Genomic DNA, 72,089 nt, shown 5'->3' with positions numbered 1-72,089 from the left:
CAAATCACTGGCCCAGAATTCGTAGTAGATACAACCGAAAAGATTGCTCAGATACGACAACGAATGGCGGCAGCTCGCGACCGTCAGAAAAGCTATGCTGATAAGCGAAGAAAGCCACTCGAGTTACAGGTTGGGGATCGAGTGCTAGTCAAAGTCTCACCATGGAAAGGTGTAGTTCGTTTTGGCAAACGAGGCAAACTCAACCCGCGATATGTTGGACCCTTTGAAATCATTGAGAAGATTGGCAAAGTGGCCTACAGGTTAAATCTACCTGAAGAACTCAGCGGAGTTCACAATGTTTTCCACGTGTCAAACCTGAAGAAGTGTCTGTCAGAAGAGACCCTCATAGTTCCTCTTAAGGAGCTCACTATCGACGACCAGCTGCGATTCGTCGAGAAACCAGCAGAGATTACTGACCGAGACGTTAAGATTCTCAAGTGCACCAGAATACCTCTCGTCCGAGTTCGTTGGGATTCCCGTCGTGGCCCAGAGTATACCTGGGAACGAGAAGACCAAATGAAACTCAAGTATCCCCAGCTGTTTAAGAAAAATGCAACCACTACTGAGACTGAAGCTACTGCAGAATTTCAGGACGAAATTCCAAACCAACAGGGGGATGATGTGACACCCTAGGAAAACCAGGGAACCAACGCAACATAACTAGCTTCCTCAGTAACCACGTGCTAAATTTCGGGACGAAATTTTCTTAACAGGGGGAGAATGTGACAACCCTCAAAATTCCATGTATTCCGTACAATTCATTAATGATAATTAAAGTGCTTGACGACTGTGTGGAATTACTTAACTGCTCTCTGATTACTGTGTTATACTTACATGTACTTGTTAACATACTAATAGTGTACAGAAAAGTCACTAAATAAGTCCGGTATGCTTTCCTGAATATTGAAAATTAAAAATGTTACAAAAATATATATGTAGGACACCTTACGGATTAATTAAGCACCTTAACGGAACAACACCCAACCGAACAACCGGACATTACCCGGAACATGAAAATATTATCAGACACATTGTTTTTATGTTCTGAGCTAGTTAGGGTCCCCGAACACCCTAACACACTATATAATATATAACACACCATAAAACACAAACTAGATACTTAATCTCCTAACTAGATTTGTAACTAAACTAGTAACCAATACTTGAGACCCAACCAAGTACCCCCCCCCAACCGGTTATGAACATGAGGGGACACCCCATGATTTATTCATTTATTTAATTGATATTGTCTAGTTGTCTAGTACTTAGTGAGGGAGGTCAACTACAGAAGCGATACATATTCTAAGGAGAGTGATGGAAAAATATAGAGCGAAGAAGCAAGATTTACATATGGTGTTCATCGACCTTGAAAAGGCATATGACACTGTCCCACGGCAACTGATTTGGGATAGTTTGGAGGGTCGAGGACTACCTAGGAAGTATATAGACATAATTAAGGATACCTACGATAGAACGGAAACTAGTGTCCGCACACCTGTAGGGGATACAAACTTCTTTCCTGTGGAGGTAGGACTTCACTAAGGGACTGCGTTGAGCCCTTTTCTTTTTGCGGTTGTCTTGGATGAGTTGTCCAAAACGATTCAGGAGACAGTTCCGCGGTGCATGCTTTTTGCAGACGACATTGTGTTGATTGCAGAGACTAAACAGTGCCTGAACGCGAGGGTAGAGGAGTGGCGAGTAGCTCTAGAGAGCAAGGGCCTAAGGATTAGTCGAACTAAGACTGAGTATCTACACTGTGATTTCAGTGGTGTAGCAGATGACGATGACACCCAAATCACCATTAAGGATCAATTGGTCCCGCAGGCAACTAAATTTAAGTATTTGGGGTCGTTTGTACAAAGGGATGGTGACATAGATAGTGATGTAACCCATCGCATACAGGCTGGCTGGTGTAGATGGAAGGCAGCCAGTGGGGTATTGTGCGATAGGAGGTTCCCAACGAAACTAAAGGGGAAATTTTACAGGGTAGCAGTTAGGCCCGCTATGCTATATGGAACAGACTGTTGGGCTATCAAGAAGACACAAGCGCGCAAGATGGAGGTAGCAGAGATTAGGATGTTGAGGTGGATGTGTGGACACACGAGGTTAGATCGGATAAGAAATGAGGTTTTTAGGGAAAGATTAGGAGTGGCTAGTATATCGGATAACATTAGGGAGGGGAGATTGAGATGGTTTGGGCACGTAAAGCGGAGGCAAACGACGGCACCAGTTAGAGTAGTGGAAACTCTTACTGTGGAGGGGAAGAGAGGAAGAGGCAGACCCAAGCTGACATGGGATGAGCAGATTAGGCATGATTTACTAGAGTTGCATCTGTCTGAGGACATGGTCCAAGATAGGACTTCGTAGTGGCGTAGGATTATGGTTAAGGACTTCTAGAGGATAGTGCAGTAAGGTCTTAGGTGTATTTTCGGGACGTAGGTTTTTCTTATTCTTTAAGGGACTTTAACGGTGATTGACTTCTTGTGTTTATGCCCAAATGTTGTTGTATGCCATTATACATTATTTACATTATACTGTGCCACTCTGATCACTTTCTTGATATATGTGACTTCTTTTTCTATATTCTTTGACTTGATGTTTTGGTATGTTGTTCGTTTTGGAGCCGGGGGTCTCGCTGAAAGCAGCCTCTCTATCCCCAGGGATAGAGGAAAGGTCTGTCTACATCCCCCCTCCCCAGACCCTATAAGTAGCTTTGCTATTTGTGGAATTTACTAGGTATGATTGATTGATTGATAGTACTTAGTGAACATATGGACCAAAGGATTTTGTTATGTTGGAAGGTTGCTCTATAAATCCACTAGTCACTTAACTTCATTTCATCTTCATCTTCCAAACTCACCCAAACTCTCCCTCTCTCCTCTTGACCAGCCGAGAACAACCACCACCCTCACTTCATTTTCCAAGCAATCTGCATACATACAAAGGTGCTACGGATCATACAACGAAGCTTGGTGCTCTCGGAAGTGGAAGGACCTTCTCCATTCGCTATTAACCATCACTTTTCTACACTCGAACTCCCCTAGCCTTGAGCTAGTGGTAAGAACTTAGATCCGTTCATTTTTCATGTTATTTAAGTGGTTAATAGTTATTTGATGATGAGAATCCGTGAAACTCTAAAGAACCTTAAACAAGTCTTGAACATAAACTAGTCTAGTGATGAAATGATGTTAGAATGATGATTGTTATGATTCTTGATTGATTTTCTGATGATTTGCTGGTAATATTGATGTTTGATGTTGTTATAATCACTAAACATGTTAACGGAATCAATCGAACACAAGTTAGAAAGATAAAAGCTGAAACAGTAGGCTGTTTGGTAATTACAGCCAACTTCAGTTGGCTGTAACAGGACTGTAACTTAACGAAAAATGTATTTTCTGAAGTCAAGATTTATGTATTATGAAATACGGTTCTAATGGCACTGGAATCGTAATTTTTGGACTTCGTTTACTATTTTTAAAGTGTCATTTTGTAACAGCAGCTAGAGCTGCATTTTTACTTCTGAAAATTTGCATTCTGTTTTCTATCATAACTTGAGTTCTGTGAAGAGTTAGATCATGAAATTGGCAATGTAGATGGACACTTGTGTCGTAGTAATTGTCCCACTGGAATTTCATCAATCCGACTTACAATGAATTTTTAATGAATTATTCCGTGGACTGCAGTCCGAAAAAGATAAATCTGAGTGCAGTCCGGAAAATGATTTTTAATAAAATATTGGTGATGAATTAGATCCCGGGATTTTTACACAATAATATTTGGATCGCTTAGCACCTTCTGTAAAAATTTGGGAATTTTTGAAATAAGATAACTATTTTATTAAAATGCTCAAAAACAGCCCAGTTTCGGATATTTAAGTTGAAATGACATAAGTAGTAAATTGCGTGTCTAAATGTCGAGTATGTTATCTGTGAATGATCTAACATGTTATATGTCAATAAAAGCGTTATGTGCAATGTCATGTGCTTGCTTATGAACGGGAATAGATGGGAAGTTTATATGGGCATAAACCGTTAAAGTGATGCATGTTATGTGCTAGATGCGTGTAGGAATTTTTGTGCTTATTTGAAGTCACTAATAAACTAAGTGGTAATCCTACTAGGACGTGATTGACCGACTTTGACTATTAGCTATATTTGAGAATCTAACCGTGTAAACCGAGGTGAATTCACACACTTTCTAAGGCATGGGATTCCCGGTGGTTTGGGAATGGGTTAAAGAATTAAAATGGAATCTACATATCTTACTTAGGTAGGATATGTACGGCCATCCTCCTTGGGTAGGATGCCAATATTAATCCTGCGTATTCTCTTTGGGGGAACTATGTACGTTCGTCCTCCTTGGGTACGACAACAACCTTAAAACTTACTAGACAAAACTCTATCATAAGTCCCTCATTTTATATCGACTTAATCGCCGAGGCCGATGGCGAGCGGGTCATTAGTTAATAGCGCTATTAGGTTTAACAAACCTCACACCGTGTCGTCCGAACGGGAGTGTACTAATGGACTAAGGCAAAGGGTCAATGCCGATAGACATTGACTTAGGGCACAACTTACTTTCGTTAGTAGTCGATATTATACCGTCTAGTAGTTCACATGGGGAAGCCCCCACTAATCATGGATATGGTTTGGGTAATACAGAATGAAGTGGTTAATCATGCTTTCAACTACGGGGTAACCCCCACGGCAATTACGCCAACGAAAGACAAACCACATTTTCAGAAACAACTTAAAAACTAAACAACCAACCGTGAACTCACTCAAATTTGTTGTTGACTCGTTGTTACATGCCTTACAGGTCGCTAAATGCTTGGAGCTTGCACGAGGAAGGAGTCGTTGTGGTGTACGGACTGTTATGTTCCGTGCTTAATATTTAAATCCTTATGAACTTATTAAACTTGCGTTTTGAACTTTAACTTATAAACTATGGACTTATGCTTTTGGATTTACGTTTATCCTTCCGCTGTTTAAACTAAACTTAGTTAACTAGCTTTGGTCATCAATTGTATTGTGGTTGGTTTTATTTACTTAATTACGTTGTTCAATATGATTGGTGGCTCGATCCTGGCCGCGTCACGCCTCCAAGCGGTGATACTCCGCATGGTGGATTTTGGGGGTGTGACACAAGATCTCCACAAGAAATCACAGATCCAGCAACATCTACATGATCACATTATACAAGAATATAAGTAAAACTCTCTAATATTATACAAGCAAGACATGATTACAAAAATATACATTACCAACACTCAAAGCGTTTAACGCCTGTCCTTGAAGAATATCTTCATAAGCTCTGAAATTGAAACCATATTTAACACCTTGTCAATCTCTCGCACGAGTAACAGTTGTGCATCTATAAAAGTTGATTTTATAAGGCTGCACTACTACTTTATATAAATCTTTATTCTCACCAACACCAAACTTTGAAAGAATCACAACAGCATCTTCTTGCAGCTGTCCATAAAAAACAGGTATCAGATGACTCTTAATACCTCCTTGAATCTTAGCACCCTGAAGAACATTTAAAGAAATTATGTTCTTAGCATACAACACTACATTTTCTAAAATAAAACGGAAAAGCAGAGATATAAATTACCTTCTCATCAATGAAGATGATCTCCATTTTGTAACCCTGATTCCATTTTTGTATAATTCTCGCCTTCATGTTCCACATATCCTTAGCAGGATTCAAATCGTTAACAAAACTAAGATTATTACTGTCAACTGATATTGACATGCTTCCAATTCGGAATTCGGGTTGTGATTAAATTTCAAATTTCAAAATCAGAGAAGATGAAAACGTGATGAAATATGAAGAGGGATATGAGAAGAAAAGCCTTATATAAGAAGGATGATTGACAGGAGTTTGAATCTGAGTGACATGCATTAATTGCTAATTACTTATTCCCATGCATATTTAAATTTGAATTTCCCGGTAATTAGCGTTAAACATCTGCTGATCTAAAAATATTACGGAAGATAACAACATCTGCTGCTGCTAAGTATACATTTGCCAAAGGAACCAGCTGCTACTTTCTCGTAGATGGGCAGTGGTTGCCCTTTAGAATGTGGGTCAGACCTTTAAAATTTGAAAATACACAAGGCAGTGGTTTGATGTGGGCCAACTTTGAATTTTAAAGTCTTTTAATATTAGGCTTTATGATGTAATAATGAGATAAGAAAAGCCTTGTTGGACACCCTCTTCTGCTGACACATCAGTTTTTCTTATGTCATTTGGATTTTTCCTTTTATAGAAAGTATAAATAGATAGATTATGTTTAAATAGTTCAATGTTTTTACAGATAAGACAGTGATTATATGGATAATTTATATTCTAAATAACTTTAGTTTTTTAAAACAATTCTAAACTAAACATTAAATTGCCATTGTTCACTTGTGAATTATCACTTTTCTCATATTCGTTTATACGCATTTTACTCGGGAGTACTTCTTTTAGTACATGTAATAAATAATTAGTATTTAGGACCCGCACTTTACGGTGGGTTCGTTAAATCGAACAAAATGTAAAAACATTGAACCATGCACACGCATTGCGACGTATTAACTCGAAAAAAATAGATCAAAACGTAAAATACATAAAAGAATAACTAAGTCGACCTGTGACTCACGAGTTGTGATAGGATTGTTAAACCACAAAAAGTAGACATATAAGGTTGAACAACACACGCGCGCAACGTGTTAACTCGCAAAATTTAGATTGGAACGTAAAACATTATCATAAAAATCGCGTGTCAGCTCACAAAAAATAGACGAAAACGTTAAACATAGATGAGAATAACTAAGTCGACATATGACCCACTCGTAGCTACAGGATCTGTAAACCGCAAAAGAAAAAAAAACGCAAAAACGTTGAACCACACACGTGTTTAGCGTATTAACTAGCAAATTTTAGACAGAAACATAAAAAAAATATCTTAAAAATTAATAACTAAGTCGAAACGATAATAAAGCAACTTAAATAAAGAAATTAAAAAAATAAAAACACAAAAGTTTAAGGTTTAAATAGTAAGCTTAATTATTTGAAGGATATGATGTGTAAAACATGAAAGTATAAGAGTTAAGATTAGGAGAAAAAATTGAATAGGGAAATGCTATCACAAAACTTTTTTCGTAAATTAATGAGTAAAGTGTTCAGATAGTCCCTGTGGTTTGTCATTATTTTTATTTTTAGTCCTCATCTTTCTAAAAGTAAATATACGTTCCATGTGGTTTGCTTAGTTGTTACTCAAATAATCCTCCGATTGAATGGATGTTAGTTTTTTGAGTTAAGTCTATGTAAAATGATTAAATCGCCCTTAATGGTAAAACAGAATAAAATCAAGAAATATAAAAAGCCAAAGCGGATTGTACAAAGATGAGGAAGATGTACACAAGATGACTAGTAAAATCGACGAAGGGGATGTCTGAATTGACACAGGTGGTGTTGGATAACTTGATGGTTAACTTTGTTTTATTTATCATGTTAACCATTAAAACAATGATGATTACAGACTAACTGCAGGTAGATGGTCAACAAGCTGCGTCGCTACCCCTTCTGAATAGCAAACCCTATCCTGCTAAACACAAAATGATGGAACAATGGTGGAATATTTTAGTAGTGACTTTTATTTTTTAATCAATTATGATGGTTAAACGTCGGGGGATTGCCAAAGACCCAAAGTGATGAACGGAGTAGATGGCTGATTGGTTGTATGCTTGCTACGGGTTTTCCATTGTTGATCTTCATCGCAATGAAGAAAAAAAGATGGGGTACATCAATACTTTCTTTATTTTTAAATGTTTTAGCTAGTAAGGGTAATTTAGTAATTATACATTGATATAACTAGAAAAACTACATCCATCCAATCGAGAGACTATTCGAGTAACAACTAAGCAAACCACAGAAAACATAGATGTAATTTTAGAACGATGAGGGACTAAAGATGAAAAATAGCAACCACAAGGATCATCCGGGTAATTTACTCTAAATTAATAGACGGAGAAATTTCCTTAAGATTAGTTATTATTGCAATAAATGATTTCAAACAATGTCATGTGGTATTATTATTTTCTAACATCTATATTTTACACTAATTTTAGTTTAAACATCTATCTTTTACACTAATTTTAGTTTAAATATTATTATTTTTATTTATAAAATATAGGGATATGCATGTTAAGTTTTTATATAATCTCTATCTCTATCTCTTCCTTATTTATATCTCTATCTCTATACATAACAGTTATCTCTATCTCTTCTCTTCTTTATATCTGATAAATAAGGGATACATAACACAATTCAATGCAACCTTAATTTTTATATTTTCACTTAAATCGTATACCCATCTAACTTACACGCGAGTCCTTACCCGTTTCAAATTTACTCGATTTCTTTTTCAATATTACATTTAATACATTCTTTATTTCGTTTTCATCAACCTAGCACGTTTTCAATATCTAAACCTTACCATTTTTATAATAAAACTTTAATTCTCCCTTATTTTGTTTATATTTTTTAAAAATTTAAGAGTTGTTTTTTTGTCTTTTATAATCCCACATGTTCAAAATTATGAAAATAAAACCAAATTTTACTAATTCAAGTTGTGTAGTACATGGAATTCTAACTTAATGCTCTAATATACTAACACAAGCTTAAAATGATATAAAAAATCTACTAATAAATTTATATAACGTTATTTTATCAGTTACAAATAAAATAAAGATGAACAACTTTCTTTTTAAGGCCATATGGTGTGGAGGGGCTTGAAACTTGGACGTTATTCGACATGTGGAGGTCATGTCAGCACGCGTCAGAAAAGTGGCGTGGTGGAAAAAAAGGAGGCGTGAGAAGGGGCGTGAAAGTGTGGCGTTATCCGAGACGTGACACATACTTTTTATTATTAATTTATATTTAAAAATTATATAAAATCTATTAAATTTAAATAAAAACCAATTAATACTAATTAATCATATAACTTAAAAATTAAAGACATACATAACATTAAAAATTAAAGTCATGCCCGTACACGTTATGGAACAAGAGAGCGACTTGGATGATGTCGACTTCGTTTAGCTCACCATCGTTGTTGTCAACGTCATTGAGAATCCCTTCAAATCTCGTATAATCAATAGAATCATCCGAAAACGTGAATAAAGTGCATCCTTGGATCGGATGGCCTCACCTCTACGTGTACAAATTTTTTGATAAACTCGATCCCAAAACGAAGACGTGCGTAACGGAGGCCCTTGGTTGTTCACCACCGCGACCCACGATTCGCATAACGTAATGTCCTCTTCTAGGATCTATGGAATAATCGACATTGTAATAAAATGAAAGGTGAGATTTTTTGAGAGAGTGTAATAGGTAGAAGAGAGTGAGGTGAAAATGGTGACTTTTTTATGTAGATGGGATGAATTATTTTTTTAAATAAAAAATCTTTTTTTTTAAATTATGTCGTTGGGAGTCCAACGGCTAGTAACCACGTCTAATAAGAGCACGACACGTTAACGCTCATTTAATATCAATACCGGTGGAAAATCTCAAGCCCCCGTCCACAACGCCCTCAACGACGCGGTATTCGATGTGGTGTGTGCAGCTTGAAAGGGCACTTCCAAGTCCACACCACCGTGTGTTCTAACGGTGAATATCTTGAACATAATACCTTACATTTGAATTTAAATGTTTTTAAAGATGAGTAAGTGGATTATGATTTTTATGAATGTTTGGAATGGGCCCATGTCAGGTGGTTTTCACGTTCAACTTCGCTGAACGACACCATTCCATTTTACTCCTCAATTCGAGATCTGCGCGGTGCGGTCTCTTTTGACGACTTTGGCTATGCATGATAATTGATAAGTCTCATTTTTATTATTCAACAATAAAAGAAAATCCACGTATTATATATTTTGTAAAATTTATAGGTGAGGACAACTAAAACGGGATATAATATAACTTACTATGAAATTTCCCACATGATTTATCCTTCTCTATATTTATTTTAGTCTCAGTTTTGTTATATTTATTTTCTAATTCTATATTTTAGGTCTCTTATTATAACGTGTTTAAGTTAATATACTAATAAATGTTTACAAACTCTAGATTAATTTTAATAATAATAAAAGTTACTATTAAAAAGGGCTGGCGACGCAGTTTATTGTCCGTCTACTTTCTGTTTTTATGTAGCTGTCAGTTAGCTTTTTTCCATCTAATGAAAATATTAGTCATGAAAAAAAATTCCGTGCAAAAAAAAAGTTAATAATAATAAAAGTTACTATCATCAATACTATGATTATCTATCGATGTATACGTGTATATGATAAGTTTTTGTACATTATAAGAAAACAAAGCACCAAACCTTTTTGATGAAATCCAAAAAAAAAAGCATGTATGAACCACATGGAACCGAACCAAATACAACTGGACTGGCTTCGGATCATCCAAAACCATCAAGCTACGACTCCATCCCATGTAGGTCTCGAGCGTTTGACAACATGTCAAGTCAACACCTATTAAGTGGCCTTGCACCGACACGTCAAGAACAATAATCACAACATCATGTTCGACGACCCAACATGTTACATGTAGCAGGTACCATACACATCATGGTTTATATAATACGGGAGAGCATTTAGTACCCTCAAACTACTTCACTAGAAATCTCTCGTTCTACCAATATTTATTTATCTTCATACTTGCTTTTATGTTGAAGTCTAGTTATACAAAGAATCTTCCCGTTACAAAACCAATAATTTCTCTATTCAGTCCTGTCCTATGTTTAAACTCCAGCGCACGAATATTTGTTCATGATATTTTATTTGTATGTAACTTTTACATGTAACATGATTAAGGTATATGGTCATATACAAACATGTGTTTTTTACAAATCGTAAGAACCAACAGTTTAGTGACATATGTCCTCAATTAAAAAATTGATTTAAGGGTATTTTAGACTTTTTATACCTTTTTATTTATATCTAATTAAAAACAATAATTAAATTATCCCTAAATTCATGAAAGATTAATTCATATCCTAATCTTCTAATATATTCTTCATCATCGAATCAACATTGTAATCAGCATCATCATCAACACTGAAATCAGCTTCATCAGCAGCACCGTAGTCAGCATTATCGTCAACACCATGGTCAGCATATCGTCAACATCAGCACCTTAATCAGCATGGTAACACCACCTTCAACACATCCGACGGTAACATCCCACACAACCCCCGTCAGCACATACCATGATCAGCATAACATTGTACTCAACACATTAATCAGCACCGTAATCAGCACAATTTCATGTTTTTTTTTTTTTAATTTTGTAAACAACAAATACCATTACATAACTAGCACAATTTCATTTTTTAAAATTTTACAAGCAACACATACTCTTACATACTAGCACAATTTCATGTTTTGTTTTAATTTTATAAATATCACATACTATTACATAACTAGTAGAAAACAAGTTTATTCCAAATAGGCTCCCAATAACACACAAAAGGAATACATAGCAACACATAAGAATTACACAACAAAATAAGAACTTACGTATATATTTAAAATCAACACAATACATTTTTTATATTAGCACATTCCTACTAAATAACTAGCACAATTATAAAACACTTTTTTGTAGCCTTTTTAAAAGTCATTTTTATAAATAAAAAAATGTATATCAATATGCTACTCATATTAAAGATAAAAAAAATACTTGATTTTATGGTATAATTTTTTTACAAAAATAATAAAGTATATAAAAAGTTATTTTAGTTTAAAAAACTTGATGGAATTAGTATTTAGTGGGAAATGACTAAATGACTAAAATACCCCTAACTTTATAGTATTAATTATTAATTATATGGTTTATTTGTAATCAATACCATTTAAACTATTAATGACTCAAGTTTATTCTTACAGTTTTTACAATTAAGACTGTTTGTAAAACATCTCAAACTCACATGATGTATTACATAGTCAACAACAGCAACATGCAATAGGCAACACTAAGGCGGGAGGGTGTGGGGGCGTCATCCCCGCCAACTCAGCCACTATAGCGCCCCTAAGGGCTTCATCACCACACCCTCCATTTTAAGAGGGGGCGCCATAGGTGAGGCGCTAGCATGGTAACGAGAAGGTTAAAGTGTTCAGGTGGGGCCCACAACTTGTAAACCAATCAATTTTTTTTTTAATTTTGTTTAATAGGAGGCTCCATCCACACCCTACAAATTAAAGGGGGGCTCCACGGCTGACGTGGATATATGTGAATCCTAGGGGTGTAAACAAGCCCAGAGGCTCGAGAGCTACTCGTGATCGGCTCGGTTAAAAGCTCGAACGAGTCGAGCCTTAACGAGCCCGAGCCCGAGCTCGAGCCTGAAATAAAGCTCGTTTAGTTATCGAGCCCGAGCTCGAGCCTGAAATACATAGCTCGTTTAGGCTCGCGAGCCCAAACGAGCTTAAACAAAATTTTAGTTTTTTATATATATAATATAATAATGATGATGATAACATTGGTGAGCCGAGCTCGAGCCGAGCTTTGGCTCGCTTAATCGCTGTTGAAACGAGCTCGAGCCGAACTTTTAGCTCATTTGAGGTTGTTCTCGAAATAGCTCGAGCCAAGTCGAGCTCGAGCTTTGGGTTTTACTCGCGAGCCGAGCTCGAGCTCAGAGAAGTAGGCTCGAACCGAGCCGAGCTCGAGCTCGAGCTTCATAAAAGCATCACGAGCCAAGCTCGAGCCTAGTCGGGCTCAGCTCGGCTCGTTTACACCCCTAAAAACAATACATTTTCAAGTCTCACTGAGAAAATACATATATAACTCATTTGTCAACAAAATAATGTATTCCAAGAAAATATATATTTTTCCCAAAACACATACATCTTCTAAATATTCAAGAAAATGTACTTTTACTTTCCAAAAATAGTATATTTTTCTCCTTGTTGAAAATATGTTGTAACTTGGTAATATTTACAAAAATCATATTTTCATTTCATTTGTATCCAAATTAATATTTACCAAAAATATATTTGTATTGGTATTTCCCGGAATATTTCGTAAGTTACGTTTTATCGTTCGGCTTCACAATATTAAGTGTGTAACTTATATTTCATTCCTTGTGATCTTTGGTATTATTTTGGAGTTTTAAATTCTTGGTATTTGTAAGTTATATTATTTTACCCTAAAATAATATAACTATTCCACAAGTATACAAATATTCACACAAGTGTCTTAATATAAAATATGGGGAAGGTTCATTTGAGAAGAAATTTAATGTGAAAAGAAAAAAAAGAAAGGGCATATTAGTAAAATACTATTTCATTTATAACTCATATCATTAATTTTTCTCTCTTTAATTAATTAGTCAAATAGTAATTAATTATCCTACATATAATATACAAAACCTACACATATCAAAATTTTCCTACATATACCCTACACCTTATAGAATTTTATCCTATACAGTCGAAATTTATCCTACACGCCTCGAAATATATCCTACACAACTCGTAATTTATCCTACACAACTAGTAATTTATTCTACACTTTAAATTAAGTTGTTTTTTTATTTGGAAAAAAATATATATTTTGAAAAGGAGTTACAAATTTAATTTAATTAGTTATTAAATGGGAAGAATACAAATTAATGATTTATGTAAGTTTACCAATATACCCTTATATTAAAATTAAATGCAAATATTAAATGAAGTAAAATGGAGCATTTTTATTGGTTGAAACTTCTTCTTTTTTCTTCTTACAAAAAAATTCTTCTCATTTGAACCCTCCACTATAAAATATATATTCTAAATATATATTTATCCATTTTTGTTTACAAAAGCCAACATCCAATACTTGTATTTTTGTAACAAATTTTATGGCAAAGTTTATATTGTAAAACATAGTTTAAAACATACTTGTAAACACTTGTCTAGGAAATATTTTCTAAGTGTTTGTATTTTTAGAAAAGAGTTAAATGGCATTTTAGTCCCTGTGGTTTGGGTCATTTTGCCAGTTTAGTCCAAAGGTTTCATTTTTAACTTGTGGGTCCAAAAAGGTTTCACAGTTGCCATTTTAGTCCACTGAGTTAACTTCATTCATTTTTTCTGTTAACGAGAAGGCCAATTCGATCATTTTATATGGCTGAATTGCCCTTTTAGTTAACAGAATTATATACAAAATGACCAAATTGGCCTTCTCGTTAACAGAAAAAACGGATGAAGTTAACCAAGTGGACTAAAATGGCAACTGTGAAACCTTTTTGGACCCACAGGTTAAAAATGAAACTTTTGGACTAAATTGGCAAAATGGCCCAAACCACAGGGACTAAAATGGCATTTAACTCTTTAGAAAATTTTGCCATAGTTCCCTTTGAAAATGGTGATGGTGTGTGGGTTGGGGTCGGCCGAGAATAGGAGGGAGAGAGGGGAAGAGAGTTGGTGATGAAGATGATGAATGATTATGATGGTTATTTATAAACAAATGTTATTAACCAATGGGTTCTATGTCTCATGAAGTACTAGCAATATCTAATCCAAATCCAAGAAGATTTGTAAGGGATTTTGGAATCTTGGAGTGGGGCCACCTCCTTGGGCCGTAAATATCAAAAGGGGAGGGGGGTTAAATGTAACTTGATGGTAAGTAGGTGATTAGCTAGGGTGTTAAGTGTAAAGTCTAGTGTTTTATGTGTATCTTGCATTATGTAGTATGTTAGGGTGTTCGGGAACCATAACTAGCTCAGAAAAAGTAAAACAATGCTTCTAGAAATATTTTGGTGTTCCGGGTAATGTCCGGTTGTTCGGTTAGATACCGGTTCGTTAAAGTGTCAAGTTATTCCGTTTAGTGTTCATTAAGTACCCTTTTGTGACACTTTTAATTCCCGACACTTAGGAAAGCACACAAGACCATTTTTCCATATTTTTGCATGTTACTAGCATGTTAAAATGCTGATTTTTGCTGATTATTGCAGAATTCTGCACTTTTAGTGAGTTTTAGGCACTTTCCGGCACTTAAACTATCACCTAGTGACGCAGTTTTGTGGTCCTTACTTCCCTACACTCCATACTAGTGTAGTACCTTGTCTCTGGCCCTTACGGGGTCTCAAAACATTGTCTGTCTATGTACTGACTGTTTCTGAGTTATCCGCTAACTGTGCTAACCGTGCTTTGTGCATCATGTATGTCAATAAAGTCTGTATGTGATGATGAGATGACATCATGTAATATTGATGCAGATGTATTTATGATGTAGTAATCAGAAAGCAGTTAATTGTTATTCAGCACAGTCATTAAGCACTAATCATCATTTAATAATTGTACGGATGCATGCAAACTTGACAGTTGTCACAAGTAACAATCATTCAAACTCAAAACACTATACACATGTGTACCTGGCTGTAGTAACAAATCATTATAACAAGTTGCATACTTTCAAGATGATGCGGATGATAAAAAAAACAGAGTAACATTGAACTAAAATCCAGTAACTTATAAACATCATATACAACCAATTAATCCTTTTTTTGTAGATACTAATAACTTGAAACCCTAGATTTTAGTAGACAAAGAACAGGGGAATACATATGCAATTAACACTTACTCAAAACATGCTTATACACAAATGTACATCATATTGAAAATTTCTTATACACAGATGTACATCGAACTTAAATCCAGTAACTTAGAAACACCATATACAACCAATTAATCCTTTTTTTTGTAGATACTAATAACTTGAAACCCTAGATTTCAGTAGAAAAAAAAAACAGGGGAATACATTTAACACTTACCTATTAACGATTTTACAACAAAAAAAAAAACCCAAATCAACCATTGACAAACCAATCATATCAAGTTTTTTTCCCAAATCATACGTCTATACATACACCACATCTGAAATACACATCATATACCCAAATGTATACAACAAAAAACCACATCAAAGTTAAAATCCTACTTTTTACAAACATTACACTGAATAATTGAAGCTTTTGTAAAAAAAAATACTAAAATTTTCAAACCCTAGATTTCACATAACCGAAAAACTAGAAATCAGGGAGAAAACTTCAGACCCTATACACAATCGACGAAGACTACTTAAGAAAAGAACTAGATTTGTGGATTATAATGTACCTTGATTAGTAAACTGAAAGGAGAAATTCACCTTTGACGGCTTCTTTCGCCGTAATCTTTGTATCGTCGTTTGTCTATTCTGAGAGAGAGTGAAAGGAAATTTTTATAATAATGAAGATTGATTCTCTCTACAGATATGTGCAAATATTTAGGGAATAGAAAATATCCAATGACTAATATACCCTTTTAGCTTTTAATTAAAAGGAAGTTACTAATAATAAAATTACAATCATGCTATTGGTATAAAACTATAGATCAACTAAATCAATGGTCAGGATCTGTTCATTTAGTTCACACAAAGACTGTTGTTCACTCTTGAACCATATATATATATATATATATATATATATATATATATAGGGAGGGGCTCATGCGAGAACTCCATTTATTGCGAGAACCGCGAGAACCAATGTGAACACAACCTAAAATAGCTAAAAAAACCTAACCCCACCCCCCCCCCCCCAAAACCTAACCCCCCCCCCAAGCTAAATGCTAAAAACTAAAACCCCCCAAAAACCCTAAAAAAAACCTTACCCCCCCCCTCAAAACCTAAACCCCCCTCCCCCACCCCCCAAAAACCTAAACCCCACCCCCACCCCCTAGGGGTGTAAACAAGCCCAGAGGCTCGAGAGCTACTCGTGATCGGCTCGGTTAAAAGCTCGAACGAGTCGAGCCTTAACGAGCCCGAGCTCGAGCCTGAAATAGAGCTCGTTTAGTTATCGAGCCCGAGCTCGAGCCTGAAATACATAGCTCGTTTAGGCTCGCAAGCCTAAACAAAATTTTAGTTTTTTATATATATATAATATAATAATGATGATGATAACATTGGTGAGCCGAGCTCGAGCCGAGCTTTGGCTCGCTTAATCGCTGTTGAAACGAGCTCGAGCCGAACTTTTAGCTCATTTGAGGTTGTTCTCGAAATAGCTCGAGCCAAGTCGAGCCGAGCTCGAGCTTTAGGTTTTACTCGCGAGCCGAGCTCGAGCTCAGAGAAGTAGGCTCGAACCGAGCCGAGCTCGAGCTTCATAAAAGCATCACGAGCCGAGCTCGAGCCTAGTCGGGCTCGGGCTCGACTCGGCTCATTTACACCCCTAGTGAATCCTAAATGGACTTGATAAAACCCCATGGGGCTCCAACCACACCCTATAGCCTAATAGCAACAACAACAAAAACAGAACATATTAATATTTTTAGTGTAGTTTATGGCGTTTAATGTAGTAGGATTCAAACCCTCAAAGAAACTTGTTACATCACATGGAACAAAAGTGGAGTTATTCTACAATAAAACTTAGTGTAATTTTGTTAATTGATTCCTAATCCGTTAATAGTTTTAATGTATTAACAAAATTATGCAAATGATTTTATCCTTACTTATTTTTACCTTTTTGGTTACTTACACTACTGGTTACCTTTTTTTTTTTGAACTAAGGCAATTTATATCTAAAACTAGCAAGAAGCTAGCAAAGAAACTACAAGTACATAAGGAAGGAAACTACAAAACAACAACATTAATCAAAGTTAAAACTACTCCATTTGTGCTCGTCTAAAGAAATCCTCCTTGCTCGGTTCTTGATCCATAGAAGGCGTAGGATCTTCAGCTCCTGGATGATGCCCCCAGTCGCGCTCTTCTTCTGCTCAAAAGCCATACGGTTCCTCGACTTCCAGATTAGCCAGCAAGCCTGAAGATCCAAAGAATCAATTTAAGGCCGAAGCCTGTAAATGAGGGTTTGGACCTTGTGTAGAAGCTGGAAATTCGTCCTGCAAAACAGAAAACTGTTAGGCTCGCCGCAGAGATGGGAGGGCCCCTCTGCGACCACCCTCCGGCGTGAGGATAAGTATTGGTAGAGAGAGAAAGTAGAGAGAGAAAATAAGGACGAAGGTTCAGAAAATCGTACTTGGCCTTGTACTTGACGTGGTATTTATAATGGTCAACTGGCATGACGTCATTCGTCTGGACGTACTTGAATGGGTGTTCGTCCTCGGCGATATGGGAACTGACATCTTTAGAATGTCCGTCTAAGTGTGGTTCGGTTCGTCCTCCGGGATCATATCCGGATCCGGATATGTATCTTCAAAGCCAAAAGCATAACTAAATTTATATCCAGTCTAATTTGGCAATTTCATATCAAAATATAGTTAATAAAATAGAAGATCAATAAATTACTGATCTTTATCTTGTTATTTAAAAATAAGTAAAGATAAGGCGTGGTATTCTTTTGAATCTTGTTTTATCTTTATTGAATTTTTGTCTTCGTAAAGCAAACAATTTACCATATGATGGGCCACAACTTTGAAATTATGACCATTTATAATAATTACATATTAATAAAAAATATTACTTTAATATTATTGTTTATAATTTTATTAGTTTGTATGTATATTGTTTGTGTATAAATAGCCGAAGAGTGTTTGCAAGGGACCATAGATATTCACAAGATCACAAGACAGCTTTGATTCTCGTTATTCTTGTCCCTCAGCATGGATCCGTACAAGGTACAACTCATCACTTCATCACTTGCCCTTTTTACCATTTTTGTACAACTATTTAATGCATGTATGTATCTTAGTAATTTTGTTTGAACCGTGACTTTTTTTTAGTGATTCAATATCACACCGTCTAATATAAGATGCAATTATTAAAAAAGAAAACGAGAATATAGAAATTACCTGTTTAAAACAAATATTTTGTATATAAAATTGGGATTTTAATTGGAAATGAATATCCAAGAAGGAGCTAAAAATTCTAAAAAAAATGTCCAAGAAGGAGCTAAAAATTCTAAAAAAAAATGTTTGTAAATGGTAAAAAAAAAATTTGATGGTGAACGAATAGAAGAAAATCAACCTAAAGGGTGTTTAAGTATTTTTTTTTTTACCATTTTCAAAGTCCTCCAATATTCTTTACTATTTTATATATAAAAAAACCACACAACATAACTTAATAAAAAAATTTACGTCATAAAATCGAGAAATTGTTATCAATAATAAATGCACTGATAAAAAAAAATAAAGTTAAATTTTGATGATAATCAAATTAGAGGTAAGAAGGGGTTGGGCTGTGCTTAAACTCTGAACGCTCATATGAGTTCGATTAAATTTAAACTCTAAAACGAGTGAGGTCTAGAACTCGTTTCAAACTTGATGTGTTTAATTCAATTTATCGATTCACACAGCATATTTCATTTCATTATCATATTAGGCCATGTGTAGTCATAAAGCCCTCAAAGGGGCGTTATGCGACATGTGGCACTCCACGTCAGCGTGTGGGCGTTATGGGGCCTTATGCATTTTAAGCCCGTAGTCATAACGCCCCTACCTCATCATTACCCAATTATTTAATAAACCCTTAAATTATACATATATATATGTATGTATATATCTATGTGAGAGTGGAGAGAACACAAACCAAATGCATGGCGCCGCGAAAATTATCACGCCACCTCCAAAAAATCGTTTGATGGCGCCCCGGGGGGCGGTGTGCCGGCGCTATACCGGCGCTATGAGGGCATACCGCCCAACTATGCCGCCCCACTACTGAAAGCCTTATGTATTTAGATAACACTTTTTATGAACCTAATCAAACACAAGACATGAAAAATAAAGTTTATTACAACATAATAAAGCATTCATTTTAAATAAAATTAAAAAGTAAATATTTTTGTTGATAATAAAAAAACATAAAGTAAATAGTTTATCTTTTCTGTAAAGACGTCGGAGAGTTTATGTTCCCGCGCAAAAAAGAAAAAAAAAACACTCTCCTGCCATCGCCACCGCAATTATGTTAAAAATAGATAAATAATTTATATAATGTTATATATAATAATTATAATCAAAATATCTATAAAATGTGCATGATTTAATTAGTAAATAATAAACTAGCCGAGCTCAAGCTTTACGAATAGGCTCGAAACGGGCTCAGTTCAAGAAGCACACTTCTTGGCCTGACCGTTTCGAGATTTTGAACTGTATTATGTGACTGTGCAGGGTTCAAATCTCATCCTCCCTCCCCCGAATGTAAATAACTGAAAAACGGCTTCCTTTGATTAAATTTCGTTGCAATAATCATGTCTTTGTAAGTAAGTTCCTTTGCACACTGGTTACATTTATCATACAAGTTTCTTTGATTTGGTGTAGCAACGCCCTTCGAGTGCTTACAATGCTCCGTTTTGGACGACTAATGCTGGTGCACCGGTTTACAACAATACTGCAGCCTTGACTGTTGGAGACAGAGGTAACTGTTTTATAGATATTTTGCTACTTGTCAGTTACATGTTGTTAGCATAATATGATCTGATTTACTGTTGTGCATGACAGGTCCAATTCTTCTTGAGGACTATCATTTAATAGAGAAACTTGCTAATTTCACTCGTGAACGGATCCCAGAACGCATTGTACACGCTAGGGGCGCAAGTGCTAAGGGATTTTTTGAGGTTACACATGACATCACTCACCTTACATGTGCTGATTTCCTTCGTGCTCCTGGAGTCCAAACGCCTACTATTGTTCGTTTCTCGACTGTTATCCATGAGCGTGGTAGTCCCGAAACTATCAGGGACCCTAGAGGTTTTGCAACCAAGTTTTACACCAGAGAGGTGAATCTTATTTCAATTAGTGAATTTGTTTATCCGTTTTTTTTCTTCTTTAACCGTACTTTCATTTCAAATATAAAAATTTCGTTTTGATCTAGTTAGAGGTGACAATTTAGGCTCGTTTAGTTATTGACGAGTTGATTTGGCTTGCGTCTTTTTTTCAAATGAGTAAATAAATAAAATTAGCTAAAAGGAGAACGGGCCAAACGGGTCATATAGAACGATTGTTATATAAAACGATTATTGCCCAAAGTCTATTTAAACTGCATACAATCTTCTGAATTGTTTTATAAAACGATTAAATAGTTAACATAAGGATATCTTTTTATCATAACTAATACACTGGTTCTTTTATAAATACGTTAAGAAATGGACAAAGAAGCGTTAAAACCATAGTTGTTAATAGCATAGCGATGCGATACTATATATGCCGCTATCTGATTTTTTGCGCCTTAAACACGAGGAAATAGCGGGAAAATAGTTTTTTTATTCTTTTTAGTAAATACATGTAGCGACTGAAAAAATAAGCGTATTTTAGGGTTTTTTGTTGCAGGATTGAAAATAGAAGCGTATATACTTCCATATTTACCAGATTTTTTTATAAAATATACATGTAAAATATTTCTAAAGTTTTCTTCTAGTGTATCGCTAAATATGAAATAGCACCCACTATTTCATCGCCATCGCTACATAGCGTGTAGGTAGCTTGTCGCTCGCTATTGACAACTCTGAACCTGTTATGACCCATCTATCTTGCCACCTTAGTGAATTTGATATATGTTTCTAAATTTGCAGGGTAACTTTGATATTGTGGGAAACAACTTTCCCGTGTTCTTTACTCGCGACGCAATGGCTTTCCCAGACGTGATCCACGCGTTTAAACCGAACCCAAAGTCACACATTCAAGAAGACTGGAGAATCCTCGACTTCCTCTCACACCATCCCGAGAGTTTAAACACTATGACGTTCTGGCTTGACGATGTTGGCATACCATCAGATTACCGACACATGGAAGGCTCGAGTGTTAACGCTCTCACTTTAGTCAACAAAGACGGGAAAACACATTACGTGAAGTTTACATGGAAGCCAACATGCGGCGTGAAGTGTCTTTTAGAAGATGAAGCGGTTAAAGTTGGCGGAAATAATCACAGTCACGCCACACAAGATTTATACGACTCGATTGCAGCCGGTAAGTTTCCCGAGTGGAAGCTGTTTGTTCAAGTTATTGATCCTGATCATGAAGATAGGCTTGACTTTGACCCGCTTGATGGGACGATGACATGGCCCGAGGATGTGATACCGCTGCAGCCAGTTGGACGTATGGTGTTGAATAAGAATATTGATAACTTCTTTGCAGAAAATGAGCAGCTGGCGTTTAATCCGGGCCTTGTTGTTCCTGGAATATATTATTCTGATGATAAGATGCTTCAAGGTTGGATCTTTGCGTATTCGGATACGCAAAGGCATCGTTTAGGACCGAATTATCTGCAGTTACCTGTTAATGCTCCAAAATGTGCTCATCATAATAATCACTATGATGGAAATATGAATTTCATGCATAGAGATGAGGAGGTATTATGCCAATTGTCTATTCATCTTTCATTAGAGAGTAAAGTACACAGATGGTCCCTATGGTTTGCACTTTGTAACGCATTTAGTCCCCAGCTTTTTCAAAAAGTACATGAATGGTCCCTGTAGTTTGCACTTTGTAACACATTTAGTCCTCAGTTTTTTTTCGAAAAGTACATGAATGGTCCATGTGGCTTGCACTTTGTAACGCATTTAGTCTCCACCTTTTTCAAAAAGCACATGACTGGTCCCTGTGGTTGCACTTTGTAACGCATTTAGTCCCTAACTTGGACATGCTAAAACCTTTAGATTTGTTGGCTGGGGACTAAATGCGTTACAAAGTGCAAACCACAGGGACCGTCCGTGTAATTTTGGAAAGTTAGGGACCAAATCCAAAATTTTGGTAAACCACAGGGACCATCCGTGTACTTTACTCTTAATTAGAGGTGGTAACATGGACAGGCGTGTGGGTTAGGTAACAGCCAACGGGTCAAAATAGGTTCAGGTTAAAACAATGTTTTTTCTACTACAGGGCGAAATGGGCCCCATTGGGTTCGGTTGACCCCCGAGTCAAGTGTTAGGAAGTTGACCGACTTCCAATCTGTTTGACCCGTTCTACCCATTCCCTTTTGGCTATTTGCTTCGTTCAGATAAAATACCATCCGAATTGACCCATTCATAAGTAACTGGATTATTATATTGTTCCAGGTTGATTACTTCCCTTCGAGGTATGATCGTGTTCAACATGCTCAGCAGTATCCGATTTCCCCTGTTAAGCTAACTGGAACCCGTCAAAGGGTTAGTTATTTTGTGTTTTCTTTATTGTATCAGGCCGGTTTATATTTTTGATATTTAAGATGATCTCAAAATCAAGTCATTGACTTTTAAACAGTCAAACTTGGGGTTTCATCGCCAATAGTCCTTCGTCCTTAGTTTTTCCAAAACATGAAAAAAAAAATTTTAAAATTAAAATATAAAAATGTTGAATATATGTTTGGTGCACGGTCTGTTATCCCAGATATCAAACACTTGACGACCTGTAGTTGTTACGTAAAAATTCTGTTATTTTCGTGCAGGCTGTTATCCCAAAATACAATGATTTTAAGCAGCCAGGGGAGAGATACCGATCATGGGCACCGGACAGGTACTATTTACTTTCTATTATATTATATTAAATTTAAACGAATATGTCGTAATTACAAGAATAAATAATGCATGTGCAATATTTTTTCTATATAAACATATAGCATTAGATTTGGTCATTTGATGGTCAAATTGAGTATATTATTTGTACAGGCAAGAAAGGTTCATTTGCCGAATGGTGAAGATGTTGTCTGACCCACGGGTCACCCATGAGCTCCGCAGCATTTGGATCTCATACTGGTCTCAGGTTCGTTCACCTCCCCCTCTTTGGTCCATTTCAAATAAAGGTTGACTTTTGAAGTTAAAAAGCAATTTTGTTTGACATCAGAATTCAAATTTATATCTGGATATAGTGAATGCTCGATCAAGTGGATACATACTCTGACCCAACCTGATTCGTAATAACGCGTTGGTTCAGAATATGTAATTTTAGATATGGGTCATGTTGGGTTGACACGAAACACTATGTCCAAGTTTCTTTTAATATTCTTTTGAGTAATTAGCATCAAATGTGATTACAAAAATATTATTTCAACCGTAGTCTAATTCTTTTAATAGAAATATTTAGGATATTTTATACATTAAAACTACATTTTGGGCGCCTTTTGACCCATATTTAACATAACTCGGATTGACTTGTTTATAAGTAAATGGGTTGAAAATGCGTACTTGATTTGGGCTGGTATTCTTGCAGGCTGACAAATCACTGGGGCAGAAAATAGCTTCACGCCTCAACGTGCGCCCTAACTTTTAAACTGATCTACACGTCATTACAGGAAAGGGTCTCTCTCGTTGTCTGTTAACAGAAAGCATGGTTTTATCATCACAGCGTCGTACTGTTTTAATTATGTAATGTTTTATGAACCTAGGACTTAGAATAAAAGCTTTGGTGTTCTAGGTTAAGTTTGAAGCTAAAAACATGTGGCATGCATGTAGTCTAAGTTGCTTTTTTACATGTAATATAAGTAATGTTGTTGCTTATGTTGATTTTGGTTCTTGTTTTGTTCTTCATCGTCATCAAATAAGTTTTATGTACAACCAAGTAAGCTTTGTGTACGACTAAAAGCCATACAACTCTCCTCTTTTACATATTAGCCTTTGTAATCTAGTAAACTATTCACAATAAGTTCATCTTGCTTTGTTCTTCATTGTCGCAACGTCGTTTTCTTTTTTACCTCTCTAATTGATGCAACCACAATCAAAGCTGCCCCGTCAAGCGTGACTCTACCACGTGTTGTATACACCGCCAGCGACTTTTGGTGCCTTTCTGTGTGATTATATAAGATCGCGTGTTATTAGTTATGCCTTCATATGTTGTGCGCAAGATATTAAGATCCAATATTTTCATCATCTTAACTCTCAACCGCGATCTTAACTCTCAATCACGATCACAAGATACTAGAGTTAAATGAAGACGAGAGAGTACGTTTCAATGATATTTTTTTTGTGATGGGCCTACACCGAAATTGAGAAGACCAGTATACATATTTATAACATTGTTATTACTATTAACATGTGAAAGCATTGCTATAAAGTAGTCATAGTGTTAGTTGCATTTATAGGCACAATTTATAACACTTTAACATTACATTTTAACCATACATCATGCATTAGTCAATGTACATTGCATTATTTTTTGTGATGGGCAACACTTGTTTTGATGGAACAAAGTCTACTTTAAATTATTTTAATATTTCTGTAGGTGTGGAGCGGTTGTGGACGAAAAATGAACATTAGAGATTGATGGTGGGCTATAGCTAAAACAATATGGCTAGCCATTTATTGAGTTGGGTCAACAAAACAAAAAGAAAAAGAAGATCATAGCAGGCCCAAAAAAAAGTCTGGTAGCCCACAGGAAAAAAAACGTAAGAAGAAGAAAACAAATTGATTTATTTGTGGTGTGGATCGATTTTATAACAATTAATTTTGGCATAGTAAGTTTTGATTTTCATGTTTTGTTTCGTATTTCGTTTGATTTATTTGACCATTATGCCCGACGGGTGGAGATACAATAGGAAGTTTATTTGGTTAGAAAGACTAGGAAGTGATCTTGACCATCCATTTAGTTAATCAAGGGCTAAGATTAAATCAGGAAAATTGAAGGAAAGAAAAGAGGCGCATGAGTTTGTTTAGGGGCATTCTAGTCAATCCAAGCCAATAGTTTCTCTCTCCTCCAACTCCCCCATTTTTAAACGTTAATAGCTCTTTCATACGACATTATTTTTTTTATAAAAATTGCACCAAAAAAACGAGCGTTTTTTAATCTTTAAAACGAGTATACTATTGCTATATTTTCAAAAAAAAAAAAAAAATTAAAACCCAGTTGCGTAAAACGCAATAGAAAAACCCCCAGTTACGTAAAACGCAATAAAAAAACCTAAAAAATGACATTTTTCTAAAACGCAATGCACCAAAAACACAAAGAAATGACTTATTTGTAAGACGCAATGGGCAGAAAACACAAAGAAATGTCTTATTTCTAAAACGCAATAGCCTAAAAACTCAAAAGAAAGTGTAGTTTCTAAAACGCAATGGACTGAAAACACATAAAAATGTGTTTTTACCTAAAACGCAATGCACCAAAAACACAAACAAATGTCTTATTTTTAAAACGCAATGGCCAAAAAACAATTAAAATGTCTGTTTTTCTAAAACGCAATGGACTGAAAACACATAAAAATGTGTTTTACCTAAAACGCAATGCACCAAAAAACACAAAGAAATATCTTATTTATAAAACGCAATGGCCAGAAAACACTTAAAAATGTCTCATTTGTAAAATGCAATGGCCTAAAAAAACAAAAGAAAGTGTTCTCTCTAAAACGCAATGGACTGAAAACACTTAAAATGTGTTTTACCTAAAACGCAATGACTAAAAACACTTCAAAAATGTGTTTTTACCAAAAACGCAATGACTAAAAACACTTAAAAATGTGTTTTTTCTAAAACGCAATAGCCAGAAAACACATAAAACTCTCTTATTTCTAAAACGCAATGGACACATAAAACTGTCTGTGAACTGTCTGAATTGTCTACGAATTACTGTCTTCAAAATGGGCCAATTTCTGGAAAATTAATTTTTCTGATGCATTTTTATTACAGCAGGGGCGCTGCCCCCGGACCCCCGCCAAGATCGTAAAACGCAATGACTAAATCAAAAACCCAGATCGGTAAAATGAAATTAATGAATTTCTTACATGGATCGAAGTGATTTCTTCAATAATTGACGAATTTTGAATGATTGAAACACTTATCAGCCCTCGAATCGAACGGATCGAGTGATTATCTTCAAAATCACCAGAAAAAAACGAGATTTTGTATTAAATTAAACTGGGTTTTCTTTAAAAAAGCTGAAGAACACGTTGATCGGGTGTTTGAATCATTGATTGGTGATGAAAATCACACTATAATGTAGTGATTATTGAGATAGAACGTGAAGAAATGGTTGAAGATGGTGGGTTTTGAAAATGGTGGGTTTTGAAGTTACTGGGTTTTGAAAAGGAAGAAGAAAAGGTTGGATTGACTAAAATACCCTTTTTCTTTATTTTAAATGTTGCCATATGTCCTAATCCTATTGCTTCCTACACTTCCTAGCCAAAATAAACTTCATATTTGATCTTTTCCCTATGCCCGGCTAAATTATATATATTACTAGGTTAGAACCCCGTGTAATACACGGGTTGAATAAATGTAATTTTATATATCAAATAATAAAAAATATATCTTTAAAAACCTCGTTTATTACACGGGTTGAATAAATGTAATTTTATATACCAAATAATAAAACAATATATCTTTAAAAATCTCGTTTATTACATGGGTTGAATAAATGTAATTTTATATATTAAATAATAAAAAAAGTTATATCTTTAAGAACCCCGTGTATTGTATGGGTTGAGTAATTTAATTTTATATATTAAATAATGAAAAAAGTTACATTTTTAAGAACCTCATGTATTGTATGTAATGTATGATAGTTATGGTGATTGCGGAGATGATTATTGAAAAGAAAATACAGTGGTCAAATATGTTATTCAAAAAGTAAAAAAGTAGCCATTTGAGTGATAAAATATAAATTATATTTAAAAACCCGTAATAAATCTAATTTTATATATAAAGTAATATTAATATTATAAATGAGAAGTATACATTAAATTTAAACTAAATAATAATTATCTTTAGTTAAGTAGAAGACATTAAACAAAATAATATTTAGTAGGAGAGTTATTTATAATAATTAATTAGAAGAGATTAAACTAAAGAGTAAATTGCCAAAATCGTCCCTGAGGTTTGGGCGTGTTTGTAATTTTCATCCAAAACAATTTTTTTGTACTATATAGTCATTCACTTTTGGGGGTTTTTGTCATTTTCATCCAAACATCTAATTTGCTTTATTTTTTTCTATCAAATATTTGGATGAAAATGGCAAAAAATCCCAAATTTAATGGACGATTTTGGCAAAAAAGTCAGACATTTGGATGAAAATGGCAAAAAATCCCAAAAGTGAAGGACTATATAGTACAAAAAAATTGTTTTGGATGAAAATGACAAACATACCCAAACCTCAGGGATGATTTTGGCAATTTACTCTAAACTAAATAATAAGTATCTGCAAGATATTAAACTAAATAATATTTATTAGGAGGGTTATCTATAATTAATTAGAAAAGATTAAGTTAAAATATAATTATCTATAAGCCATGACCTAATATGATGACAAGTGTCCCATAAATGGTTTCTTTTATTATGATTTTGGCAATATACTCTAAACTAAATAATGATTATTTGTAAGATATTAAACTAAATAATATTTATTAGAAGGGTTATCTATAATTAATTAGGAGTAAATTACAAGTTTTGTCCTTTATGTTTGTCCTAAATTTCAGGCGTTGTCCTTTACCTTTAAAATTTATGAGTTTTGTACTTAGTGTTTGGAAATGTTACACGTTATGTCCTTTATGACAAACCCAGTTATATTTTTCAGTTAAATTAAGTCATGTGCAGGGCACATGAGGGTAGAAATGTAATTACATCTCCCAGTTAAATTAAAACAATACATATGTATCTGTATATTACATAGAACTCCCCTCTCTCTCTCTCTCTAAATATATATACCCCTCTCTCTACCTCTCTTCACAACCACCAACAACCCCCGCCAATAACCACCACCCTCCACCACTCTAAACATAACCAACACAACCATTGTTCTCCACCAACCTCCACCATTGTTCTGCACCAACCACCACCGCACCAACATCACAAACGCCCACCACTGCCCACCTGCCACCGCACCACTGTTAGATCCGGCATTGTCCACCACCGCACCACTGTTAGATCCGGCACCTCCCACCATCGCACCAGCTCTTCAGATCCAGATGGGTTAGCCACCACCCTTTGAGCCACACTTGTTCTCCTCGAACCCACTTCATTTATAGAAAGCCCCTTTTTGTTTGATGAATCTTGTGTTCTTGTAGCTTCCAAGAAACCCACATGGTTGCACACTTCAGAGTTAGGGGAAACCACCCAAATCATGGCTGCAGACATGGGTTTTAAATGGGGTTTCAAATGGGTCAAAATTGATGAAATGGGTGAAAAAGATGTGACCTTGAAACACACCCAGTAAAGAGGGGTGTGTAATAGGGGTTTTGGAGGAATACCCACTTCACAATCAGTAAAAAGATTGTGAATTTGGTAAAAATGGGTTGAATTTGTTTGGAATCTGAAGTGGTATTGGAGGTTTTTATGGGATGAAAATGGAGGGTTCTTGATGAATGAAGAAGAGAGTAGAAGAATCGATGGCAGAATGAAGATTATATGAAGGGGTGTTGTTGGGATTGAACCCTAATAGAGGAACAGATAATGTAAAGCCAAAACCGGATCCCATCAGTGGACTCCTAATAAGCAGCAGTTTACTCTAATCTCTCCCCTTGACAGTGGTTATCTAACAACTGATAATCCTAAGTGCTGCTCAACTACAACAACTGATAAACCAAACTCTGATGATTACCTAACAACTGCTGAAGACAAACTCTGTTGCTCTATCTACTGCTGTTTCCTAAGTGCTGCTGAAGATTCAAGCACTGCCCTCTCAAAGACTGGTCACCTTTGAAGAAAGCACTGAAGACTCAACATCTGTGCTAAGGCTACAACAGTGGAACGTGAAGCAGTAGTTTTCCTTATGTTTTGTATGTTAGTGAATATCAGATGTTTCATAACAGTAGTTTGTATAGGACAGTATTTGTAGTTTGTTAGGTCGTTAGATGTCACTATCATGGTGACGTCAGCTGAAGTATATCAGTAGTTTGGTTTGCCTATAAGTATGACAGTACTCTGTACTGTTACACTTGATCGTTTTGAGTGAGTTCCTCTCCTCAATTCATCCTTTCATCTTGTGCAACCAACTCTGGTGTATCAGGCTGAGGGGGAGTTTAGATTGTAAGCTTTTACTGTAATCATTTGCTTTGTATTTCAATCATTTGACTCAATGAAAAGCAATTGTTTATCAATCTATACTATCCTTTGTTTGTGTTTACTTTGTTTGCAACTCATTTTCCGCTGCACTTATTAGCTTTATGCAAACAAACACGAATCATGACAGCCTCAGATCCTAACAATTGGTATCAGAGCTTGGACAGTCAAATTCGATCTAACAATCAATTTGACATAACAGTTCAGCTCAAAATTCATTGATACTAAGGCTGGTTGCATTCAGTTGAAAAACAGAGTAATGAGCAAATCATGATCAAAATGGTTATTCAAAAACTCTGTAAATCAACCAAGATGTCATATGACACACAAATCTCACACAACAAATGTTTTCATACATATGTCACTTATAGTTTTCAGATTTGCAAAATATCTGATAAATTATGGGATCGTTAAATGTTTCAAAATGAATTACAATTGTTGTTTCGATATTTGTGATGTTTTTTTTAAAACACTAAAGTATGTACCTCAGATCAGCAAAACTTATGTTCATCTAAAACACCTGCATACTGCTGATATCGAAAAGAGGGAGAAAAACTTTAGTCAAAATCTCTCATGTGTTCAAAGGCATGTTGAGTGCCTACAAAAGGACCAAATCAACCTTGTCTAACACATATTGAGAAAAATAAAATGTCAAAACAGTCCTAATCATAAGTAATGTGAAATCTGAACTAAAACATGTTCAAACATGGTCAGATTTCTTAAAACATTGCTTCAAAGTGATTATGGACAAGGTATGTTCAAAATAAAATCTCCTAGTGAGTATTTCTGAACATATGAATAATAAGGGTAAAAAGGGAAAAGGGAAATAAAAATCTCAAAGTGTGGCTATCTCAAAACTTTTGAAATCAAAAGAAAAGAGTATTAGCATAAAACACTTGTGAGGTTAGAATTAGATCTTCAGTGGTCATCATACAACTGTGTGCATTCATCAATACAGAAATTGTTCTGGTAACAATGGCATATCCAGTGATTATGCGTAAAAGAAATTTACAATCAATTGACAAGAAAATGACCCAAATAATGGTCAGAATAACTTGAGAATAATTTGATCATTTACTTGAAAAGAGTGTCAGATCCTTTTGATTAGCTCCAAAACATCCTTTAATTTTTTTTTAAGGTGTTTTCCTTTTAATAAAACCAGATGCATTTTAATTTCTAGAAAATGTATTTTGAACTTTTACTCTTTTTTAATAGTGAAAGTTCATCTCTGGTCAGGATGTAATCTCCTTATTTTTTGTGTGAAATTACTCCTTAAAACTGGTCAAAAGGAAATGACTCACACATCAAGGTCATGTTGAGCTCAAGTTTAGTTTGTCACAGATCAGAAATTGATTGTAAATTCATTTTTGAACTACTAAGACACTCATGTTCTAGTAATTGGACATAAAATGAGTTGTTCTAAGTAGAGCAAGACTTCATCATCTGGGATGCTAAACCACTGTCTGAAATAATAGACAGATGGCAAAACCTTGAACAAAATTTCTGAAAATGACTGCTGACAACTTAATCTTGATATAATACATCTAAAATGTATTTTGTTAAGGATAGCATTTTTGGTGCTCAACAGATGATAGATAAGATATTGTGTTTCCACAAAGACAAAAATCAATATCTACATCTAAACCAACAGATGCTAAAATTATTTGTCAAAAGTCAAAACACTGCTGCACAAACAGTTGTTAAACATATGATCTTCATTTTTATCCACTGCTGTATCTAAAATGCTGTTGTGCCTTAACATCTGCTCTCTAAAGTCTGTCCACTGCTAAAGTGTCAACCTCTGTTCTTCAAGAACACTGATGCTCAAAATCATTGTTTCTTCCACTGCTTCATTTTATTACCGTTGTAACTACTGATACTTGATTCATCAGTAGTTGTCAAAACAACTGTCTTCCATCATTTTCCATTTCATCAGATGTTTGACACGTGTTCAGTTTTTAGCCTTCAGATCAAAATAACCGCTGCCACATCAGTAATCACTTTTTCCTTAAATAAAACCCTGATTAAATCCAAACAGAGGATTACACTGTCGAATTGAATTCCAAACATTCTCTTCACAAAACAGTTTTCCTCTCATAACTCCAAAAATCTTCTTCGATATTCATCATCAAAAATGACGAAGCCAAAATCGAAATCAAAAACAAAACCTTCATCATCTTCATCCAAAACAGCAGAAGCCACTGAAATGGCCGCTGAAACCATGGAGATACGCTACAAAGCTCCACACAATTATGTGGGTATACTCACAAAACCCACCGATAACCACACATTCGACTCCATCCTTGACATCATTTCTGCATCAAAGTACAAAACTTTGATAACAGCAGATGCTCCTATTTACCTTGATACCCAGAGAGAGTTCTGGAAAAATGCCACCCTTGAAAAACAAGGAGATATCACTGCCGCCATCAACTCCTCGATACAGGGTAAGAAGGTAAAAATCTCTCCGAAATCCATCTCTGAAACCTTTAAACTCGATGATTTAAATGGAAAAACTTCTTTTACAAAAGACGAGTTGGTAAAGGAGTTCATGAACAGGGGTTATGCAGAACAACCAAAGGTAGATACCCTACAAAAGGGTTACTTCCCTTCTGCACCCAGATTTTTATTTCACACACTGCTCATGTGTGTTTCAAATAAAACAACGTCCTTCAATGAGATACCAACAAAAATCCAATGCCTGGGGTATGCAATTTTAAACGACAAAAACTTTAACTACTCCCAGGTAATATTTGATGATTTGGTAAATAACGTTGATAATAAAGCTTTTCTGCTCTTTCCGAGATTTCTAAGCTATTATTTTGAACAAACATTTGTAGAGAAAGAAGCAGAACTGCCCAAACAAGGTGTCTCATTCAAAATAAACTTTTTAACAAAAGAAACTTTTTCAAGAATGATGGCACCAATAAAATCAAAAACAAAAGAGGCAGAGCAGGTTTTAGAAACTGCCACTGACCCTGAAGCAACCACTGCTGAGCCCACTGCTCCAGGTGATCAAAGTAGCACACCCACTGCTTTGAAACCAACACCTGCCACCAAAAAGACCAAAAGAAAAACATCCAGAAAACCCACCAAACCCACACCAAAGGCAACTCTGGAAGATGAGATCCCAGAGTTAATGCCAGTGACAACACAAAAGTCACAAGAAACCACTGCTGCTACTTCCTCACAGCAGTTGGAAGAAAGATCTCATCCCCAGCCTAAAACTCCTCCTGCATCCTCACAAAAGGGTCAGGTTGTAAGCACAGGGACACCACATTATGAAGCTCTGTATCCACTCGGATCCATCTTCCACAGTCCTGATCCTAAGGACATGTCTCTTTCTACCCCCACACCCTCACCAATAATATTACCACAATCAATAATGCCCCTGTTGCATGCAGTTGATATGGCACAGACACAAACCAGTTCCTCTCAATCACCTATTACTGAGAGTATACCTCCACAAGTGACTGGGTCTGATGTGCATACCTCTGCTATCCCAGCAACAGTTGAGGAGGTTACACCCCTTGAGTTACAAGTAACTCTTGGTGGTAGTTCAAGTGGAGCAGCAACTACAACTGATGGATCAACAGATCTTCAGTTGGACAGTTGTTTCATTAGTAAGACTCCCTTGAAGGCAATTTCTTCCATAGCACCAATGAAAGCCACCAGTGAGTATGTTTTACCTACTGGTATTTTCCAAAGGCTAACAAGTGCTGAAGAAAGAAGTCCCCAGTACCAAGAACAAGGAGCATCAATGGATGATATTTGGGATTCACTTCCTAAGTCAAACATTGATACAACCACTGCTGGTGGGGATTCAGATGATCCTGTTAATTCAGGTGATGATTCAAGATATAATGAATTGACGGCCAGAGTTGAAAACCTGGAATCTTCAGTTGCAGAAATAAAAGATATGGTGCAGCAGCTGTTACAAGCTCAAATAGCCCAATCATCTGCTCCTCCTGCTCAAGCACCTGCTCCACAAGCATTTGCGGAAAATGAGCTCTGGAACATCCTCCAACCACTGCTTGAACAACAACAACAAATGGCTGCTAAAAAGCATGCTCTTCAAGTGCAAATGTTGACCAACATGGTTGAATCTCGGTTCAAAGATACTCAAGCTGATATCAAGGCTATAAAGGCCAGCATTCAACAGAATGCTCAAAGTGAGAAAGCTCCATCTGCCATTTTCTTCATGGATACACCCCTGGCAGATAATGCCAAAAAGGGGGAGAAAAACAGGTTGAAAAAGAAAGGTATAGAAGATGGGAGGCACATTGAACCTGAGAAACCCAAAACAGCTGATACACCAGCAGTTACAAAAACTGCTGCAAGTAACCAAACAGCTGCCATCTCATCAACACACACACCACCTCACCACACACCATCACAACTACTGTTCCACCACCACCTGTGTCTACAACACAAAAATCCTCATCAAAACCAAAAACCACCAAACCACCATCATCCGAAGTCACACCACCACGGCCTCCTGCCATAAAGCAGAAGACAGCAGATGTTACAACATCTGCTGTAGTGACAACAGTGATTGAAGCACCAGTTGTTTCAACCACTGTTAGTCAATCACAATCCACTACCATCCAATCTCAAACCACTGATCCACCCAAAACATCATCAGCCTCTTCTTCAAAAAGGAGAAGGGTCTTCATTCCTGATGATGAGTCACCACCACCATCACCACCTTCAAATATCATTTCCCATTCTCCATCCCCTGCTCAAAAGCAGAAGACAACAACTGATACATCAGTAGTTGTAATGACAACAGCAGTTGAGACACCAGTTGTTTCAACCACTGTTAGTCAGACATCCACAACTGCCCTAATTCTTCCTATATCACAACCACAGCTCCTAAAAAGAAAAAGAAAGCCAATCACTGCTGATGAAGGTAGTCATGATCCAAATGCTGCAAAGTATCCACTGGAACTAGAAGCCATCAAAGATGAGATGAGGCAGTTTTACACAGAAGCAGACCCATCAAAAAGAAAATTCTCCTCACTCATCGGCTATATAGCTCCAGAAGATATAAATGATTATCTCCAGATAAAGGCAAGGCAAGCTAAAGTTAAAGCCAAGGTTGACAGTGAGAAAGAAAGGCTAAGCGAAGAAGGCATTGCGAATAGACTGGAGTTCTACCTTGCAAAGGTTAAGCAGATGGAAGAATATGCACACGAGCTTGACAAAGAAAAGGCTGATCAAAAGAAGAGATTGAGAGATCAACTTCTAGCCTTCATCATGAAAGAAAAGTTCTATTCTGCTGAAGAATCCTAGCTTAAAGAATGGCCTTTAGTAGCTTTGAAGCATGAGGGTGAAAGGATCCAAAGAATCAAAAATGATCCCTCAAAGAAGAAAACTTCTCCAAACTGGAGTAAGTACAAAAGACTCATTGCTGATCTCACTGCTGAGTATAAAAGAAAGAAAAGGGAGTTGGTGGATGCTAAGATAGGCACTGCTGAAGCCATATCAAAATGGTCTAGGCAACAAACTGATGAAGCTTATGAAAGACTTGAGAAGCAGAGGATGAAAGCCTCTAACTCTCCTAAAAGGTCTGACTACAAAAAGCTTCAAGAGCAAGTCAAACTTTTCGAAACACAGATCAGCACAGCAGAAGATTTTGTCACAAAGCTGAGTAAAGAAAAGAAGGAAATGCTATCTGCTGGAGTACATAAGAACAAAGAAGCTGAACAGATTGAAGAAGCTATGAAGAAAATAGCTTCAGATAAAGAAAGATTGGCTAAACTACAAGTCCTTGCCAAAAAGGTTAAAGTAGTAAGCCAAAAGTCATCAGCAGGCATCACAAACAGTGAGCTGATTGACAAAGAAGTTGAAGCAGATATAGCTGAAGCCAACAAGATCATTGAACAAGCATTCATACGAGTGTCTGAAGCTCATGATGCTGCTCTTCACTTCTTCAGGCCAATCACTTCAAGTTCATCAGATAATAAAGCTCTCCCAAGAAACCCATTGAGTTCAAAAATACTAAAGTGGATGTCTGATCAAAAGACCCACGTATTGACTTTGCTCAGATTCAATGGTGAAGTGAAGCATATATCAAGGAATCAGGCACTAGGCCTAAGTGCTGAAGATCTACAGGATCTCCTTGAGCTTACACTGTGCAGGGATGAGGATGATACAAGTTCCAAGGATTTTGAGAAAGAATTTAAAAGAAAAGCAATGGAACTTCTGATGAAGAATAAAGGTCCTGAATAAGGAAGGGTTTTGGCATTATCTGTTCCAGGGGGAGATTGTTGGGATTGAACCCTAACAGAGGAACAGATAATGTAAAGCCAAAACCGGATCCCATCAGTGGACTCCTAATAAGCAGCAGTTTACTCTAATCTCTCCCCTTGACAGTGGTTATCTAACAACTGATAATCCTAAGTGCTGCTCAACTACAACAACTGATAAACCAAACTCTGATGATTACCTAACAACTGCTGAAGACAAACTCTGTTGCTCTATCTACTGCTGTTTCCTAAGTGCTGCTGAAGATTCAAGCACTGCCCTCTCAAAGACTGATCACCTTTGAAGAAAGCACTGAAGACTCAACATATGTGCTAAGGCTACAACAGTGGAACGTGAAGCAGTAGTTTTCCTTATGTTTTGTATGTTAGTGAATATCAGATGTTTCATAACAGTAGTTTGTATAGGACAGTATTTGTAGTTTGTTAGGTCGTTAGATGTCACTATCATGGTGACGTCAGCTGAAGTATATCAGTAGTTTGGTTTGCCTATAAGTATGACATTACTCTGTACTGTTACACTTGATCGTTTTGAGTGAGTTCCTCTCCTCAATTCATCCTTTCATCTTGTGCAACCAACTCTGGTGTATCAGGCTGAGGGGGAGTTTAGATTGTAAGCTTTTACTGTAATCATTTGCTTTGTATTTCAATCATTTGACTCAATGAAAAGCAATTGTTTATCAATCTATACTTTCCTTTGTTTGTGTTTACTTTGTTTGCAACTCATTTTCCGCTGCACTTATTAGCTTTATGCAAACAAACACGAATCATGACAGCCTCAGATCCTAACAGGTGTGTGTGAATAAAATATGATGGTGAAAGATGAGCTGCATTCTAGTTACGGGGAGAAGTGATGAGAGAGAGAAGAGAGAGGGAGATGATGGAGAGTTTTTATATATATTTTTTTAGAGTAAATTACAAGTTTTGTCCTTTATGTTTACATCAAATTTCAGGCGTTGTCCTTTAGCGCAAAAGTTGATAGGCGGTGTCCTTTACCTTTCAAAATCTTGCACGTTTTGTCCTTTAGGCCAAACCCAGTTAGATTTTTTGGTTAAATCTGGTCATATGCCTTGCACATGAGGGAATTCTTGTCATTTCAACTTTCTAGGGACTACTGTGTAACTAACTTATATTTAGGGACTGTTTTATAAAAAACTAACTCATATCTCTGTCTCTCACCCCCTTCTTTCTCTTTTATCTCTAGAATGAACTGATTCACCGAAACTCCAATCTTCATATATTCTCTCTATCTAAACTTTCTCTCTCACACACACTCTCTCTATCACACGATCTGACTTTTAAGGTGGATGTGGCAGGTGGTTATGGCGGGTGGTTGTGGTGGGTTTGGTTGTAGGTGGGTGGTGGGTGGCTGTGGTGCTACGGGCGACGGTGGAGGTGGTGTTAATGCCGGCTACAGGTGGGTGATGGGTGGATGGCGAGTGGGTGGCTGTGGCATTACGGGCAGCGGTGGAGGTGGTGTTTCATTTTCTTGAGTGTTTACTTTTAGATTTGAGGTTTGTAGTGTTTAGAAACCCTAATTTTGTAGATTTTGTTTAAGCTTCAAGACTCCACATGGATAATTGTTGTGTTTTTGGGGAATTAGGGTTGTGACAAGGCGTTTTCGCCCACCGCCGCCACTCGTTTAGGTCATGGATTAGAGTCGTAAAACGAAGGATTTCGTTCATTGGTGCGACAATTTCGTCCATCGTGTTATTTTGTGGCTATTCCCTTTTGGGTGTTTCTTTTGAAGGAATATTGATAATGTAAATATTGTTTTGCTAGCTAGCTTTAGTAGACTGATATGGTTTAATTTGAAGATACAATAATAAGCAAATACTTTCGGTTTAATTTGAAGATGCAATAATACTTAGGGGTGCTTGGGAGATGGCGGTGGAGGGTGGTGGTGATGGTGGTTGAAGATGATGAATGGTGGTGGTAGAGGGTGGTGGCATGATGGTTGTTGATTTCTATATAAATATATACAAAAATATTTATAGTTGTAACAGTAATAATATTTTTTAAAATATATATATATGGTTATAAAAATAATATATTAAATTATTTTGTTTTATTTTTACATAATAGCCCTTGATATAATTTATCTTAAACAATAGTTCCTTGAATGGTGAAATTACAATAGTACCCTCATGTGACTTGCATATGACTAGATTTAACCAAAAAATCTAACTGGGTTTGGCCTAAAGGACAAAACGTGCAAGATTTTGAAAGGTAAAGGACACCGCCTGTCAAGTTTTGCGCTAAAGGACAGCGCCTGAAATTTCATGTAAACATAAAGGACAAAACTTGTAATTTACTCTTTTTTTTTATTTTCCAGTGTTTTATAAATAGTCACTGAATAATAATTTATTGCAAAATAACCCCTGAAAAATAAAATGACAAACATGCCCTCATGTGCAAGTCACATGACCATATTTAACAAAAAAAATTGACTGAGTTAGGGCTAAAGGACATAACGTGCAAGATTTTGAAACGTTAAGGACAAAACTCGCCAATTTTAAAGGTAAATGACAGCGCCTGAAATTTGGGACAAACATAAAGGACAAAACTTGTAATTTACTCATTAATTAGAAAAGATTAAGCTAAAATAATAATTTCATAAGACATGACCTAATATGATGACAAATGTCCCATAAATGTTTTCTTAGTATAGATAGATATGGACGATAAATAGTAACTTTATTTTTATAATAATATATAATTTTTTATTATTTTTTATTTAATATATTATAATAGTTTATTATTATATTTACTTTTAATAATATATTTATTATTTTTTTCCTTTTTTAAAACCATATATTTCCTTTACCATTTTTTAATAATTTTTTTTCTTTTTTTAGAACATAGATTAATTTATCAATTAATTTGATACTTCTTTAATAATTTATGTTTAAAACTTTTTTCCTAAAAACTTAAATACGTAGTTGTGCTTGATTTTGCTCTCGACATTCTGTTATAAGTTTTGTTAAGAACGAAGATGTACTCAAAATAAAATATTTATTTGGTATCATAAAACGGTTCGATGATAAACTAAATTGTTCTAAATTGTTCTAATGGTTCGACTTTCTAAAAAACATGCTTTATTTTCAAATCAGGTTTGTTTTACATTATCATTTAATCTGTTTCGCCGCAACGTGTGACGTAAAAAAAACTAGTTTATTTTAATTTTGGCACTAGGGTTTATTTTCTTGATTTAATTTGTAAACTTATGTAAAACTTTTATGAGACCCGATTATTAAATGGTTTTTTTGTGTGTTTCTTGATCTTAATTCGGATCTTTTTCAAGATGTATATTAGATTGTTAATAAAACTAGCCTCTTTGTTAATGTAACACCCATCTAATTTACTCGAATTTAATAATAATCTAAATCATTTTAGATAAAAGATGCCTAGTTAACATAGACTTCATAAGTATCATTCATTAGTAGCAAAGACTTTAGTCGACTAACAACTAAGTTAAAAACATTCTAAAGTTGATGAAACAATTTGTTTACAACCCAAAACATTGTTTATCAAAGTTATGAAATAGCGAAAGCTTCAAACGTAGTGTTCGGTCCTTCAACAAAAGGTTGCTTGATCGCCATCCGTAGATTTGCAACACCTAGAAACTGAAATATTTACATTAAACATTAATGTTAGAGTTCTTAGAAACATTACATAATCGAACTATGCTTAAAACGGATTCGGTTTAACAAAAATTTGCAAAATTCTACATGTATGCCAAGGCTCTACCGTAACTTACGGTAGTCACCGTAAGTTACGGTAGCGCCTGGGTAACTTTGGTTCCACCGTAAATCAGGAGGAATCCACCGTAACTTTTTGATCCCTACCGTAAATTACGGTGGATACCGTAATTTACGGTAGTCACTGCATTTCCCTGTTTTGCTTAATTTGGCCATTTAGCCCAAACTCGATTTTAAGATTTCTCATTCTAACAACCATTACACTGATTTCTCGTATTCTAATATGTCTTTTACGAACAATAACAATGTCCGAGTGATCATACAACAATGCATTAACCACGCATCATTTGATTATTCGACCCGTTTGGCTCATCTATGAAATCCTCCATTTTGATGACTACCAACGCGATCTAACCAATTCTTTATCGATTACTCAATATAGCGAACATTATCGCTTTAATTCCACTCGACTTCTATTCTAAAATTCAACTACACATATGCTAGTTATTAAATTACCCAATGTAACGAGTTAAGTTACATACCTTCAAAATAGGCCCTTCAAACGTGGTTCGCCACTCGCTTGTCCACTTGACGCTCCTGCGTCCTTTCCTATAGAGTTCATTTAAGACATACTTAGAACTCTCCTTAAATCATAATTCGCATAATACACCGAAACATTATAATTATGCGTTTTAACTTTGAATTTCAGTTTTAAGCCTTCTTTGAGGCATTTTCACAAACACTTTATGGGCAGATTTTTACATGATTAAATATCAAGTCTCTAGCTTATCACTTTGCCCTAGTTTCATATCAATCAACCATTTTACATGAACTTTATCCTTTAAAACTCAGAAATCACTTCACAATTGTAAATTTACACTAGAACAACACTCAATTCCCTAGTGTTTATCAATTTATACATAACCCACTAGTCACCTACAATGGTGTTCATAGACTTCACTAAAATTTCACATGATTTCAACTTGTATTTGTCTAGGGTTTGTCCCTAGACACTATATTGTTCTTAATTCGTCATAAGACAAACATGCAACCACAAATTTCAGATTTTCCCAATTTCATCAAAATTTCAAACAAGGAATTAACACCTAATTTTACATACCTTGTAACCCTCTTGTGACGAGGATCACTAATCTATGTTCAGATATCGTTTTTGATCAGATTTGAGCCTTCAATTTGATTGTTTTGTAGATGTTAGGGTTTGAGAGTGGGGTGTCGCCCCCTGCTTGTTCTTGATCGACCAGACCCCCAAATGGGGTGTTTGGTTTTTGTTTTTATTAAAATTAGTAACATAAGTTTCAATTTCAACATCTTTGGCCCCTCCACTTTTGTTTAACATATAGTTTTGGTTATTTAACCCTATTTCAAGTCATTTTTAGACTTGTAATTAACTAGGTTATAATTTTCCTTGTTAGTAAGTTCTTGTTTATTTATTCTTTATAATTCTAATATAAAGTTTTATATTTTCGGGGTGTTACAAGTCCACCCCCCTTAAAGGGGTTTCGTCCCCGAAACCGAATCACGTACCAAATAAAGTAGGGTAGAGACATCGCATCTCCTCTTCGGATTCCCACGTAGTGTCCGAACCTTTCCTATGCTCCCACTTGACCTTGACTTGATCGATTTGTTTGTTTCGCAAGCACTTGACCTTTCGATCTAAAATCTCCACTGGTCTCACCGCATAATTCAGGCTATTGTCCACTTCGATATCATCATAATGGACATAAGCTGTTTCGTCTGCTAGACACTTTCGCAACTGTGACACATGAAACGTGCCATGTATTCCATTCAGTTGTTCCGGCAATTCTAGGCGATAAGCCACCTTGCCAACCCGTTCGATGATTCTAAATGGCCCAATAAACCTCGGGCTTAGTTTTCCCCTTTTTCTAAATCTGATAACGCCCTTCCATGGGGAAACCTTTAGCATAACCATATCACCTAACTGAAACTCAATCGGTCTTTGTCTTTTGTCGGCATAAGACTTTTGTCTATCTTGAGCCGCTTTCAAATGGGCCCGCACCACTTCAATTTTCTCATTAGTGCTTCGGATCATATCCGTAGGTGCTAGTCCTCGTGGGCCCACTTCTCCCCAACATACCGGAGTTCGACACTTTCTACCATATAACATCTCATACGGGGCCATCTTAATGCTCACGTGATAGCTATTGTTATATGAAAATTCGACTAAGGGTAGATAGACATCCCAACTACCCCCGAAGTCAATAATGCAGGCCCGTAGCATATCCTCCAACGTTTGGATTGTTCTTTCACTATGCCCATCCGTTTGTGGATGGTAAGCGGTGCTAATAAACAGCTTGGTTCCCATTTGCTCTTGGAATTCACGCCAAAAATTTGAAGTAAACCGAGTATCTCGGTCCGACACTATGGATATCGGTACTCCATGATGTGCTATGATTTCATTGGTATACACCTCCGACATCTTCTCGGATGTATAAGTCTCACGTATCGGAATAAAGTGAGCACTTTTCGTCAATCTGTCTACGACTACCCATATAGCATCGAACCCACGGTTAGTTTTGGGCAATTTGGTCAACAAATCCATGGTGATTTGTTCCCATTTCCAAACTGGGATGTCCAACGGTTGCAACTTACCATATGGCTTCTGGTGCTCCGCTTTGACTTGCAAGCAAGTCAAACACTTCTCCACATATTTCACAATATCTCTTTTCATCCTGGGCCACCAATAGTTTTGTTTCAGATCATTGTACATCTTGGTCGCACCCGGATGAATTGAATATCGGGATTTATGAGCTTCATTCAGTAGAAGCGTCTTTACCCCACAAGTATTTGGAACCCATATCCTTCCGGATCGAGTCTTCAACCAGTTATTCCCATCCGACAAATCTTTCAATTGGCCGATTATTCTTTCTCTCTTCCAATTCTCCTCTTTCACTGCTTCTAATTGCGCTTCTCGGATATGTTCTAGTATACCCGAGGTCACCACGAGCTGCATCGATCTTACCCGTATTGGGACATAGTCTGCTTTTCTGCTCAGAGCATCCGCCACCACATTTGCCTTTCCGGGGTGATAGTGTATTTCATAGTCGAAATCTTTCACCGTTTCTAACCATCGCCTTTGTCGCATATTTAACTCCTTCTGATCGAAGAAGTATTTTAGGCTTTTGTGATCAGTGAATATGGTGCACTTTACCCCATATAAATAGTGCCTCCATATTTTTAATGCAAATACCACCGCAGCCAACTCGAGATCGTGCGTGGGATATTTCTTCTCGTGTATCTTCAATTTCCTCGAGGCATAAGCTATAACTTTGCCCCGTTGCATCAAAACGCATCCGAGTCCCGATAGTGAAGCATCCGAATAAACCACCAAGTCTTCGACCCCGTCCGGCAATGTCAGTACCGGAGCTTGAGTCAACTTCTCCTTTAGCGTTTTAAACGCTCTTTCTTGATCTACACCCCAAATGAACTTTTCTTCCTTCCGGGTTAGTTTTGTTAGCGGTGACGCAATCTTGGAGAAATCTTGAAAGAATCTCCTATAGTATCCCGCAAGCCCCAAAAAGCTTCTAATTTCCGAAGGGTTCTTCGGGGGATTCCATTTTGACACGGCCTCGATCTTTGACGGATCCACCAATATCCCATCGGCACTTATGATGTGGCCGAGGAATTGCACCTCTCGTAACCAAAAGGCACACTTAGAAAATTTCGCATACAACCTTTCTCGTCTAAGTGTCTCTAACACTTCTTGCAAATGGTGTGCTTGCTCGGCTTCACTTTTCGAATACACCAAAATATCATCTATGAACACGATGACCGATTTGTCTAGCATTGGCTTGCAAACACGGTTCATGAGATCCATGAAAGCCGCGAGTGCATTTGTCAGCCCAAATGACATTATGAGAAACTCGTAATGTCCGTATCGCGTGCGAAAAGCCGTCTTCGGCACATCTTCTTCCTTGACCTTTAATTGGTGATACCCCATCTAAGGTCAATCTTTGAAAACCAATTCGCACCCTGTACCTGGTCGAATAGATCATCTATTCTCGGAAGCGGGTATCGGTTCTTTACCGTGAGTTTGTTTAACTCTTGGCAATCGATACACATGCGCATGCTTCCGTCTTTCTTCTTCACGAAAAGTACCGGTGCGCCCCAAGGAGACACACTCGGCCTTATGAATCCTTTGTCAAGCAAGTCTTGAATTTGTGACATCAACTCTTGTAATTCCGACGGCGCGAGTCGGTATGGTACTTTGGCTACGGGTTTCGTGCCCGGAATCAATTCGATTCCGAACTCCACCTCCCGCTTGGGCGGCATTCCCGGTAGATCATCCGGAAATACATCTTCAAAGTCACGCACTACGGGTACGTCTCCGATTCTTGGTAATTCTTTCTCGGGCTCGTTCGCGTATATCATAAATGCTTTACACCCATGTCTGATGAGCCTGTGAACCTTTATCATCGAGCATATTGTAGGGTTGCCTCCCTTTTCGCCATAGATTGTAACGTGTTTTCCGCTAGGAGATGTTAGCTTTATCTCCTTACGAAAACACACGACCTTCGCGTGGTGCCGAGATAACCAATCCATCCCAACAACTATTTGAAATTCTCCCATTGACATCGGGATTAGGTCTATCAAATATTCTTCATCATCGATATTTAATTTACAACCTCGACAAATATCACAAACTATAAAGCTTTTGCTGTCCCCTATTTCAACTTCTAAGGGCACAGATAATTTTGTCAATACAAATGAAGGATGTCGAATAAATCCATGCGAAATGAAGGATTTATTCGCACCCGTATCAAACAATACACGTGCAGGAATTGAGTTAATCGTGAATATACCTGAGACCACATCGGGTTCTGTTTTTGCTTCAACCGCGGTAAGATAGAAGGACCTAGCCTTCGCTTTGGGAGCTTCTGCTGGAGGCTCTTTAGTCTCTTTCCTTCCAACCAACTCGGGACATTCAGACTTCTTGTGGCCGGGTTGATAACATTTGTAACAAACGGAAACTTTTCCGGGACATAGCGATGCAGTGTGTCCCGTCTTCCCACATACTAGACACGGCTTGTCTTTGAAGCGGCACTCACCTTTGTGCCCCTTCCCACAAACTTTGCAACTTGGCGACCCGCCTTTAGCATCAACCTTCCTTCCCGATTCTCCAGTTCGGGCTTTCTTTGTAGGGCTTGGATTCACATCTTGTGCCCTTCGCTCACCTCTTTCAACTTGTTTCTTTAGCTCAATCTCCCGTTCCCGAGCAACGTTTATGATTTCGGTAAGGGTCTCGTATTTTGAAGGAGTCATAAACTCCCTATATTCAGCGCTCAACATGTTGTAATAATAGTATATCTTCTGCTCTTCAGTGGTGACTAACTCGTCACAAAACCTCAGCTTATCCATGAAGATACCCATGATCTTATCAATTGATTCTCCCTTTTGTCTTAATTGGATAAATTCCTCTTTGATCCTGTTGATAACTGCTTTGGGACTATGGTGTTTAAGGAACGGCACCTTAAACTCGTCCCAAGTCATAGCCTTTGCCGCTTCGGCTCCCACTTCCTTCTTTTTATTGTCCCACCAATCCTTGGCTTGATTTCTCAATTGACCCGTCTCGTAAGCAACAAAGTTACCTACGTCACAGTGGGTTCGTTCAAACACTCCTTCGACGTCACTTATCCATCTTTGACAGATTATCGGTCAACTTCCCCGTTATAGATTGGCGGTTTGCACGCCATAAATTCTTTTTATGAGCACCCTTTACGATCTCCCGTTTTCTCCTTCATAAGATTGACGCTATCCTCCAACCCTTTAACTCGCTTTTCGACAAGCGACAACACCGTGTTTTGAATTTTGTCTATAAACCCAGATAGACTTCCTTCAATTGCCTTTCCTACTTCTTCGGCAATTATTTCTTTCATTTGTTCGGTGCTTGTTTGCACCGGATTATCATCGTTTCCATCAGACATCTTGAAACTGAAATGTTTACATTTAAACGTTAAACATTTCATTCATAACATCGCTTCATTTGTTTCGGTTAGCCAAGTTCTCAACTTGCTTCAACCGTTCACATTTAATGCACTTTCTGGGTTTGAGTGTGTTAACACGCTCTTCCCATGCACATCAATTCTTTTCCCATTCTTAAATAAGACATAATTTATTGACATAATAAGTTAATTCTTACCGAACGATCGATCAAACTTGAACCGAACACTTTGTTGACAACCTTAAGCTCTGATTACCAACTTGTAACACCCGTCTAATTTACTCGAATTTAATAATAATCTAAATCATTTTAGATAAAAGATGCCTAGTTAACATAGACTTCATAAGTATCATTCATTAGAAGCAAAGACCTTAGTCGACTAACAACTAAGTTAAAAACATTCTAAAGTTGATGAAACAATTTGTTTACAACCCAAAACATTGTTTATCAAAGTTATGAAATAGCGGAAGCTTCAAACGTAGTGTTCGGTCCTTCAACAAAAGGTTGCTTGATCGCCATCCGTAGATTTGCAACACCTAGAAACTGAAATGTTTACATTAAACATTAATGTTAGAGTTCTTAGAAACATTACATAATCGAACTGTGCTTAAAACAGATTCGGTTTAACAAAAATTTGCAAAATTCTACATGAATGCCAAGGCTCTACCGTAACTTACGGTAGTCACCGTAAGTTATGGTAGCTCCTGGGTAACTTTGGTTCCACCGTAAATCAGGAGGAATCCACCGTAACTTTTTGATCCCTACCGTAAATTACGGTGGATACCGTAATTACGGTAGTCACTGCATTTCCCTGTTTTGCTTAATTTGGCCATTTAGCCCAAACTCGATTTTAAGATTTCTCATTCTAACAACCATTACACTGATTTCTCGTATTCTAATATGTCTTTTACGAACAATAACAATGTCCGAGTGATTATACTACAATGCATTAACCACGCATCATTTGATTATTCGACCCGTTTGGCTCATCTATGAAATCCTCCATTTTGATGACTACCAACGCGATCTAACCAATTCTTTATCGATTACTCAATATAGCGAACATTATCGCTTTAATTCCACTCGACTTCTATTCTAAAATTCAACTACACATATGCTAGTTATTAAATTACCCAATGTAACGAGTTAAGTTACATACCTTCAAAATAGGCCCTTCAAACGTGGTTCGCCACTCGCTTGTCCACTTGACGCTCCTGCGTCCTTTCCTATAGAGTTCATTTAAGACATACTTAGAACTCTCCTTAAATCATAATTCGCATAATACACCGAAACATTATAATTATGCGTTTTAACTTTGAATTTCAGTTTTAAGCCTTCTTTGAGGCATTTTCACAAACACTTTATGGGCAGATTTTTACATGATTAAATATCAAGTCTCTAGCTCATCACTTTGCCCTAGTTTCATATCAATCAACCATTTTACATGAACTTTATCCTTTAAAACTCAGAAATCACTTCACAATTGTAAATTTACATTAGAACAACACTCAATTCCCTAGTGTTTATCAATTTATACATAACCCACTAATCACCTACAATGGTGTTCATAGACTTCAATAAAATTTCACATGATTTCAACTTGTATTTGTCTAGGGTTTGTCCCTAGACACTATATTGTTCTTAATTCGTCATAAGACAAACATGCAACCACAAATTTCAGATTTTCCCAATTTCATCAAAATTTCAAACAAGGAATTAACACCTAATTTTACATACCTTGTAACCCTCTTGTGACGAGGATCACTAATCTATGTTCAGATATCGTTTTTGATCAGATTTGAGCCTTCAATTTGATTGTTTTGTAGATGTTAGGGTTTGAGAGTGGGGTGTCGCCCCCTGCTTGTTCTTGATCGACCAGACCCCCAAATGGGGTGTTTGGTTTTTGTTTTTATTAAAATTAGTAACATAAGTTTCAATTTCAACATCTTTGGCCCCTCCACTTTTGTTTAACATATAGTTTTGGTTATTTAACCCTATTTCAGGTCATTTTTAGACTTGTAATTAACTAGGTTATAATTTTCCTAGTTAGTAAGTTCTTGTTTATTTATGCTTTATAATTCTAATATAAAGTTTTATATTTTCGGGGTGTTACAGTTAATTATTCTAATAAAGTTCTTCAAGTTTTAATATCCTAATTAGTTTTATTTTTTTTTATAAAAGGAACAAGTAATGGTTCAAGTTTGTCTATAAACTTGAACTCGTTATAAACTCACACAATCTAGTTAAACATTTCGAACGGTGTGGGTGTTTAATTTTGAATGATACTTCTATCACGCAACCTACACGCTCAGATTCGAACGACGTGTGATTAGAATAGCAAGTTGGCTCTAATCAATGAACAACATTTGTTTAGACATTAGATAGAGTGGACGTAAAAATGGCTGGATGTCTAGTATCGATACAAATTGTTCAACTAAAGGATAATGGTCGTAAACCGAGTCAGATCAAGAAATCGCCTTAGTGTTGGAATTCTCTATGAAATATGATTTTTCCAACAATTTAATCATCTTAGTTGTTAATTTTGTTTTTGTTAATTTAATCATATCCATGCGTAATATGTTTTCTTTTGGTATAATTGGTTAATATGTATCCCAAATTGATTTGGGACGAACATATTAGACAAGATTTGCTAGAGTTGCACCTCTCTGAGAACATACATGGTCCATGATAGGAGGTCATGGAGGCGTAGGATTAAGATTGAGGACTTTTAGGGGAAGATACAGTTTTGCCTTAGCACTTAGATGTTCATACACTTTAGGTGGACTAGGCATGTGACTGTTACTGGGCATGTCTATATGTTGTGTATCAAATTATCCATGTGCGTGTTTTTACTATGCACTATTTCATCACCCATTTTGTATGCTCATACACTTTAGGTGGACTTGCCACATTATACATTTTCATGTTTTTGCTATGTTACTCTTTCATCGCCCTTTTTTTCTTATGCCTATTTATTTAGTTTTGTTGTTTCTTGGTGGCCTGTTTCAAGTTGTAGGTCTCTTTGGAAGTAGTCTCTCTATTCTCAAGGATGGGGGTAAGGTTTGCCTACATCCCACCCTCCCAGACCCTACAAATAGTTTTGCTACTTGTGGGATTTACTGGGTATGGTTATTGTTTTTGTTGGTTAATCTGTATCCTTAAGGACACAAACCATACTTCCATTCATACTATCTTTTGTGAGTCAAAATAGATTCATATTTTAGTCTTTTATCTGTTGGATCCGACACCCAACACATAACAACAACTTAGAGAAGTCATTCCACTCTTGACTTGGTAGGTTAGATGTATTTGTTTAAGAGTTGTAGATAATTTGTGTTTTCTGTCAAATAATACCAAGTTACCAACCCAAACAATTCCCTTAAATATATATATTTAATCAATTAGATTAATATTAAACACCAAAGCTGCTATGATTCAACAATCAACAAATTGCATCATGATGTACCTAAAGTTGATGTACATAGAACATATTGGGCATGTATATTTGCAGTCAATGATGGGGATGATGGGGAAGGCGGTAGTGTCACACCCCAACCGATGGCGGAATCATCGGGGCGTGGCACTGAGCGAAACAGATTGTTCATGAGAATCCATAACAACTATTAATGACAATATTTTTAAGGTTCAATATCCCATACTATAAAGCAAATAAAGCATAACAGTCATTACAAATATTCAGTCTCAAAAACAAGTTCCACTCCAACAACTCAGATTTTATTTAGTGGGTTTCTAGACTTCCTAACTTGATTACAGCATAACATCCAATCAACCTGTCACATACGTTAAAATAAAAGTCAATACATAAAGTAAAGGTGAGTACACAAGTTTGCATAGCTAATAGTAATAAAAGCGTTTATGCATAACCAACATGTAACACGTAACGGGCGAAGCATGTAACTATCAACAATGATACAACCTAACCATGAGACTGCGTTATAGAGTATGCGCGACACATGTTCACCGAAGCGAACACGTGAAGTAAAGTAATGTGATCCCTAGAAACCCCTGTCAGACAAGTGCTGAGTCCAAACTATAGTACTATCGTTGCTAGAGGCGGTCTAGTGTAACACTGTATAAGCATAGTAACAGGCATTCAACAAATCACGTATATCATGCGGGAACGGTTAGCGTTTATAAAGTGTTTGCGTTGTGTGTTGTGTTTTGATAGAGAACGTATGTAACACCCAAAAGTGCGTTAAACGAAAATGGGTTCGATATTCACTGTGTGCGTTTAGCAAGTAAACACAATCTGGATTGGATTGAAGGGAGCGCCAGATCAGCCTGCGTACGGGAACAGAAGCATAAGTCCTCCAAGTGCTGACACGGTCGAAATCAGAGTGTCGAGTGGGGTAAAAGTGAGTTAAGCGTCTAACAGACTACCCGAACGGATGGGTCTAGTCCATCCGGGCGGATGGGTTCCATCCGGACGGATGGCCATTTGGAAGGATGGCCATTCGGACAGATGGTCATTCGGTCAGTTAGTCTCTTGTTGTTTGTGAACCGTTGAATTTTTCAGTTCGATTAAAAAAGTTCTAACAGTCATGGCAACAAAAGGTAAACGACGAATATTATCAGGGTCAGATCATCCGCACGGATGGTCATCCGGACGGATGGTCTGTGTTTGAAGTTTTGTAAAATTTTCTAAGTAAAAGTTTTAAGTTAACGGAGGCGGCGTGATGACGTGTCAAACAACGGAATATACCAAATCCAGTTCATTCGGCCGGATGGGTCCTGCCCATTCGGACAAATGTGCTGTTCTTGATGAAGATTCATGTTTGACCCGTTAATCGGTCCATCTCTTCGGTGGAAATTAGTTATCAAGCCGGCTTTCGACTAAGGAACGAGTCGAGAGTCTGACTGAGTCCTGATTCCATCAATATTGTGTAAGACCGAAGAAAAGTTCAAAACTAGTAGAAAACTATTGAAATCTTTCATAACTAAGTCGAAACGTGTGAAAATCCTTTGGATCCTGAACCAATCTCGATTAAATGATGCTCCACAACAGTTTGCCTAAACAAAACAAGTGGAATCTGTCACACCCTGGCTTTGCGGAAGCGTGGTTAATTTGGTGTGACTTCTTAATACCATAGCTTAATCATAACAAAGCTATATGAATTAAAAATATGCAAGATCATCCATTAAAATAAAAATACCATAACATTGTCTTAACGGGATAACACCCTAACAACCATAAACTTGTCCAAACATTACAAACACCAAACATAACATAAACATGGTTTAAGGACTGTGACTTGTCCAGGAAAGAGTCACATTCCCCAAACCCTGGATGACCTCGGTGACTAATGCAGCGGAAAACATGCTATACCGTGCCAGATCTTTAATTCCCTGAAATACATGTAAGTTGAAAAATCAACAATAATGTTGAGCGAGTTCATGTGTAAGTGAGTAAATAAACCTTTGTATTTATCAAAAATCCTGGTATGTAGCAAATAAGGAAAAAGAGATCACCAATGGTTTGCAAGGCCATTGATATGTGTGAAGTGCAAGTAGGAAGACTCAAACCTAGCGGATTTATGCGTCGGGCACTAAGTCACCCCGAGGTCCGTTATGCTGGACCTGGGGCTGGGCTCGCTACACCCAGATAGATCTACCGCTCCTGTCCCTCGGTCCTACCATGAGGATTAATGGCCTCAAGTTTCCGCCTACCCACTCACATGATCTAAGTAACAAACCTCCTTATGCTAACCATACCATGTAAAAAGTATTCATAATCAAAGTAACATGTATTTCACCCCCGCAGTTTAGAAAACTGAAAACAGTTAAGAGAAAAGGGGGACATGAACTCACAGTCAGTGCGTCGCTATACCAAGTAATCCGGATGTCAGGCAGCTGTGCAACGACCTACATGTGCTAATTCTATTAGACGGATGGCCGTGCCTTAGCTTTATAGGTTAAGTTTTTGGGAAATAGTTAGACAACTATTTCGTGTTTATATTTTGCATGTACTTGGTAATTAATCTCCTTCCCAAGGATGGGGGATTTAATACATGTGTATTTGTATTATATCATTAAGTCCCACTTAATATATTTTTACTTCTACTTCCAAAATATAAATATTTTTCTCAAAAATATTATATTTTCACTTCACATAATATTTCCAAAATAATGCGTTGACAAAATACGCGTTCATGAATATTTCCGTATAATGCGTAAGTTACGTTTTAACGATTAAGTGGTAATAATATCTACCGGTGTAACTTATATGTTTGTCGTGAAAGCGTTTTTATTATTTTGGAGTTGTTATCGTCCGAAATATTATTTTTACTCTAAAAATAATATTTATGTATTTTCACAAAATAATCATAAACAGTGTGGTGAAAAATATATTTACTAAGTATATATTTATCACGTTTAGTTTTGTGAAAATCCCACCTCCGAATATTTGTAAATAAAGTCGTGGCGAAATATATTTTGAAAACATATCAAAAATAATTCTAACACTTATAAATAATTTTAAGTGTTATATTTTTAGAAAAATTTCGCCAGAGTTTCCCCTGTAACTGGAGGTGGCCACGCTTTCTAGCGTATCATTTTCTTTTACAAAATCATTTCAACACTTCTTTAATTAATCAATCAACTTCCGACACATCAAACTAGTTGACAAGTATGTAAATCGAATGTTCACATGAACTTGTAGTTTTTCTGAAAACTATAGTGTAGATCCCGTTATATTTTGTGGATCTATGTGTAAAATAACTTAATCCCGTAAAAACCTCGTTTTTAGAATAAATCATCCTTTACAACTTCCCGTCATCTTTTTCAAAGATTGTTATTTTGCCGAAACTTTTCATTTCACAAGTGTTTATACACTTGTGGTTTGTAAAAATCATATTTGTTAGTGTGTCATCCGACTTTTATAAACATGATTTTCTCGACACTTGGTTCTACGAAAATACCACTTGTACACACGTAGATCCGCTAGTTTTAAATACTATTTTACAAGTAAAAATACTTTTACACAAGTTCATGTTTCTCGTGTGGTAGAGTTTCACCTTTTAACCCTTGTACCGTTAGAAACAAGCTTATGTCAAGATTTATGATCTTAACAAAGTCGGGTTAAACGATGATCCGAGCCACCACATCGTAGATCGGGCCTAAATAATCACCATATTTAAACACTACAACTTTTACACAACTTATGATCTTTTAACCAACAAGATTCATGTTTTAGTAAACTTTAAAGATTCAAAAGATAAGTTTCCGCATTTTAACCGTTACAAATCTTATTAACCACCTTAGATATGTTCAAGAATGAGTTTTAAGCATTATACCTCTAGCTCGGGGCTAGGGAAGATTCTAGGCGAAAAAGAGGTGGATAAAAGCAAGATAACGAGGTCCTTCCGCTTCCGTTTGCTCCAAGACTCCTAATGCGTGATCCTTGAAGCTTGTATGTGCTTGGAATGGATTGAACAAGATCGAAAAATGTATGGGTGACAAGGGGAGTGTTCGGCCGAGAGTGGGGAGGAGAGGAGAGAAAGAGTTTTGGTGATTGTGTGTTGATTAATCTTGTGTGTTTAGTGTTAGTATTTATAGACAATATCAAGTTCCAAATCCAATGGTTAACATGTCTTCTTGATTTGAGACAAGATTGATTATTATAATCAAAAGGGTACTAGTCTAGTTACAAGGGGACCGAATCGGCCCAAGGGGGGGGTCATTTGGTTCGATTTCAAGTGTTGAGTTAGAGTTTAGTTAGATTAACTAAGTTAGATTAGGGGTTAACTTAGTTAGTTACATGTTGCGCTTTAACGCGGGTGTTAGGGTAATCAGGGACCCTAACTGGCTCAGAAAAAGATCAATAATATTATTGGCCATATTTTCATGTTCCGGGTTTAGTCTGGTTGTTCGGTTGGATGGTAATCCGTTAAAGTGCTTAAGTAAGCTTTTAAGCGTCGTAAATAATATTTTTAGCGACACAATTTATTTCCAAAAGTGTCAGGAATATTTCCTCATGTTTTGGCACTTTATCAGTTAGCCAGAAGCTAGTATGTTAATAAAAGTGTTGTGTTTCGTGCTTAGAGTACGTTTTAGGCACATCCAATCATTATATCTTATTCTTAGAGACGCAGTTCTACAACCCTTGTATCCCTACACTCACTATGGGTGTAGTAAAATAATTCTGGCTCATACAGGCCTTTAGAGGCAGTGTCTGCCTGATGCTGGCTTTATCAGCATGTTCAATAGGTTATCCGTTCTAATGCTACTGTGCTTTAGTGCATCATGTTTGTCACTAAGGTTCAACGTGTAAATAATGTAGTGACGGAAATCAAAGTATGATGCAGGAATATACAAGTGCTAGAAATCAAGTAGCAGTTCATTGGCAATTTCAGTTAAGCACAGTAATTAAGCAGCAATTATTTATTAATTAAATCGTACGGATACCTGGTTTAGTGAGGGTTGTCACATTCTCCCCCCGTTAGAAAAATTTCGTCCCGAAATTTTAAGTTCTGCTTGTAGAAGCAGGGTTCTCAGGAAATAGATGGGGGTATTTCTCTTTCATTCGGTCCTCACGCTCCCAGGTGAATTCAGGACCATGTCTAGCATTCCAACGAACTTTGACGAGCTTGACACTGCTCCGGCGGGTCTTGTTAACTTTCCAATCCGTGACCTCGACAGGTTCTTCAACGAAGTGGAGCGTGTCGTCAACATGAATTTCGTCGGTAGGAATGGCAACGGTATCTTGAGTTGGACTTCTCTTCAGATTGGATACATGGAATGTATCGTGAACACCATTCAGTTCGGCTGGTAAATCCAACTTGTAAGCTACTAACCCGATTCTCTCCAAGATCTTGAATGGTCCAATATACCTCGGGTTCAACTTCCCACGCTTCCCAAAGCGTGCCACACCCTTCCAGGGTGATACCTTCAACAAAACCATCTCACCAACCTCAAACTCTAGAGGTTTCCTGCTTCGATCCGCGTAGGCTTTCTGCCTGTCACGAGCCGCACTGATGCGATCTCGGATTTGTGCGATCTTGTCGGTGGTTTCCTGGACTACTTCAGGACCAACCAATTGTCTATCACCTGCGTCAGCCCAACAAAGCGGTGATCTGCACTTGCGCCCATTTAAAGCTTCGAATGGCGCGGCACCAATACTGGTGTGGTAGCTGTTGTTGTATGAGAACTCAACCAAGGGCAAATGCTTATCCCAGCTACCGCCCAAATCCATCACACATGCTCTCAGCATGTCTTCTAACGTCTGAATCGTCCGCTCGCTTTGGCCGTCGGTCTGTGGGTGAAAAGCAGTGCTCAGGTTCAACTTTGAGCCAAAAGCTTACTGGAAGGATTGCCATATCCTCGATACGAACCTTCCGTCTCTATCAGAGATGATTGAGAGAGGTACTCCATGACGTGTAACAATCTCTCTCATGTAAATTTCAGCCAGTTTGCTCGTATTATCCTTCTCTCGGGTAGGTAGGAAGTGTGCTGACTTCGTTAAGCGGTCCACTATTACCCAAATAGTGTCATGGCCTCTTGGCGTTCTTGGCAACTTCGTAATAAAATCCATAGAGATTTGTTCCCACTTCCACTTGGGAATCTTTGGTTGCTGCAGAAGTCCCGAAGGCTTCTGGTATTCCGCCTTAACCTTGGCGCAAGTTAAACATTTGCTCACATAAACGGCCACATCGCCTTTCATCCTAGGCCACCAATAATAATCTTTAAGATCCTGGTACATCTTATCCGCTCCTGGGTGGATAGAGTACCGCGACTTGTGAGCTTCATCGAAAATAACCTTCCTTAAACCACCAAACAAAGTAACCCAAATCCTTTTCTCAAAACACAACGTTCCTTCCTTGTTTGGTACCAATAACTTCTCCATCCCACGGAGATACTCTTCTTCAAGGTTTCTTTACTTGAGAGCTTCTTTCTACGCGGCACGAATGCGCAAAGAAAGATCGGTCTGAATAATCATTTCCAAAGCCCTAACCCTTATGGGCTTGATCCTCTCTTTTCGACTTAGGGCATCGGCGACCACATTCGCCTTCCCTGGATGATACTTGATCTCGCAGTCGTAGTCATTCAACAGTTCTACCCATCGTCTTTGCCTCATGTTCAACTCCTTCTGGTTGAATATATGTTGGAGGCTCTTATGATCTGTGAAGATTGTGCACTTCGTACCATAAAGGTAGTGTCTCCATATCTTTAAAGCAAAAACTACTGCACCTAGCTCCAAATCATGTGTGGTATAGTTCTTTTCGTGTACCTTCAGTTGGCGTGATGCGTAAGCAATAACCTTCTGGCGTTGCATCAACACGCAACCCAATCCTTGACGCGATGCGTCGCAGTATACCACAAAATCATCTGTACCTTCCGGTAGAGCTAAGATTGGCGCGTTGCAAAACTTATCCTTCAATATCTGAAACGCTTCTTCCTGTTTGATTCCCGAATCAAACTTCTTGTCCTTCTGAGTGAGGAGCGTCAATGGTTGAGCGATCTTTGAAAAGTTCTCAATGAACCTTCGATAATAGCCAGCCAAACCCAGGAATTGCCGAATCTCGGTTGGCGTTTTTGGCGTTTCCCAATCCTTGATTGCCTCGATCTTGGTTGGATCCACGTGGATTCCATCTCCGTTCACCACGTGTCCAAGGAATTGCACTTCTCTTAGCCAAAACTCGCACTTAGAGAACTTGGCGTACAACTGTTCCTTCTTTAGCAGCTCCAGAATAGCTCTAAGATGTTGCTCGTGCTCATCCTTCGTCTTTGAATAAATCAAGATATCATCGATGAACACTATCACGAACTTATCCAGATACGGCTTGCAAACTCGATTTATCAAATCCATGAATACTGCAGGTGCGTTTGTCAAACCAAATGGCATAACGAGAAACTCGTAGTGTCCATATCGAGTTCTGAAGGCTGTCTTCGGGATACTTTCTTCCTGTATCCGTAGCTGATGGTATCCAGATCGAAGATCGATCTTTGAATAAAAGCTTGAACCTTGTAGTTGGTCAAACAGATCATCGATTCTTGGCAGAGGATACCTATTCTTGATAGTCAGCTTGTTCAACTCTCTGTAGTCAATGCACATACGGAAACTACCGTCCTTCTTCTTGACAAACAAAACTGGAGCTCCCCAAGGCAAGAAGCTCGGTCGGATAAATCCCTTGTCTAACAACTCTTGAAGTTGTGTCAACAGTTCCTGCATCTCAGACGGAGCAAGTCTGTAGGGTGCCTTAGCCATAGGCGCGGCGCCTGGAACTAAGTCAATGGCGAAACTCCACTTGCCTTTGAGGCGGCAAGCCAGGCAAATCTTCTGGAAAGACTTCTGGGTATTCCCTCACGACAGGGATGTCTTCGATCTTTGGCTCAGCAGCCTTCTTATCTACAATGTGTGCCAGAAAGGCAGCACATCCCTTTTGCAAACACTTTCTTGCCTTCAGGCAGCTAATAATCCTCAACGGCGTCTCACGCTTCTCTCCGTGAACAATAATGGTCTCACCATCGGTCGGGATACGAACGACCTTCTCATGACAAACTATCTCGGCCTTGTTACTCGATAACCAATCCATCCCTACTACCACGTCGAAGCTTCCCAACTGGACTGGTAGTAGATCTAGAGCGAACTCACGCTCTCCCAATTCGATTACGCAGCCTCGAATCACCTCATTAGCTTCTACTAACTTTCCATTCGCTAATTCAATCGAGTATGGAATATCTAACTTACTAGCGGCTAAACCAAGCATATTCTTAAATTCTAACGACACGAAGCTATAATCGGCGCCAGTATCAAATAAAACGGATGCATAGCGTTGGTTTACAAGGAACGTACCAGTGACAACATTGGGATCCTGGCGTGTTTCCCTTGCTTCTATGTTGAAAACCCTTCCGCGGGCTTGGTTCAATTCCGGGCAATTCCTCTTGTAATGCCCAACATCACCGCAGTTGAAACATCCGGGCCTCTGCCCATTCCCACCATTGTTTCCCGCTTGGTTGTTTCCCTGATTACGATTCATGACGCCCGCTTGGTTTGCGTGATCGACCCGATTCCCATCACCTCCATGGTTTCCTTGGGAGCGGTTCCCATTACCACCACGATTATTCCTATTCCCAGATCCTCCTTGGCCTCCCCGGCCAGCACTAGCCCAACAAAAATCCTTCGTATGACCAGACTTCCCACATGATTCACAAAATCTCAGCCTGCAACGACCAGAGTGATGTCGTTGGCATGAGTTGCACTTGGGTTGTGCACCCATATATCCCTTTCCTTTCTTCTTACTACCAGCTGTATCTTGCGCTGGCGCGTTCTGCTCTCCTTTCTTAACCACCACCCCGGTGCCCTGCTTGAAGTTTGAAAACTTCCTCTTATTTCCTCCAGATGACTCCACATGAGTCTCCTTTTTCTTGGGCTCAGCTTCATCAAACTTGTTTAAACGAATTGCCTCCTCCGTAAGAGCCACGCTCAAATCAATGGCTTCAGTGATAGTTGCAGGTTTGGAGGAGGTCACCATGCTGATGATTTGAGGAGCTAATCCCCAAATGAAGCGTTCAATTCTCTTGAACTCAGGTGTGACCATGTAGGGTACCACATGCGACAAGTCATGGAACCTTTGAACATACTCAGCTATCTTAGGACCTTCCATTTTTAGATGCCAGAACTCGGTCTCCAATCTCTGAATTTCAGCGCGGAAACAGTACTTCTTGCGCATGAGTTCCTTCAGTTCAGCCCAAGTCAGCGCGTAAGCAGCAGCTTCGCCAAGTGTCTGGACTTGTAGATTCCACCATGATAGGGCTTCATCCAAAAATAGCCCTGAGATATAAGTGACTTGTTGATCCAGCGCGCATTTGCTCATGCGAAGTACGGATTCTGTTTTCTCAGCCCAGCGGACAAAAGCAACAGCACCTCCGGTGCCATCAAAGTTTACGGGCTTGCAGTCCAAGAACTGTTTGTAGGTGCACCCATGAGGTGGATTATTGTTGTTGCCAGTGTTGCCAGAGTTGCTTCCACTCATTCCTCCTTGAGAGGCAGCATATTGAGCAATGGCAGCAGCAATGACCTGCTGTAGTTCGTCCTGAGTCGTAGGCATTGGCTGAGGTTGACGTCTTGGCGGCATCTTCTAAAGATGTGTACGTCGGTCAGGCCATAGTAACGCGTACGTATATAGTAATAGTAATAGCACATAACATCTCATGTTATCAATACTTTACAAATACTAATCACACAACATCCCATGTCACAAATATTATACACACAACATCCCATGTCATAAAATATACACAACATCCCATGTCATAATAATGTAAATAAGCAATCAAGCGAATCAAATATGATGAGAATACTGCGATTGCCATATATATCGAGACCACAACGTAAGTGTATCAGTACATCACTGTGTCATACAATCATCAATCAACTAGGGGCTACATCACCCCTGTCCAAAAGCTATATCAAATCAGTGTCAAATACATTAAATACATCAAGTATGTGTCAAAAGTCAGTATCATCATGTAGTCTCCAAAATGCTATGCAACCAAAAGCAATCGTGGTCCTCTCACCAACGTCTACACAAGCAGTACTGATGAGCTCTATACAGATGGCGGTGGAGGAGGGGGAAAGTAAGTGTAAAGCAAGCGGCGTAGCTGAAGCCAGTCCTCCTCCATAGCCTGCTGAGTGCGAATGACAGAGGCAACCTGCTGCTCTAGTGTAAAGAGACGAGCAGCAAAATCTGGGGGTAATGATCGACATGGCTGAAGAGGAGAGCGTATCTGACCATGGCATGAACATGGTGGCAGCTGAGCTCTCTCGAGCTCCTGGAGACGCTGCGTGTGTGACTCATGCTGATGGACGAAGGACATCAAAACGTCCTCTATAGTGTGTCCCACATGAAACGGATGGTATGGATCAGTAGGTGGCATGGCTGGTGGTGTCGACCAAAGCAAAGGCTCACTGGTGGGGTCAAATGGTGCCATATGAAATGGTGAAATAGAGGGTGGAACAGATGACATCTGGGGCATGAAGGGAATAGACATCGGTACGTGCCCAAAAGGATGGGCTGAAGAGCCCTCTCCAGGCCTCGCTGGAGGTACGAACTGAGGAACCTGAAAAGTGAAATCAACAGGTCGTGTAACAGGGATCTGAGGGGGCAAAGGTGGAACGTCCTCATTAGCAGGTATCCAACCGTGCTGAGCATCCTCATCGGGTGGATCCATGTGGTCTGCAAATAGTGCGTGCTCAGGCTCAAGTGGAATGGGATCAAATGGGGGAGCAACAATAGGATCAACTGGTGCAATGTGCTCAACAGGTATATCATCAACAAAAGGTGGAGGAACAACAGGATCGACAACAATAACATGATCATCCTCCAGATGATCATCAACGGGCGGGTCAGCTAGAACGGGCTCAACTGGGATGCCAGCATGTATGGGGTCATGCTCGGGCATAGGATCTAGAGCAGCTGCCTGCTCAGGAGCCAAGGCAGGCTCATGATCATCAAAAGCCATATCAAAATCAAGATCGGGATCAATAGGATCAACTGGATCAGCGGGATCCTCCATGAGCTGGTCCATCGGGATAAACTCGATATCATGATCCGGGTCGAATCCTGGAGGAAAGATGGGATCAGAATCCTCTATGTCGTCATGCTCAAATGCAAAGCTCGGAATAGGTGCAGCTGAGGATGCCTGGTCAGGGTCCGAGTCGTGTGCAAAGTGCTGTGCGCTCACCTCGTGAGAAGGTGCGGAAGCCACAGACTCAAAGGAGTCTGGGACCGGTGAATGTGCGGGTGAGTCCTCAGCAGGGGCATCAGCGATCATCAGAAGATCGCCAGCGGGAAGTAGGGCTGCGTCCGGGATCTCATCCTCAATAGGCTCGTCCTCAAACAGATCGATATCGCCGTCAGCCTCGGCGTCAAGTAGTAAGTCATATGCGGGATAGACGGCTAAAGGAATAGGAGCCGGAATCACAACTAGGGGTAAGTACTCAGCAGGGGGGCCATCCGCAGGCTCATCAGCACCCTCGGGTAGTGCGAAGGGCTGGAAGTCGTCGTCATCTGTGCTGGTGGAATCAGATGTATGCACCTCATGCTCCGAAGATGGGAGGTCATCAGATACGATAGGTAGGGGTCCGGTGGTGTCCGAGTCACCTGTGCCTGGTGAGTCCATGGGTCTGTAACACAAGCACAAATATGCACAAATAATCAGTCATACAATCAGGTAATCACATAAGCTACCAAGTAGGATATCACATAATTTTCCTAATCCCACTAGCCTCCCAGCCTCCCAGACTGCTTTTCCTAGTCCCACTAGCCTCCCAGTCTCTCAGACTGCGTTTCCTAGTCCCACTAGCCTCCCAGTCTCTCAGACTGCTTTTCCTAGTCCCACTAGCCTCCCAGTCTCTCAGACTGCTTTTCCTGGTCCCACTAGCCTCCCAGTCTCTCAGACTGACTCCCTAGTCCCACTAGACAACTACCCCGATCCATTAGATCGAGCCCCGGCCTCCCAGTCTCTCAGACTGACTCCCTTGTCCAAACATTACAAACACCAAACATAACATAAACATGGTTTAAGGACTGTGACTTGTCCAGGAAAGAGTCACATTCCCCAAACCCTGGATGACCTCGGTGACTAATGCAGCGGAAAACATGCCATACCGTGCCAGATCTTTAATTCCCTGAAATACATGTAAGTTGAAAAATCAACAATAATGTTGAGCGAGTTCATGTGTAAGTGAGTAAATAAACCTTTGTATTTATCAAAAATCCTGGTATGTAGCAAATAAGGAAAAAGAGATCACCAATGGTTTGCAAGGCCATTGATATGTGTGAAGTGCAAGTAGGAAGACTCAAACCTAGCGGATTTATGCGTCGGGCACTAAGTCACCCCGAGGTCCGTTATGCTGGACCTGGGGCTGGGCTCGCTACACCCAGATAGATCTACCGCTCCTGTCCCTCGGTCCTACCATGAGGATTAATGGCCTCAAGTTTCCGCCTACCCACTCACATGATCTAAGTAACAAACCTCCTTATGCTAACCATACCATGTAAAAAGTATTCATAATCAAAGTAACATGTATTTCACCCCCGCAGTTTAGAAAACTGAAAACAGTTAAGAGAAAAGGGGGACATGAACTCACAGTCAGTGCGTCGCAATACCAAGTAATCCGGATGTCAGGCAGCTGTGCAATGACCTACATGTGCTAATTCTATTAGACGGATGGCCGTGCCTTAGCTTTATAGGTTAAGTTTTTGGGAAATAGTTAGACAACTATTTCGTGTTTATATTTTGCATGTACTTGGTAATTAATCTCCTTCCCAAGGATGGGGGATTTAATACATGTGTATTTGTATTATATCATTAAGTCCCACTTAATATATTTTTATTTCTACTTCCAAAATATAAATATTTTTCTCAAAAATATTATATTTTCACTTCACATAATATTTCCAAAATAATGCGTTGACAAAATACGCGTTCATGAATATTTCCGTATAATGCGTAAGTTACGTTTTAACGATTAAGTGGTAATAATATCTACCGGTGTAACTTATATGTTTGTCGTGAAAGCGTTTGTATTATTTTGGAGCTGTTATCGTCCGAAATATTATTTTTACTCTAAAAATAATATTTATGTATTTTCACAAAATAATCATAAACAGTGTGGTGAAAAATATATTTACTAAGTATATATTTATCACGTTTAGTTTTGTGAAAATCCCACCTCCGAATATTTGTAAATAAAGTCGTGGCGAAATATATTTTGAAAACATATCAAAAATAATTCTAACACTTATAAATAATTTTAAGTGTTATATTTTTAGAAAAATTTCGCCAGAGTTTCCCCTGTAACTGGAGGTGGCCACGCTTTCTAGCTTATCATTTTCTTTTACAAAATCATTTCAACACTTCTTTAATTAATCAATCAACTTCCGACACATCAAACTAGTTGACAAGTATGTAAATCGCATGTTCACATGAACTTGTAGTTTTTCTGAAAACTATAGTGTAGATCCCGTTATATTTTGTGGATCTATGTGTAAAATAACTTAATCCCGTAAAAACCTCGTTTTTAGAATAAATCATCCTTTACAACTTCCCGTCATCTTTTTCAAAGATTGTTATTTTGCCGAAACTTTTCATTTCACAAGTGTTTATACACTTGTGGTTTGTAAAAATCATATTTGTTAGTGTGTCATCCGACTTTTATAAACATGATTTTCTCGACACTTGGTTCTACGAAAATACCACTTGTACACACGTAGATCCGCTAGTTTTAAATACTATTTTACAAGTAAAAATACTTTTACACAAGTTCATGTTTCTCGTGTGGTAGAGTTTCACCTTTTAACCCTTGTACCGTTAGAAACAAGCTTATGTCAAGATTTATGATCTTAACAAAGTCGGGTTAAACGATGATCCGAGCCACCACATCGTAGATCGGGCCTAAATAATCACCATATTTAAACACTACAACTTTTACACAACTTATGATCTTTTAACCAACAAGATTCATGTTTTAGTAAACTTTAAAGATTCAAAAGATAAGTTTCCGCATTTTAACCGTTACAAATCTTATTAACCACCTTAGATATGTTCAAGAATGAGTTTTAAGCATTATACCTCTAGCTCGGGGCTAGGGAAGATGGTGGCCACGCTTTCTAGCTTATCATTTTCTTTTACAAAATCATTTCAACACTTCTTTAATTAATCAATCAACTTCCGACACATCAAACTAGTTGACAAGTATGTAAATCGCATGTTCACATGAACTTGTAGTTTTTCTGAAAACTATAGTGTAGATCCCGTTATATTTTGTGGATCTATGTGTAAAATAACTTAATCCCGTAAAAACCTCGTTTTTAGAATAAATCATCCTTTACAACTTCCCGTCATCTTTTTCAAAGATTGTTATTTTGCCGAAACTTTTCATTTCACAAGTGTTTATACACTTGTGGTTTGTAAAAATCATATTTGTTAGTGTGTCATCCGACTTTTATAAACATGATTTTCTCGACACTTGGTTCTACGAAAATACCACTTGTACACACGTAGATCCGCTAGTTTTAAATACTATTTTACAAGTAAAAATACTTTTACACAAGTTCATGTTTCTCGTGTGGTAGAGTTTCACCTTTTAACCTTTGTACCGTTAGAAACAAGCTTATGTCAAGATTTATGATCTTAACAAAGTCGGGTTAAACGATGATCCGAGCCACCACATCGTAGATCGGGCCTAAATAATCACCATATTTAAACACTACAACTTTTACACAACTTATGATCTTTTAACCAACAAGATTCATGTTTTAGTAAACTTTAAAGATTCAAAAGATAAGTTTCCGCATTTTAACCGTTACAAATCTTATTAACAACCTTAGATATGTTCAAGAATGAGTTTTAAGCATTATACCTCTAGCTCGGGGCTAGGGAAGATTCTAGGCGAAAAAGAGGTGGATAAAAGCAAGATAACGAGGTCCTTCCGCTTCCGTTTGCTCCAAGACTCCTAATGCGTGATCCTTGAAGCTTGTATGTGCTTGGAATGGATTGAACAAGATCGAAAAATGGATGGGTGACAAGGGGAGTGTTCGGCCGAGAGTGGGGAGGAGAGGAGAGAAAGAGTTTTGGTGATTGTGTGTTGATTAATCTTGTGTGTTTAGTGTTAGTATTTATAGACAATATCAAGTTCCAAATCCAATGGTTAACATGTCTTCTTGATTTGAGACAAGATTGATTATTATAATCAAAAGGGTACTAGTCTAGTTACAAGGGGACCGAATCGGCCCAAGGGGGGGGGTCATTTGGTTCGATTTCAAGTGTTTAGTTAGAGTTTAGTTAGATTAACTAAGTTAGATTAGGGGTTAACTTAGTTAGTTACATGTTGCGCTTTAACGCGGGTGTTAGGGTAATCAGGGACCCTAATTGGCTCAGAAAAAGATCAATAATATTATTGGCCATATTTTCATGTTCCGGGTTTAGTCCGGTTGTTCGGTTGGATGGTAATCTGTTAAAGTGCTTAAGTAAGCTTTTAAGCGTCGTAAATAATATTTTTAGCGACACAATTTATTTCCAAAAGTGTCAGGAATATTTCCTCATGTTTTGGCACTTTATCAGTTAGCCAGAAGCTAGTATGTTAATAAAAGTGCTGTGTTTCGTGCTTAGAGTACGTTTTAGGCACATCCAATCATTATATCTTATTCTTAGAGACGCAGTTCTACAACCCTTGTATCCCTACACTCACTATGGGTGTAGTAAAATAATTCTGGCTCATACAGGCCTTTAGAGGCAGTGTCTGCCTGATGCTGGCTTTATCAGCATGTTCAATAGGTTATCCGTTCTAATGCTACTGTGCTTTAGTGCATCATGTTTGTCACTAAGGTTCAACGTGTAAATAATGTAGTGACGGAAATCAAAGTATGATGCAGGAATATACAAGTGCTAGAAATCAAGTAGCAGTTCATTGGCAATTTTAGTTAAGCACAGTAATTAAGCAGCAATTATTTATTAATTAAATCGTACGGATACCTGGTTTAGTGAGGGTTGTCACAGAATCCACCTTCGAGAGGACCAAAATCGGTGATTTCAAGAAAAAAGTTGAAGTGTGTGTGTGATTTTGATGAAGAAGATGGAGTAGAAGTGAATAGAGATGAAGATTAAAGAAGATTTGGAGGAAAAGCTTACAAAATGGCCTTGAATCGCATCTGAGACTTGGGGAGCAGATGAGGGTGTCAAAGTGTTGAAATGAGGGTGTACGGCTAGTATTTATAAGGGGGCGAGGTTTAAGTCGGTGTGCGAGTGGTAGTGTCCGAATGGCTCCATCCGGACGAATGGTCATTCGGACGGATGGTCATTCGGGCGGATGGCCATTCGGACGGCCGTGTTTGCGTTTGTTAGTTTTCCAACTTCGGTTCGGTTGTTAAGCGTTGCGTTGCATCCTATCGAGTTGCGAGTGAGTGTTTAAGCGTATAAGCATTGCGTTGATAACCACATAACATTCTAAAAAAGTAATCACACAAATAACACACATAATATAAATGATCCGCATTTCGAGTTTGCGTTGAGTTTGCATTGCGATAGCGTTTTAAGTTACAAGCGTTATAAATAGCGTTTAAAATGTGTTGAAAATATGGTTTAACCCATAGCGTTAATTGAATCCCAAGAGTACAAGCGTTTACGAAAGAAATAAGATCAAAGTAGGAACAACCGAAGTACGGGTTGTTACAGGTAGTTTGATGTTGTTGGCATGTTATTGGTGCAATGGTGTCGGATAGTGAGAGCATCGGGGAAGAGCGACAAAGTGAGAATGAGAGAGTTTTGAGAGTCCAAGGCGAAAAAAACAAGTTATACTACAGATGTTATTAGGTTTAAAGTTTATTTTAACATTTTTAAGGGTGGAAGGGGCGACAAGTGGGTAGGCTAGACAGGTTGAGACCCTAAACGGGTACGCCGCCGCCACCCCCTCATGTAGTCTAGGCGGGTTGAATTTGAGGGTAGAGGAAGCCGCGTGTTTGAACTTTTTTTAATATATAATCTATTAAATAATCAACTATAAATACAAATGATTTTCACACTTCACCACACTTTACTTTTATAAACAAATTTCACAAACACTACACAATCTTGTTTCTTTGAAATTGTGGAATGGACTGAACAAGAGGAAATAACATTGACCATGGCTTGACTGAGTCTCGCTGAGAACAGGACTCACGACACGTGTGAGATATGGCCTGAAGTTCTTAGACTATTTCATAAAAATATGGGTGATTATATGAGGTTCTATAGAGGTGGCAGATAATCCAAAAGGCGATGAATAAGGAAGAGGTGCAAAATGAGAAGGAAACGATTGAGGTGGCCCTTCGTGGGTATAAAAGGAGATACAAACCCAAAATATTTGATCACATTGAGGCTTGGAAAATTGTGAAAGCCCATCCCCAATGGAAAGATTTTGTTTAAGTATTTTTTTTCTGTTATGTATTTTTTTTAATTTTAATTTAGGTGTTTTCTAACTCATGTATTTTTATCTATTTAAATGAAAGTTTAGTTATTTTTAAATGTGTTTAATTATTTTATTAAAAATAAAAAAGTTCCAGTATCGAAAACATCAAAAAGTGGGTATCAAATGGGTACCAAAAAATTCATTATTGGTTTGATACCGGTACCAAGTACTAAATACTTATCCCTAGTTGAAAGGAGTGCTAGTGTTCTAAAGTAAAAATAACATGGCAATGCAGGATTGAGAGAGCTAGGACAAATGAAAGTACGTACACCCTAAGGGTGAGAGGGGTGGTCACCTCTTGAGGAGAGGTAAACTCTTCACCCATCCAATCACATCTTGCCATGTCAATTTCCCTCTCCAAGTCCCCTCTTGCACTAAAACATAAGGGATGGTCAGATCTCTTGGGGAGAGGTAAACTATTTTATTAATATAAAAACCAAAAAAAAAATTGTGATTAGTTGAAAAGAGTGGGCCCTACCATTATCCAACTCTCTCTCTCTCTCTCTTGTTTCCCTATGCGGTGATTATATACCGAAATCAAGTCCCCTCACGAGGTAAACTTTGATGACGGCGGTGTTCCTCGCGAGGTAAACTAGTTTACCCCATAGTTTGCCGCACCCACCCCTCTCACCCTAATATTGAAACTTCTTAATCAAAAACAACTATCCAGATCTTGTACAAGAGCCTTCTCTTGTACGGAGAATAGGTGATCAATGGCTTAAAACTAGGGATGACATTTTCGTAATTATTATGTTCAAACAATTGAATAAACAAATAGATAAAGGGTATTCTGGTCCTTTCCCACTTAAACTCCTTTCCGCCTTGATTTTCAAACGGCTATAACTTTTTCATACGTTAATATTTAAAAAAAAATGACACCGTATCAACGAGCATTTCATCCTCTTTAATTCGAGCAGTCTATTGCTATAGTTTTCTTTAAAACAATTTACATGTTTTTTGAATACTCATTACGTGATTACGTGATTTCATTATAGTATGTGAAACCCCACTAAGTGATTACGTAATTTCATTATAGTATGTGAAACCCCCCTAAGTGATTACATAATTACATAAAAATAGCTGACAACGTATTATTACGTGACTTCGTGATTTTGAATACTCATTTCATGATTACATGATTTTATTATAGTATTTTATGTAATACCACACTGAGTGATTACTTACGTAAAAACAAAAATATGTAATACATAATATTTCATGTGTAATACCTAATATTCCAGGTCTAATCATGTAATGAAGATAAATTATATACAAAGTATTAGCCAAATCAACCTATAATAACCATATAATGTCGTATATTAGAGATTTAAGCACATAAAGCATAAAACAATCAAGTTCTGATTATTGAATGTGTAATCACGTAATAGCATAATCGTAATAACGTTATTTATAACAAATCATATTGAATGTGTAATCAAGTAATGGATTTATATTGAATGTGTAATCATGTAATGGTTTATGTTGAATGTGTAATCACCTAATGGGTATTCAAAATCACGTAATCACATAATGAACTAACGGGTATTCAAAATCCTTTAATTTTTTTAAGAAAACTATAGCAATATGTTGCTCGAATAAAAGAGAATGAAATGTTCGTCAATAACGTGTATTTTATTTTAAATATTAACGTATGAAAAAGTTATAGTCGTTTGAAAATCAAAAGGAGAAGTTGTTTAAGTAAGAAATGACTAAATTACCCTTCAACCCAAGGACACTTGTCCTCCTCACATATGCTTTGTACGAATCTTCTCTCATGTAAAGGATCCATTCTCTCAAAAACAAAACCAAAGTCTTTAAAGCTTGAAAATCTCTAACCCAAAAGTCAAATGTATTTAAGAGTTTCCAAAAATAAACACTACCAGGGACAACCTAAACTTGTCAAACTTCATTAAAGTCTAGTAATAATAACTCGGACCCTTAGTTTTTTATGTCAAAGGCTCTACTAAAAAATTCATTAAAGTCTGGTAATAGTAACTTGAACCTTTAGTTTTTGATGTCAAAGACCCCACTAAAAAAGTATTTGATATGGCTAAATCAGTGATAGTCCCGTAACGATCCGATTTCAGTTTTGGTTTGGTAAAAATAATGAGACGGGTGATTCGAGCTAAGAACAATCGATAATAAACAAGAAAGATAGAAACTTGAAGGATTGTGATAAAGAAAGATGTTTCATTGATAGTGATAAAAGATTACAAAATACTCATCCACCCCGAGTGAGCTCCCCCGGGGTGGCGACTCACAAATGCACATCCCACAAATGAGGTGTAGTTCTCTATTTATAGCCCCTTGAGCCTTGTCCTCCAAGCAAGCCGCCTCTTGTTTGGAAAACCTCCTAAACTCCATAAAACAAACGACTATCACAACTAAAACTCGTTACCTCAGACAAATTATAACATCGCTAACTAAATTCGCGTTAATTGATAACATCATTCTCTAATTTGACCTAACAATCAGCAATAAAAAGAAATCCATTTTATAGAAGATGTATTTGAACCTTACTCATTTGTTTATACCTTTTTTACGATTTCGTATTTTTAGAAGACTATGTATTTGAACCTTACTCATTTGTTTGTTGGGACATATTTTGTTGTAATGATTGTACGTATTTTATAAGCCTTGTATCTTGTATTATATTTTAGGGTGGAGATACAATAGAAAGTTTATTTGGCTAGGAAGACTAGGAAGTGGTCTTGACCATCCATTTAGTTAATCAAGGGTTAAGATTAAATCAGGGATATTGAAGGGAAGAAAAAAGGCGTGTGAGTTTGTTTAGGGGCATTCTAGTCAATCCAAGCCAATAGTTTCTCTCTCCTCCAATTCCCCCCATTTTTTAAACGTTAATAACTCTTTCATACGATATTATTTTTTTATAAAGATTGCACCAAAAAAACGAGCTTTTTTTATCTTTAAAACGAGTATACTATTGCTATATTTAAAAAAAAATTAAAACCCAGTTGCGTAAAACACAATAGAAAATCCCCCAGTTACGTAAAACGCAATGAAAAAAAAACCTAAAAAATGACGTTTTTCTAAAACGCAATGCACAAAAAACACAAAGAAATGACTTATTTGTAAGACGCAATGGCCAGAAAACACCAAGAAATGTCTTATTTCTAAAACGCAATAGCCTAAAAACTCAAAAGAAAGTGTAGTTTCTAAAATGCAATGGACTAAAAACACATAAAAATGTGCTTTACCTAAAACGCAAAGCACAAAAAACACAAACAAATGTCTTATTTTTAAAACGCAATGGCCAGAAAACAATTAAAATGTCTGTTTTTCTAAAATGCAATGGACTGAAAACACATAAAAATGTGTTTTACCTAAAACGCAATGCACAAAAAACACAAAGAAATGTCTTATTTATAAAACGCAATGGCCAGAAAACACTTAAAAATGTCTCATTTCTAAAACGTAATGGCCTAAAAAAACAAAAGAAAGTGTTCTCTCTAAAACGCAATGGACTGAAAACACTTAAAAATGTGTTTTACCTAAAACGCAATGACTAAAAACACTTCAAAAATGTGTTTTACCCACTAGTACACAAGTAACCATTAGACGGGGTTCAATTTTGTTTTTAGACGCGGTAATGCACATAACCCCGTCTAAATATACACACACAATCAGGATCCTAACAAAATATCCTTTAAACACTAATAAAATTGAGTCTTTTGATACGAACCCCGACTTAAAATATGCTTACATAGCTTTAGACGGTGTTTTACAAACCCTGACTTAAAATATAATTTAACACTAATAAAAATCACGTCTTTTGACACGAACCCCGACTTAAAATATGCTTACATAGCTTTAGACGGTGTTTACAACTATCCAGAAAAGACGTTGAAGGAATTGATGCCAATTTTATTTGACGGGTTGAGCATTCCTTAGTTTAAATATAGTTTGTTCGGGTTGAATGTGTATTGGGTCACTTTTTACTTGTCCAGGATTTGACTACGTTGAATATATAAAAGGATTGATTGGATTTGACGTCTATGTTGGAGTGGAGATTATTTTTTTTTACTGCATATTATGTCATTTTTACCTCTCTTTTTTACTACAAATTTTGTTTTGAAATTTGACAGCACTTACAACATTGGTTATAAGTCGCGGTTCGTCCAACACCGACTAAAACCTTTCTTAAAATTGTAAAACGACTTTAAGTCGCGGTTCATCTAACACTGACTAAAAACTTTTCCTAAAATTGTAAAACGACTTTAAGTCGCGGTTCATCTAACACTGACTAAAAACTTTTCCTAAAATTGTAAAACGATTTTAAGTCGCGGTTCATAATGCTGACTAAAAATATATCTGTGAAAGTATGAACATCTTTTTAGTCGCGGTGGTTTATTTTAAGACGGGGTTCAGCAAACCGCGTCTTATAAACAAAACATTTTTAGCCACGGCATTTTAAGTCAGGGTTAGAAACCGCGACTAAAAACTATTTTAACCGCGTCTAATGCTCACTTCTGTACTAGTGACCTAAAACGCAATGACTAAAAACACTTAAAAATGTGTTTTTTCTAAAACGCAATAGCCAGAAAACACATAAAACTCTCTTATTTCTAAAACGCAATGGACACTTAAAACTCTCTGTGAACTGCCTGTGAACTATCTGAATTGTCTACGAATTACTGTCTTCGAAATGAGCCAATTTCTGGAAAATTAATTTTTCTGATGCATTTTTATTACATCAGGGGCGCTGCCCCCGGACCCCCGCCAAGATCGTAAAACGCAATGACTAAATCAAAAACCCAGATCGGTAAAATGAAATTAAAGAATTTCTTACATGGATCGAAGTGATTTCTTCAACAATTGACGAATTTTGAATGATTGAAACACTTATCAGCCCTCGAATCGAACGGGTCGAGTGATTATCTTCAAAATCACCAGAAAAAACGAGATTTTATATGAAATTAAACTGGGTTTTCTTCAAAAAAAAGCTGAAGAACACGTTGATCGGGTGTTTGAATCATTGATTGGTGATGAAAATCGCACTATAATGTAGTGATTATTGAGATAGAACGTGAACAAATGGTTGAAGATGGTGGGTTTTGAAAATGGTGGGTTTTGAAGTTACTGGGTTTTGAAAAGAAAGAAGAAGGGGTTGGATTGACTAAAATACAATTTTTCTTTATTTTAAATGTTGCCACATGTTCTAATCCTATTGCTTCCTACACTTACTAGCCAAAATAAACTTTCTATTTGATCTTTTCCCTTATATTATAATAATAATTTTTGT

At 37.3% G+C, this 72,089-nt stretch overlaps 2 protein-coding genes across 3 annotated transcripts; one reads left to right on the top strand and one right to left on the bottom strand.

Annotated features, from left to right (window-relative positions):
- The first annotated feature begins 18,539 nt into the window (after positions 1-18,539).
- Positions 18,540-24,489, top strand: LOC110907947 (catalase-like). Of its 2 annotated transcripts, XM_022152855.2 has the most exons (9): positions 18,577-18,638; positions 20,127-20,156; positions 20,277-20,373; positions 20,457-20,734; positions 21,527-22,303; positions 23,009-23,098; positions 23,377-23,444; positions 23,597-23,690; positions 24,138-24,489. In XM_022152855.2, exons 1-9 carry the CDS (start codon positions 18,624-18,626, stop codon positions 24,195-24,197), a joined length of 1,509 nt encoding a protein of 502 aa, XP_022008547.1. In that variant the 5' UTR covers positions 18,577-18,623; the 3' UTR covers positions 24,198-24,489. The 2 variants fall into 2 exon arrangements, with proteins under 2 accessions (XP_022008548.1, XP_022008547.1); XM_022152856.2 differs by lacking the exon at positions 20,127-20,156 and having other exon boundaries at positions 18,540-18,638.
- An 18,253-nt stretch (positions 24,490-42,742) lies between these two features.
- LOC110905215 lies at positions 42,743-45,841 on the bottom strand. Its single transcript, XM_022151106.1, has 3 exons — positions 45,630-45,841; positions 44,720-45,555; positions 42,743-42,933 (listed from the first exon to the last, which is right to left on the bottom strand). Exons 1-3 carry the CDS (start codon positions 45,839-45,841, stop codon positions 42,743-42,745), a joined length of 1,239 nt encoding a protein of 412 aa, XP_022006798.1.
- Positions 45,842-72,089: the final 26,248 nt, after the last annotated feature.

This window comes from Helianthus annuus, chromosome 14, assembly GCF_002127325.2.
Source record: "Helianthus annuus cultivar XRQ/B chromosome 14, HanXRQr2.0-SUNRISE, whole genome shotgun sequence".
Lineage (NCBI taxonomy): Eukaryota > Viridiplantae > Streptophyta > Magnoliopsida > Asterales > Asteraceae > Helianthus > Helianthus annuus.
This window is presented reverse-complemented; position numbering and strand designations above follow the sequence as displayed.

Coding starts and splice junctions, on each gene's coding strand:
- LOC110907947 (XM_022152855.2), top strand. Junction 20,374..20,456: donor CTTGACTGTTGGAGACAGAG/GTAACTGTTTTA, acceptor TGTGCATGACAG/GTCCAATTCTTCTTGAGGAC. Junction 22,304..23,008: donor TCATGCATAGAGATGAGGAG/GTATTATGCCAA, acceptor ATATTGTTCCAG/GTTGATTACTTCCCTTCGAG.
- LOC110905215 (XM_022151106.1), bottom strand. CDS start 45,841: ATGTCTGATGGAAACGATGATAATCCGGTGCAAACAAGCACCGAACAA. Junction 45,556..45,629: donor AAAACGGGAGATCGTAAAGG/GTGCTCATAAAA, acceptor AATCTGTCAAAG/ATGGATAAGTGACGTCGAAG. Junction 42,934..44,719: donor AGAACCCGATGTGGTCTCAG/GTATATTCACGA, acceptor CACCCCGGAAAG/GCAAATGTGGTGGCGGATGC.